The sequence below is a fragment of the Pelobates fuscus genome, chromosome 4 (genome assembly GCF_036172605.1).
Source record: "Pelobates fuscus isolate aPelFus1 chromosome 4, aPelFus1.pri, whole genome shotgun sequence".
NCBI classification, from domain to species: Eukaryota; Metazoa; Chordata; class Amphibia; order Anura; family Pelobatidae; genus Pelobates; species Pelobates fuscus.
Window position 1 is genome coordinate 122,531,263 of NC_086320.1, and position 72,089 is coordinate 122,603,351.

At 40.9% G+C, this 72,089-nt stretch overlaps 1 protein-coding gene across 1 annotated transcript; it reads right to left on the reverse strand.

The window, feature by feature from the left end:
- Positions 1–383: 383 nt before the first annotated feature.
- LOC134608603 (acetyl-coenzyme A synthetase, cytoplasmic-like) lies at positions 384–48,478 on the reverse strand. The gene is made up of 18 exons (XM_063451562.1): positions 48,169–48,478; positions 47,562–47,757; positions 27,528–27,619; positions 25,277–25,380; positions 24,165–24,237; positions 23,993–24,068; positions 23,513–23,591; positions 19,197–19,334; positions 16,789–16,959; positions 15,952–16,085; positions 15,456–15,588; positions 15,043–15,099; positions 10,830–10,910; positions 10,147–10,255; positions 8,522–8,590; positions 4,672–4,848; positions 3,563–3,637; positions 384–1,741 (listed from the first exon to the last, which is right to left on the reverse strand). The coding sequence occupies exons 1-18, from the start codon at positions 48,317–48,319 to the stop codon at positions 1,614–1,616; spliced, it is 2,043 nt and encodes a 680-aa protein (XP_063307632.1). The 5' UTR covers positions 48,320–48,478; the 3' UTR covers positions 384–1,613.
- Positions 48,479–72,089: the final 23,611 nt, after the last annotated feature.

Genomic DNA, 72,089 nt, shown 5'->3' on the forward strand with positions numbered 1-72,089 from the left:
TGTTGTCAATCACTTAATCATTAATTTCCAGAGTTACCAGAGTCTGGTTCCACCACTCAAATACCTCATGTTTTGCGAAGTTTACAACAGTTCCATGAATAAATCTAACGGGTTGTGACCCATCTTGGTGGGGTGTTCTTTGTGATGGAAGAAGACTTCCTTCCAAAATAGAGATGACACTATTACAAACCTACTACAAAGCATTGCAAGTATAAGAAACACAACACAGTAACAGCGTATGCTATATGATCATGCCACACTACACATTGTTACATAGTGTATTTTAATTATTAAGTCTAGGCAAAAAAAGCTTTAGGCAAAAAAGCTTTAGGCGAGGCTCCCCCTCCCTTTCCCCCCCGCCCCAAAAAAACACTAGTCCATTAATTCTTGCAGTACATGCTGGCACTAACTTGATACGGTCATGTATCATTGGTGGCATTGGTCCCTTCACAGCCTTGATAGGTTTGTTCACTGACTAATGATAGTGATGTTCACTAGAAATGTAATTATTGTGGTTTGGTGGACACAACGCAGGTTAGACAAAGGCTGGATCTCACCATTAAAATATTTGGAAGAGGAATCGGAAGGCAACTTATTCATTTTACACTGCTTTCTTTAGTACAGTGTTAATCTATAAAGGGACACTCAAATTCCCAAACTCACTTAAGCTTGCTGTATTGCTTTATGTGTAGAGTGTTGCCTCTTTTTTACATTTTACAAAAAGTGCAGATTTCAATACAAAATTGGCAGTTTTATAAATTAACCTTGGTACACCTCACTGGCTGTCAATCAGACAACAGGTCCTGTTACTTCCTGGTTTGGTTAGCTCAGTGGAGCTAAACTCAAGATGCTGCAATTACTCAGAGCACCTACCTTGCAAAAGCTTCTCACTGAGCTGCAGTGGAAAGTCTGCAATTGGACAGCCTCAGAAACTCTAGACAGGGTTAGAAGGGGAGGGTTTTCAAAGACAGGAGACAACAGATCTGCAGATATTGCAAGTTGGTTGTAGATATACCCCCAATGAAAAAATGCATGATGAAATGCATGCAAGTTTTCATTGTGAAAATGTTTTTTTTGTGTGTGTGTGTTTAGGCAGTGAAATGTCCCTTTAAAACATATATAACATTCACAATTATCTACAGAGTGAAATTATTAAAATTTCTGGACAGTCTTGTAATATTCAACTGACTCAGATGCAGTGAAGCTACAGTATATATATGTAAAAATTCAAAAAATCATTACCCAGTATTAACTCAGATTATCAATTCTATAAACATTGAACAGTAACTGAAGTTAAAAAAAAATGATGGCATCAGGATTTAAAAAATTGATTTCGCAATTGGTACGGCAATGGTAAGAATGAAAAACATAACATTGATCAGATAAAGACAGTTTTACAAAATACAGATTAAATAGGAAAATTAATACCAATTTAAATCCTTAGTATTCTCAGACAACTGGTAAAAAATAAAAAAAATTCACGGATCTCCAGAAGATGGACATTAACAGGCGGATTCAGTCCTATGTGGACGGGTTTCAAGAGATCTGTGGCATATCCATATATTTGTGCGTTCTGTAACGATTGTCTATTGCAACTTTTTGGTGAAAACACTTCATGCTGCAGCTTCACATCGCTGGCTGAACAAGATTTCAACAATCTGTGGGTCGGCAAGAGTGGATACGTCTCCCAGGTCCTTTTCATTTCGAGCTATCTGCCTAAGTACTCGTCGCATTATTTTACCTGGAATTGATAAAAAAAAAAAAAAGGCAATAGAATAGACTTAATACGCATTATATATAAAGTTATTACCAACAAACCTCCTGATTGCCAGAATATTTGCTGTAGAGTAATACCTATTACTCATTTGGTAACAAACTTGATAATCATTCTAATAATTGTTAGCTAAAATTACACAATTGTACAAGTTCATAAGAGAGTTTAAATCTTATTACATTCTACCATGTGGGGAGATTTATCAAGACAATAATAGCTGCAAAGTGCTAAATAATGAGCAATCACCACAAAACCAACTTTAAACTTATTTCAATTTACCACTTTGCACCCAAAACTCTTTTTGTCTTGATAAATCTCCTACACCGGCCTCGATTCAATGTTTTTCAATAAGCTTTTCAAATGATTTAATGTTTTTGGATAAATCATTCAAATAGTTTATCTACAAAAATCCACAAATACTTTCATGGTGACTTCTGTAGAAAAATCATTTAAAATATTTATCCAAAAATCTAAAATCATTTATAAAGCTTATCCCAAAAAAATAAATTTGAGGCCACAATGGTACAATGCTAATGAGTGGTTTATTGCCTCTATCAACCTGTGTCATCGTGGAATTCTCCCAATAGGTATTACTACGGAACAAAATAATAAACTGGACTAAAGAAAACGTAATTGTGCTTAATATAGATGTGTTGGCTTGTGTGCATTGTATGTATGCATCTTGCATATTGGAACTATGCTGTGCCGAAATATTTCTAGATGTCATTTATTATAAAATTATATATATTTTTTAAAATTTGCCTAAATATAGACATTGACAAATATAACTGCTACTCATGGTTCACATAATTCCAGAACCAATACTTTAATAATTTTGTATAATAAGAAACCAAAATTATAATGGATTTTATTCTTTACAGCGAGCGAACTAAGTACATTTACTAAATTATTATTCTATATCGAAGAAATGTTAATTTCAGATAGATTTGAACCCATATTTAAAATAAAATTTGATATATATATATATATATATAAATAAATAAAAAACATTAAACATTGATTTTCTCACCCCTTCTGGGTGGTATGTTTATTCCCGGGTCCTCTGCCAGAGGCCTGGGAGTTTGAGGGTTCTGCGCAGTATCTTAGGTGTTCATAGAACTGCACTCTTCTGGACAGCGATCTCAGATGTCCCACCTGGAATCTGTTGAAGCCACTCCCCTGACTTGGGAATTACAGCCCCGAGTGCTCCTATCACAACTGGGACTACTACTGCCTTCACTTTCCACATCCTTTCTAGTTCTTCATGCAGTACTTGTAATTCTCCACCTTCTCATGGTTCTTCTTCCTGATGTTATAGTTACTGGGTATTGCCACATCCACCATGACTGCAGTCTTTCGTTCCTTGTCTACCACCACAATGTCGGGTTGGTTGGCCAGCACTTGCTTGTCTGTCTGGATCTTAAAGTCCCACAGGATCTCAGCCCTGTCATTCTCGACTACCCTTTGTGGTATCTCCCATTTGGACTTCGGAAAGTCCAATCCATATTCTGTGCAGATATTTCGGTACACAACCCCAGCAACCTGGTTGTGTCTCTCTGTGTATGATGTTCCTGCTAACATCTTGCATCCAGCTACTAGGTGCTGGGCTGTCTCAGGGGCCTCTTTGTATAGTCTGCACCTTGGGTCTTGCCTGGTGTGGTAGACTCCAGCTTCTATTGATCTGGTGCTGAGTGCCTGTTCTTGTGCTGCTAGGATTGGTGCCTCAGTGCAGCCTGAATATATTTTTATTTATTTAAAGAAAGTAGAGGTAGAGTACAGAAATTTTACCTGAACGTGTTTTTGGTAAACCTGGAGCATTTTGTATGAAATCCGGTGTTGCTATTGGTCCAATTTTTTCTCGAACTATAAAATAAGAATAATCAACAGTAGTTATTTGTTAAGCACACTAAACACTCAGCAGATCTAGAGTTATTTATTCTGTAATCAAATCGACCAGAAAATGTAACACAAGCATATAAAGATTTTCCTTGTAAGAATAAACAAACATAAAGCATAAAAAGAGTAAACAGAGAGAGAAGGATACTTCCAAATGGGTAATATAAGTAACATTACCACAACAGCTCACAGTAGTGGTTAGCTACACAGAGTCCACTGCTGGTTTATATCAAACCATTTAAAAATGGTCACATGAATAATTTCACATTATCAGGGTCTGCTGTTTTCAAACTGTAGGACATTAAATCGGCTGGCACTGTGGGGGCAGCTGTATTGATATTAAACCTTTAAGTTTCACCTGCTTTGGTGTTGTGTACTAATAAACCAATAATGTAGTGTAATAACGCCAATAGAGTGAAAGAAAGACTTTAAGAGACACGACACTCATGATAAATCTAATGCACAGCGTTTATAGAAAATAACGACAGGATGCACCTTCAAATGGACCTGAACTACACACTTAAAATACATGCAATGCAGCATTCAAACACTTCTGCAACACATTTTTTAAGCAGTATCAGAGGAGGACATACGTGACAATAAATTGAAACGGACAATAAATGGTGAACTTGCAACAGTAGGAGAGAATGCGGAGTCAAATGGAACTCCAGGTTCAGTTGTGAAATGTTTGCACAATGGATAGAATGTTGAAATAATTATTCTCGAACTCGCACATGCAACCAGTTAGTTGGTGGTAACCACATATCATATGTAAGGCACAAGCTCTCAAGAGTGTAAACTGGTTGGATGGAATGAAAATGTATCTGTTCGGCATGGCTTTTTGGGGTGTGCGGAAATGGATTCATGTGTGCAGATGATAAAAAGTGATATTCAGTATGTATTCAGAGATGTATGACTTATAAGATAGAGATATTTGAGTATGCATGACTGCATTGGGCATGTCTTACCCATAAAATAAACAAAACACATTTGCAACTTACCTTGTTTCTTTAGTTCATCTGCAAGTAGCTCTGTGAATTTGTTCCCATCTTTTAGAATGACAAAGCAGTAAAGGCATTCTCCTTTAACCTTGTGTGGACGGCTCACGACGGCAGCCTCGGCTACAGCTGTGTGCTCTGCAAGTGCAGACTCTACCTCTGCAGTACTCAGCAGGTGACCTGGCGGAATAAAGCATCTACTTTAAAAGTGGTTAGTCCACTTTAGTAATGTTTTATGATCTTTATTAAAAAAAACTGATAGGCTACTACTGAACAATCTTCAAAATGATAAAAGTAGACTTTATATGTCACTGTTTACAAAGGCTCTACATTCAGAATGTTATAAAAAAAGGTGGCCATGTGCAGTGTGTAACACTACACTATTATAACGGAGAGGTTTGCTAAATTTTAAATTATTCTATTAAGTCATTCCTTGAGTGAATAATAATTAATGGTTACTACAATGCTCGAATCACAATGCCGTAACAATTGTAATATCATTTTATGCACATTTCCTGCATGGTTTCTAAAATATTGTATTGATCTAGAACGATTTTCTAGAAGTCCTTTTTTTTTTTTTTAATCCTTTATTTAAATATAGGCATTCAAGTACAACAGAATTGGTACAATTAGTGTCTGTTAAAGAAGAGCATTCAAAAGCCTGTATATTTACATTCAAAGTGGAAGGGGAAACATTCTCCAGAGTAAGAGGGGTACAGAACAGCGCAAACACAGGACAAACAAATGCATCCAGAAAAATAAAGCATAAAGAGTAAGCACAATAGCTAAAAACAATTGCTGAGGGTTGGAATACGGAGTACCGGTAGAACCCCCATCATACTACTTTGTTGACCATTGAACTGCTCCCATGGCACCAAAATCTTATGGAATGTGGATAAAGTATTTCTGACCTGCACTGTCAATTTGTCCATGAAGTAAATGTCTTCAAGAGGACCTGTGCCATTAATACGTACTCAGCCTGCAACCATTGAGCATGTTAAAATGACTCTACTCCCTTGTGGTCATTCCCTCTATAGGCTGGGAAAGCAAGAGAGCTCAGAGTAAAAAAAATCTATGGAAAATGTTAAACACCAGTAGAACACCTCCCTTCAGAACCAGGCCTCCCGTGGGCAGATCCACCACATGTGCATGTATGTAGCCTTCACCCCACACAAGCGCCAACAGGCATTCTCTATAAGCCCTGTTTTAAATTGTATCCTTCTATGTAATTAAATTGGGAGCTAGTGTGAGCATGGCACTACCTTTCTTCTGTAAGACTTAAATAAGAATTAGCTTTTTGAAAACTATTCTGGCAGTTGACTTCACAGTCTCAACATCGCACATGGTTAGATCCTGCTCATAGAACATTTCATGTGCAAATACTTGGGAACGTGGATTTTTTACATCACTTAATCTTCTATTTACACAACAGCAAAAAAGAGATGGATTACAACAAATGTCTAAATATAGCTTGTGTTTTGCCTTTTACATTTGTGGGAACATTTTGAAGATTACCAGGATTTTTGCTTTCAAACAGAAGAAGGTGATGGCCCTGTTTAAACAAGTTTACCGAATAAGCAGAGTAGGATATAATTATACAATAGGTCAAATGGATTTCACACTTGGTAAAAATTGATTGCTAGAAACATTTATAAAGATATGAGAGCTTAAATATTATTTAAATATTATGAGGGTATAAATTTCCCATTAGGCAGAGTAGGGACCTGCCTACAGGTGAATGTCCTGTAGGTGGCGCCTATTTACTGCACTAATGTAATTTTTGAGCTTAGGTGGGATGGTGAGGGAAGACAAGTATCAGATGCTTTTGGTCCGTGTCCTCTGTAGTCCACTCAGCCTTCTATGCACCCTGAGCAGAGGGTGTAAAGATCAGTGCAGTCTAAGCTCCTCCAATGTTCGAGGCTAGACAGGAAATGGAAGGGATCATTTCCCATGTTAATCCAAAATGTAACCCTTTTCCAAACCTAAACAAACCATTTTACTAGTTCCAAATGCAAGCACTCAAAGACTAAATCTAAAACAAACCCCTTTACCTTAATCCTAGGTTTCACACCTCCTAAATATTAAACACACCATGTACCCAGATACTAAATTTAACCCCACACCTCACTCGAACCCTAAACATCTCTTATACGACCTATGTAGTCTAACTCGGGCATTAATCCCTCTCTAATGTTAAATTAAATATCCCCTTACCCTAAACACTTCTAACATTTTTAACCATGTGTTAATTTAAGCAGCTACATACACTCACTATACTCACAGATTCAAAACACAATACATTACAAATAGAAATATGCACATTAATACATATACACAGTTACCAAATAATATATATTAAATATTAGATTTTTCTATAACTGCAATGCCCAGTTAATAAATTATTATTATACCCACTATAACTTGCTTTTTGTTTTGGTGGGGGGATACCTTAGAGTTCTATGCCTATAAGATCTTGACATGTAAATCCGACCGTGTATATGATTTATTTGGAGGAGAAGAATTTAAGTGAGTCAGTGACAGGTTGAAAGTGAATGAATGATTGTAACAGATTTATTTAATATGCCTTCTAGAGGAAGTGAGGTTTTAGTAATTTTTGAAAGTATTGAGACTAGTAAAGAGAATTCTTGAAAGCGAAAGTCAGAAATGTGAGTATGGTCAGTGGGTGGCACAAGTCTATTGCATAGCAGAGGACCCTGGATGGGACATGCTTATTTTTTAGTGAGCATAGGTAGATAGGGGCTGTGCTATGAAGTGACTTGTAAGGAGCAGGATTTTAAAGTGAACCCTAAATTGCACGGGAGGTCATTCCAAGGACTGACATAGTTGGATAGTTGTGGTAGGTATGAAAGAGGAGTCAGTTTATAGTAAGGGGGTAGGTTTGGTATGTAGAAGATCAATGAGGAGTAAGTTGCACTAAAAAGATGGTATATAATTTGGGCATGAAAAAGCATTCTGGTTGCACCTTGTGTTGCACAGGGGACAAATTAATGGTTTAATTTTAAGATCGAAACAGTGTGATTTGGAGATGAATTGGATGTGAAAATTAAAAGATTTTCAAAGAAGCAGCTCTCTTTGGCAAAATCTCCATGCAAAAATCTAAACTTACTCAAAATGTTCTAACAACAACCTGAAGATATATTCTTTACGAGTGGATCCACCCAACTCACCCTTCAATGTCCCTACTGCAGACAAAAGTACATTTCCTTGTACGTATGGATGGAAAGGTCAACCCCGGTTTTAGGGTCTGCATGGGTGAACTCTGCTTGACACAATTTCCATACACCCATGGAGGGATTCTTCTTCAATATAAGCTCACTTTAGCTGCATTTAGAGATAATCTTGACTTTGTGTTCTTTTCGACGTGTTGTTTCATTGTGTTTTGATTCTTGATCTGTTATTTTTTTTAAAAGCTGATGGATAATGCATGTAAGGCTGTACTGAGGTCAGTCATAAAACTTTTCTTAAAAGCTGAAAGCCTTGTGTACCATGCCTAATCCATCAATAAAAATGTACAGACACTAAAAGATATATCACAGTTGTAAAAGGGGAGATCTAATAACATGGTGTTGAGTGGCACCATTGACATAAAGCAAGACTGATACAAGTTTTGCAAGTGACCAGGGAGAAGGGGAATTGGAAGGAGGGATAGGGGGGAAGTTCTCTTTTAAAAAGTTTAAGTTTTCAATAAATTACAAAATACTTCATTAAAAGCTCATCGGGTCTTATTTATTTTAAAAAAAATTGTATATAAGCGACAATACTCACTTGAAAACTTGTTCATTATGGAAATTAAAAATAAATGTTGCCAGATTATACGCAATCTATAGTATACCTGAAACGTTCAGCATATCATCAATCCTTCCTGTAATCCAGATGTAGCCATCTTTGTCTCTCCTACACCCTGTGGACCAAAGAACATGAAATGGACACAGTCAGGTCTGATAGTTAATGGCAGACAAGACATCACTGCTACTCTTATGTCCATGCCGTTTGAGGCTCATACTTAGATTAAAGAAACGTGTTTTGAGACGGCAGTATTGCCAAAGTGTATTTTTAAAAAGCAAAAAGAATATAAATGATCTAATAACAAAAACATTTTCTTAATGGTACATCCATAACAATAATTATGCGATACATCACAAACTTGAGGGGTATGAAACTGGATGAGGATTGGTGCTGCTCAAGGGACGTAACCCCACCAAGAGGTGGCTGGAGCTCCCACAGAAGGGACATGTCAGTTTGGCATCAACATACACCAAGCTGACCCACAGCCTCCCTAACCAATCCCACTCAAAGCAGATCATGAAGAGAGCGCTGCTGAAGCTCTCTCTGCATGGTCCGAGTGCCCTCAGCACAGCGAGAGTACTTTGTTAGATGCTGGCCAGAGTCAGTTCCACATTCGGGCACACGAAGGAACAAAAACGGGAAAGCAGGCCTGAAGCCCGAAATCAGGATGGGCCATTTGGGGAGCATAATTATATAGATCTGCTAATCGTTTGTATTCACCTCTTTCGTATTTATGCTAGCTATACTCCTTGGTTAAACTTAGTTGGCATTATGCCAACCAAAATAATCAAGTACATCAAGGTCTGCCTTTTTTTTTTTTTTTTATCTATTTTTGCTGATGATACCAAAGAAGGTTAAAAAAAATTAAAATTTCTGGGGTTGGTTTTTTTTTATTTTATTTTTATTAATAACAGCAAGGGGGAAAGGCATAATTTCATAGACTTTTTTTCCTAAATGTACATTACTACATATCTAACTATCCTCTTGCATACAGACGTCATATAAACAGTGCATTTAGATATACACTACTTTGGAACTTGGGAGCATTCAACAGCCTGCACAATTATTACATGCATATTTAAATCACTTTAATTTTAGGAAAATGACAGGCTGCAACTTGACTCTGCTGTTAAAGATACATTATAGTCACCAGAACGACTACGGCTTGTGTAGCCTTGATAGTAATGTAAAACACTGCCCTTTGAGAGAAAAGGAGGAGGGTTTACATAGTAACATCTCTAGTGGTAGTGGCAGTCACTCAGACAGCCACTAGGAGGTGTAATCTGGGTGTGTGCTACACAATGTGCAGCACTGACGTTCAGCATCTCCTCGCTTTACATGGAGGTGCTGAATGTTCCTCATGGAGAGGCATTGATTCAATGCCTCTGTATGAGGAGATGCAGAGTGGCTCACCTTTTACCTTTCTAACTGCGGGGCCTGGACACCAAAATGGCGCTTTTATAAATATGATGTCAGGAATAGCGGTTTGTATTCCTGACACTATAGTCTTCCTTTAATGCTGACTGAAGAGAAGGTCACCAATCAAGAGAAATAACTATACCCATAGTACACAACTGGACCCCATTTATTATTTTTACAAATAATATTTTATAAATAATATTTAAAAGTTACTATTAAATAATTCCTTTAACCACTTTAGAAACCGCTTACCGTCTCCTGCAACATAATATCCAGGGAACTTTCTGAAGTAGGTATTTTCATAGCGTTCATGATTGCCATACAAAGTTCTCATTATTGAAGGCCATGGCTTCTTGAAGACCTGCATTAATTAGATTACATATCAAAGAGTGAGAGAGAGAGAGAGAGAGAGAGAGACACACACACACACACACACATGTAAATCATAACCTGGCACTGCGCCTTTGATTTGCAGGTCTTTACTTATATTCCAAGTGTAGAATATGATAATGAATGTAGAATCTAAAACGCCCCCCATTTTCCCCAGAGTAAACAATGAAATCCACAGGCAAACCGGTCAACATAACATTGTTTGAACACCTTACTGCAGAGCCATTTCCATACCCATTACCGTAATCTTTACTTCAAAATCATGGACAGCCAGTGTTAATTTTGGCGACCAACAATATTCATCAGATTTAGTTGACTAAAACAATTCAAATTACTAAAATACAACTAAAACAGCTTTTTAGTCAAAATTGAAGTTTGTTGTCAAAATTAACACTGCAGCCACCTACATACAAAGACTAGAAATGTATGCACCTCTTCATTGAGACACCGGTCCTAGTAAAATGAACTAAATTTACACTTTGGGTTAGTGAGTTACAAAAAATGTATTTCGGCATGAGTGTAATAAATAAAATATTATTATTTACCAAATAACCTTCGGCTTCTCCTTCCAGTTCTTCTCCATGTTCATTCAAAACAGCCGGAACAACTCCAAAAAACGGGAAGGTCTGGAAAATTATTAAGAATCATTTATGTCTTTAGGGAAATAACTGCAGTAATAAGCACAGCAAAAAACCTTCTTGATGTCTGTAAGGGGATTGTAAGCGTGATCTCATTTGTATACAAGGACCAGGTTTGGAGATAAATGGGTTTTCATAGTTGAAATGCAAGGACATCCAAACCAAATATTCAGTCTTATGCAACTAGGTTATTTTATTTGGCACCTCATTCACAGTTAAAAACTAAAGGAAGCGTGTTACCAGACTGTGTAAAGATATTACTTAACATCCACATGTTTATTCAGGGTCAGGATTTCGAAGTAAATTTCAAATTTATGGTCAAAATAACCAGACTGCAAAAAGTCAGCTGTTTTCAGTTTGGCTAAACAGTCATGACCACTTATGCTTTTTGAAGTTGTCATGGTGGGTAGGAGTCTGGATGTGCAGTGTTTGTTCTTGAAACACTGTAAATTCAGAGTAATTTGCACTTGTGTGACAGGGACAAATTACACCCTCAACAAAGCAACTTACAGGCAAAAAGAAAATTTCAAGAAGATACATCCCCATGACAGCCTCCCAACACGTTTCCTGCTGCATGGCACTTAATGTTAGGAACAATATATAAAAAAAAAAATTTGGCACTATGTTGCTGTGTTTACATTTCTTGACATAAATGTTACGTTTTACTGGACCATTGAATCATGGACAGTCCGTTTTTCTGGCACTGGAGGGTCCCTCTCCCTCCCACCCACCAATGCCCGGTTACTGAAGGGGTGAAAACCCCTTCAGTCACTTACCTGGGACAGCGGCGATGTCCCTCGCCGCTGTCTCCGCCTCCGCGACGCTCCTCCTAGTGATTACGTCGGCCGGTGGGCGAGACTAATCTCGCTCACCGGCCGAGGAGACCTAATGCGCATGCGCGGAAATTCCGCGCATGCGCATTACGTCTCCCCATAGGAAAGCATTGAAAAATCATTTCAATGCTTTCCTATGGGGTTTTGAGCGACGCTGGAGGTCCTCACACAGCGTGAGGACGTCCAGCGACGCTCTAGCACAGGAAACCTGTGCTAGAACCCAGGAAGTGACCTCTAGTGGCTGTCTAATAGACAGCCACTAGAGGTGGAGTTAACCCTGCAATGTAAATATTGCAGTTTATGAAAAACTGCAATAATTACACTTGCAGGGTTAAGGGTAGTGGGAGTTGGCACCCAGACCACTCCAATGAGCAGAAGTGGTCTGGGTGCCTGGAGTGTCCCTTTAAGAGCATATTTATACCATTAATAGTGTTAACAGGTGTTTCCACCATTGTGCTCCATCCAAATCATTGGGACTAACCACCCCCGTACTAATATTCTGGGTTCCACTGTTTAATGACATTTATAAAAATGTGTGCTTTCCTTTTTTTTTTGTATACAGTCCTCATAGACCCCAGGACTTCTCTTTCCTAAAGTTTATTTGTTTTTATCCCTTGTCTCCCCTCCCTTCCACACTGAACTAAGCCTTCCCTCCTGCCTATACCCTCTGCAATTTTTGTTAGATCCCCATCCTTCCAGTTTCTCCTTTCCCTCCCTCCCTACCATTCACTCCCCCTCTCTTCGCCGGCTAAAGCACGCACATGTGTCCTATGCCAGTAAAACAGTCCGATCAGAGGTTTCTCTATGAGAAGCCTTTGACTGGACGTAGACGCAACTCCCATGACGTCAGACAGGGGTGCACCAAACAACACCATCAGCTTGATTACTGCAAGTAGAACTAATTTTGAAAGAGCTGTTTGAGCGTTTTTGTGGAGGGGGGGGGGACCGATACAATAGGGCATTATTCTAGGATATATGAAAAAGGATTAAAAAGGATTCCCAACAATTCACATTTTATTGAATAAGCCTGTCCGTTCTTAAAAACCATACATATTAACCGTTTTAGATTGTGTGATTCTCAAATAATAAATTGTAACAGCATAAAAAAAAAAAATACTTTGCTATATGGCATGGTCTGTAAACGTAAAAAAAAAAACAAAAAAACTCTCCAGGTGTATCAAAATTACGGGACTTATCTACTCAATAACTCTAATCAAAAGTTTAATTTGAGGTACACATTGAAACCCATGAGTGATGCCCTCATGAAAAATAGGGTATTGCAATGAGCTTAATGTACCGTTGAACAGATTCAAAATCTTCATCAATTTCAATAAATAAATAAAATAAAAAAATGTGGGTTTGAAACCGGAGTTGGAAATGACATGTTTTCTGCTTCAGAGGACTTAAAAACACTGAACATCCACCGAGCTTGCGGTTATATGTAAAACGTATGGCCTACCAGTGAAAACAGAGATGATTAAATATCTGGGAATTGATCTCACTTCAGACCCCACGACCCTATTTAGAGTCAGCTACTCTCCCCAACTATGAAAGCTGAGAAATGATACAGGAGATAACTGACCACGGGTTGTGTTGACCATAGATGCTATCATTAATATGCACTACTCAAACACTCCTTACAGTATATAAAAATAAAATAAACACAGAACATGTCATTCTGTATTGAATGAAAACTGCAATAATAATATTTGCCAACAAATGGTTATTGCCATGTCTGGAAGATTCTCGATTGTACCATTAACCATGTATAGAATTTTATATCTAGAATCAATCTTCATTTGTGTATCTGAGACACCACAGACACACTGGGACTCTTTCCATTGCAAACTGTATCACTGGCCAGTATGTCCACATATCTGCCATATTACATCATTTCTTTTTATTTGTTCAGTATTCTTATTAACCTTTCCAATCAGTTAAATATTGTGATGGGTAATTGACACTAAGCTCAATGCAACTAAACGGTGAGAAGCCGAATATAAAATATTTGTGAAAAGAAGACATGATTCCAGAATATGAATAGATATTGAATGTTATTTATTGTGTATAACCACGGTTTCCTCAATGCAAACATCAGTCTTGTAGATTGATCGTAAAGTCATTCCAAGGTGTGGTTCAGTCCATAAACCTCAGTTCATGGAGTCCAACCTGTTCACATGTTCCTTTCACTCATTAACCCATTTAACTGTATATAAATTAAATATTCTCTGTCACCATGACAACTTCAAATAAAGTATTTTCTTGCCTCATAAATGGCTTCTAGTTTCAAATGAGTTGGTAAACGTTATTCACGCATGGTTCTATGGTTTTCCACCTCAAGTGACACCGAGAAAAATGGTTTTCTTTACATGAAAACACAATACGTGCTGCTGTTCCAAGAAGCATTTTTGCTCCAAATAGATTGATTCCAAAGAATGCTTGGAAATGACAATGTTAAACTCAGACATCTTGCATACAGTAAAGTTCTTGAATTGGGGTACAAATTGAGGGCTATATGGGAATAACAAGTTTCTAGAAATGTTCTATAATCATACAGGGGATAAGAATCACTGTTCTACAATGAGTGATATCTAAAGAAGTAATTGCCCAGAATACTAGAACAGATGGGACTAATGAACAAGAAGTTTATATTCACTAAACAGTAAGTGAACAAGTTAGTTATGAAATCACTGCAGCAGAAGAAATGTCTTAACACAGTCATGGCACCCCAGGGACTTCGGCTCTTTCAGCATCACTGAAAATGTACCACACAGAAAGCCGATTTACAGGCTTAATATAATGATCAGTCCAACATTATGGGTTACACATGTGATTTTTACGATTTAAAGAGTGGTTTGTTAAATTTGACCTAGGCTTCACATAGACTTGAAATGAATGAAACCTTGTCATAAATGGTAGTTATAAGAAAAGCAATTCAAAATAAGAGATTACAAACTTTGTGCTGTGGGTATCAGAGTAAGGATCCCTACCAAAACCAAATTCTGGTGTATTTTCCTGAAATTAAATAAAGTACAAAGTACCATGACAGGGTACCGGTCATGGTACTTTGTTTGCCACACTGGGTAATATATGCATTTTGTGAAAGAAAATTACCCCCTCTCCATCTTATTCATACAGGTACGATGAACCCCAGTAGTTTTCATTATAAAGATAATCTCAGTGCACCTAAAGTGTATTTGTGCTTAAATTCAAAATAAAAGAGAAAGTTTCTCATTCAATGCTAGTTACCAATGGATTGTGTTCATGTCATAGTGAATAGCACTTACAGCTGATCCAGGTTTTAACGGTGTAGCAGCAGGAAGCGGGGTAATAACGTGACCTCCCTAGAAACAGAAATGGATGCTTTTACAGAAGCAACAAGACCTTAACTTGAATGCAGTTCAAACACACTTAACATAATAGTTCCTCCAATTTAATCTAGTATTCAGCAAATATATATATACACACACACACAAATAAATCAGGCCTTAAAGTTTCAGGTTCTACAGTACTAGCTAGGCTTTAAAAAAAAAAAAAAAAAGTCTGCAAGCCTCAAAGGTTCATGATACAGTCAACACTGTGTAAATGCTGCCGTCCATGGAAATTTTTTTTACTAGCTAATGGGTAGTCGTGAGTATTTATCTATCTAAGCCAGTCACCAAGCATGTGATTTTTGTTTCAAAGAAGTTGTGTTACTTACAGTTTCTGTCTGCCAAAAGGTGTCAACAATAGGGCATCGCTGATTGCCAACTACATTATAATACCAAAGCCAAGCTTCTGAATTTATAGGTTCTCCTACGGTTCCCAGAACTTTCAAGGAATTTAAATCATACCTGCAAGACATAAAATGGATTTTAGATCTGTAGTGGAGGAGGACTTTTTTTTTGCAAAACATATTTTAGACTTCTCTATAAGTTATAAATATATTATATGTTCTATTCGCATTTATACCATGATGTAATTAAAATATTGCTCAAGCTCACGGACAAGAAAATTAACTATATATTACAGTTCTCAAAATGATGTATACTGACTGTAATACTGATCAACACAACACAGACTGTTTACTGTTGTCTTGTACCACCCACGCTTGTATTATAATATAATTATGAAAATGTAATAAAATTTGTGGAAAACGTAGCACACAATGAGCTCTACCTATAGAGTGTAAACCCTACCTAGCTATAAAGACTCACTTTTCAAGGATTTCATTCCCATATTTCATCAGTAAACGGATTGCAGTAGGTGCTGTGTAAAACTGAGTCACTTTGTACTTCTGGATGATCTCCCAAAATCTCCCCACATGTGGGTAAGTAGGAATTCCTTCAAACTTTAAAAATAAAAAAGTTAAATCAAAAATTAAAAAAAAAAATAGTTGAATCACCTCACCATAATCAAAAATTCCATTAAACAAAGTTTCAGCAGTAAACCAACTCATTCAGTTTTATAGATCTCTCTCTCATATATATATATATATATATATATATATTTATAAAACTGAATGAGTTTTATATATTGTTTAATAGCACTGTATTTTTTCCAGCTAATCGGTACTCTCTTGGCTAATGGTAACAAATCTTAAACTTATGTGGTGATGATTATCCTGGTACTGTAGGCATTTGTGGGCTACAAATCATATGTTGCTCTATGCCACAGATAAAAGGGCAATATAAAATATTGTCTTAAAATAAAACAATAAAACAAACAAATATATATTTTTTCCCAAATGTAGACACGCACATATTTATCTTGGCACCTCCACAATGCTGAGAAGATCCCTAGCAAGTAAATATACCGAAGGCATCAGGCTAGTATGAGCACAGACCACTTATGCCAACTGCATTATAGGCTAAAATCACGATCTAAAAATGAACGTGCATACATACATATTCTAGAAAAATGTATAGAAGTCAAGACAAGTGAGCACTTAAAATTTTCAAAAATAGCATCCCATAAAAGGTAGCAGGGTAATTAACTGGTAAAAAATAAATAAAAAAATAAGATAAATTCATAGTTCAAGCAAGTGTACTTACCATCACACTGGTAGCTCCATTGGCCAGTGGACCGTAGGTTATGTAAGAGTGGCCAGTTATCCAGCCAATGTCTGCTGTGCTCCAATAAACATCGTCGTCATGGTAGTCAAAAACATATTTAAATGTCAGAGCAGTATAGAGGAGATAGCCTGCAACAGTGTGCAACACTCCCTGTGTGGAAGAGGAGAGATACACTAATAAACCATAACAACAGTAGGGAGGGAGAAACTCAAACAGGAGTAAATGTTTGGCTCTACAGCTGGTGTGAACTAAAAATCCCCTTATGGGAGTCCACAGAGTGTTGCCCACTGTATGTAGAGATAAAAGAGACTGAGTAATAATGAGAAAAAATAAATAAATAAATGAAAAGTAATGTTTATTTATAACCTGTCCTCGACTAAATGAAAACGTTTATTTAAATCCAGCTGTAAAGGTATTGTTAAAATGTCATCATACACTCATGAAATATCTCTTAACAAATGTTTAAGAAGGGAGGGTGAGGCTACACGTGTAATAAACACTGTCTACGTGGAGATATCCAACCAGGCAATCTTTACATAGCATGTTAGAACTGTTTCGCAAACATTGCTTATTGATATAGAGCCAATCCCAAACTACCTAATAATGCATACCAAGAAGGCAGACAGAGCTATTTTTAGTACTGAATATTTAGCTGGTTGTGTAGGTGTTAAAAACATAAAAATTCTGTTTGACGACCGAACATTCTCCTACACACATGGAATAATGGCAGGCATTGTTTATATGAAAGTGGTATGCCTTGCATAATAAGATATGAATTAACACTGTGCAGCAATATGTTAGCAGAGGCATAGGAAACCTTTGGCACTCCAGATGTTTTGGACTACATCTCCCCTGATGCTTTGCCAGCATTATGCACGTAAGAGCATTAAGGGAGATGTCAAACATCTGGAGTGCCGAAGGTTGCCTATCCCTGCATTTCCTAGAAATCTAGAAAACATGGGGTTTATTCAGTGAATGATTAATTGTGTTAAACTGACAAACAAATTAGAAAAACTTTGACCAATTTTTTTTTTTTTAAAGTTTCCAGCTCATCTGAACCTTAATTTTGCAAACTGTGTGTCTACCTAGCTCACAATTTCATGAATAGGCCCCCTAACTGTTCCCAGATTGAAAACACTCATCTGGATGCTGTTTGAAGAGCGATGTCCTCTTGCTTTCATTAACCCCTTCAGAAAAAAAAACTGTACGATATCATGACTGTTAAGGCATACCATCTGTCATAAAGGGGTTAAAATGCCTTCATAAACATTTTGCAGCGTTGTTCTGAGTAACGTTGCAAAAACATTGCAGGGTCTAAGTAATGTATGCTGCATAGTTGAAAAAACGGAGAATAATGTACTCTAGCAAAATCAGCACTTTATGTTAAAATATGGTGACAAATAAGGTCATATTTACACGTTTAAGTGACGCCAGACAGTTCGACAAGACAAGTATTCTTTCTAAAACTGCAAAATGAAATATACTATAAAAATTCTCAATAACATGCGAATTGGATTTTTCCCTGTTTAAAAAGAGGGACTTTATTGCAATGGGGAAAGCAGCGTAATAGCCTGCAGCTCCCTGGTGTATGATAAGCATTTTGCTCAAGTATTGAAGACCCACTGACAAAAGCATGTAAACCCAGGACTGTTTGGGATCCAACCCAGGGAACCCGCTGAATTGATCAAAAAGTCCAGTCAGTGCACAGTTTTTTTAGTTTGTCTACTAACGGTTACATTTCTAGCACAGTGTGAGTGACTAACATTTATATGAGTAATATTTATATAATGACAAACTGACAGATAAAAAGAGCAACAATGCAGTTTTTAGAAAATGTATTGTTTTACTGTCACTTTGTTTCCAGTGTTTATTGCACACGCCTTTAGGGAGTCGTTTGTCGATTTTAGAGTAGACTCCAACCCTACATCTAATTTTCCAGTTCGATTATCTAGATCAACAAACAAGACACTGTGAAGGTTGTCTAAAAGTGTCCTGCGTGGGCACCCGTACATCAGTAGTTGGTTGGTAGAAGTAAATTTAAATACTAGAACATATATGGTCAAATCCCTTTTAGGCAAGCTCCTGTTCACTACCATATACTCGTCAAACTACTTCGCCAAAAGACCTAATCATACCTGCCAACACAGCAATCATTGCAATCATTAAATCTCAATAACAGATTACAAATCAAAAACATTCACAAAATGTATTTGCTTTTTACAGAATAGCTTTCTGCTCCTACAATTAAGCAAAATATATTGCATCCTGTAACCGATTTCCAACCTGCATGAATTACAACATTTTGTGCACAGACTTTGGAAGGTGCTACATGATGTTCAGTTTTGATAACCAAGGTGAGCAGAAGTTGAAAATCAGCAAGTTATTACCTTTGGCTTTCCAGTGGAACCACTAGTATACAGAATGAATAGAGGATCTTCAGCATCCAGCCATTCTGGTTCACACTCCTCACTGGCTTCATTCATCAGCTCATCCAACCAGAGGTCAACATCAGGGTTCCACGCAGTCTGCCGAAACACAGAACATCCCTCGTTTTAGACAGAGAACCAACAAAAACATTATTCGAACAAAATGTGTTACCCACCCAAATTTCCCATTCCTATTGATATAAAAATCATTAGATCACCAACATACTCGATCCTCAATGGGGTACAATGGGTAAATAGAATTGGTGACAAAGCTTTTGAAAATAGGTTAAGATTGACCGAGATGAAAGCTAACAAGAGCCATCTTTACACAAGTGTAATTAACGATAACGAGGTATGTAATTTACAGGGATGTCTCATACGTAGGAACAGGAATGATGAATGTACTATGTGAAAATCCAGTTCAAAAAGTCTATTATGTAGAAAAAAAATTGCAGAGAGAGTTTTAGTATTATAACGGTTTATATAAGTAATACAATTAGGTTGGGACACCTTTAGATGGAATGCTTTGATGCCGCAGCAGGTTAAGTATGTTATGGCTACATAAAGTACGTAATGAAATCTCTATGTTTAATCTCAGGTCATTTTCTTATGCCGTTCATAATTATACTATTATACTATATTCTTATACTATTCATAATTTGCTAACTTAAATAAAAATACATAAGGAGATCTGGTGTGTACATTTGCACAGAGTACTTGATTTCTTAAAATCTACTAAAAGCAGGCTAAACGTGGAATAAAGTAACTGAAATGCCTAATTCACTTGTGTATTAAAAGATTTACAAGAAATCTGGACCATTGAGCAACCCTGGAGAGCAGAGACATAGAGGCAAACAGTTCATTAAGAGTAGCAAGGGCAGCAGTGACAGTGCCAGGACCTCCCTGAATAAGCCATCTAAATTCAAATCAGCTGGGATATATAGTGAACCCACGGAGAGGATACACACCGCTGAAAGGGGCACCTTCCGGGCGATGTATTGTCTCTAAATGGTATGTGTTTGAGTCCTAGAGAATCTTGGAAACTTAAAGACTTTTTTTTTCTAAATGTAATAAAATAATATTTGCTATACTGAAATAGATAAGACAAGTTCTAAGGAAATTGATACCTGTATCTGAATCCCATTTGTATTGTCCTTATCTGTGGGAAAGTCGCTGCAACGTGTAAAATATATAAATTACACCCACTTTGGTTATATATTAACTAATACAAAGGAACAAAGAGCCAGTTGGTAATATTAACGAGAAATGGCACAGACTGTTGACACTATCAGACTGGTATTAGAACATCAGAATCGATATTAGCATGCAGCAATTAATCATATGATTCTTACAAAGTAAATCTGCCAAGCTCTCTTATTCTTTGTTTAAATCTGCCAAATCTCTCTCGACTACTTTAGACAAAAAAACTCTATATATCACATAGCCAGCTTGATGTAGGAACATGCTAATTATTTCTTATTATACTCTTTACTAGCCAAATGTGAGAAAATACATAGAAAAAACAATATTCTCAAATTATTTCTATTTCCCATGCATAGTTTAAAAGAGTGCTAACATGGCCACTGTACACACAAATTCTCAATGCATCTTTATGTATGGCAGCATAATACTAGCTTGGGATGGTATACACATAACTGCAGTGGCCATGATGTGGGAGGAAGAGAAGTAATCTTTGTGTGAATATTGTAGTTTACTCTATAATATGTATGTATTTTACTAAGCTCCCTATGCTATGAATTGAATTCCCTTTATGTTGTGTTATGCAGTAATACTGAATGTTGATTTTCATTCCTACAGATTAGACATTCATGAGGCTAGTTTGTATGAATTGTCAAACAAAAAAAAAAACTGTCACTGCGGAATATATATACATACATACATACATACACACACACACAACCTTTATTACAAGTATACATTATAATCTAATCAGATACCGTGTTCAAGGCACAAAAGCAAATAAACCTATTACATTATCACATACAATGCAATATTTATCTACCTATTTTGCAATGTGTCTGAGCATTTCGAATATCTGATTAGACTGTAATATTGTTTTGTAATAAAGGTTATTAGTGTGTGTGTGTATATATATATATATATATATATATATATATATATATATATATATATGTGTGTGTGTGTGTGTAAAAAACAGATAATATTCATATCTTGTAATACCTTTTTTTTTGGACTAACAATTTTTTAATGACAAGCTTTTGGGAGAACCTCCCTTTCTCAAGTCTGAAGCATTTCTGAGCAAGAGGACACATAGAATTCAAAGTTGAGTTGTGATACAGCGGTTAAAGCGACATGAGTGCAGATAAGATACAGGTTTGATAGAAAATAGACACCATTCTTGCAGAGGGTCATAAATATCTGTCTGAAGAGCAGAGTGAGGGGGGAGAGGGAGAAAAAAAAAAACAAGCAGACAGTACAGAAAATGGCACACTTTATACATACATACACACACACACACACACACAAATAAATATGTATATATTGCTTGCTTCCATTTTCTCTCTTATGCAGACAACCAAAAATACAGCCCCCGAATTATCACAGAACTGACAGGTGCAGTTACCTTCACAGCTCCAACTTCCACCCCTCCCATACTAAACAGGGCATCATCAACAGTCAAGCCACAAACAAAAATTAATCAACAGAAAGCTGCCCACTGATGGGAAGAATAAAGAAAACAGGACCAGTCAATTCAAAAAACCTCGCTGCAAAAGGTGTCAGAACATATGCACAGACAACACATCCACACACAACAATAAAACCTACAGCATTAAAGGATCATACTCCTGCACATCCAGCAATGTGGTATACATAATTCAATGCACCAAATGCCACCTAGGATGCTACATTGGGGAAACCACCCAGCAATTAAACTGCAGAATGAGTATGCACATACACTCCATTAAACACCACCAAGAAGGATCGTACTGCAGTCCTGTGGGACACCATTTTACTTAGCCTGGCCACTCAATGAAGGACCTAAAAATCAAAGTACTGAAAGGGGTTTTTAAAAATACCAGAATGATCAAATTGTTTAACAGCAAGAATAGAGGACTAAATATTGATTTGGGTTTCCTGTCCCACTACCAACACTTCACATGGACACTCCCCCACATTATTTAACTGTTCTGTCATATGTATCAACATTTTAAAACACATTCCAATATGTTTATTCTATCAATATATAAAGTACTATGTGTAGACCTATGCTTTCCCATACTCTTATGCATGTATGCTTATATATGGGACTGCGCATTTATATTTGTGTATAGGAGTTCATGTGCATTTATGTATATAATGTTCATGTTTTTTTGCATTTGCATATACATATGTATGTGTGTGTGTGTGTGTGTGTGTGTGTGTATGTATGTATAAATTGTACCATCTTCTGCACGGTCTGCTTGGGTTTTTTTTCTCCCTCTCCCCCCTCACTCTGCTCTTCAGAAAGATATTTATGACCCTCTGCAAGAATGGTGTCTATTTTCTAACAAACCAGTGTCTTGTCTGAACTCATGTTGCTTTAACCGCTGTATCACAATTCAACTTTGAATTCTATGTGTCGTCTTGCTCAGAAATGCTTCAGACTTGAGAAAGGGAGGTTCTCCCGAAAGCTTGTCATTAAAAAATTATGTTAGTCCAATAAAAAGGGTATTACAAGATACAAATTGTATCTGTTTGTTTACATCCACATCACTGGACTAATACAGCTACAATATAAATATATATATATCTCAATATCACACACATATACACACCCTCCTCCTCCTGCCTCTCACTCTTAGCCTGATTTCAAAGGACCTGGTCTCACATGGAGCAGATCACAGCATGCAGCATCATATCCCTGGTCTTTCTGGACACACACTGCATGTTGAGAGCATATCCTGTCAGACTGGACAGAAGATAAAAAAAAAAAAGAGGACTATCTACCAGAGTCCGCGGAAGAGATAGGCTCCGGTTAGGGAGAGGGAGAGAAAATCTCTCTCTCCTAGGTACGACCAAAACGGAAAGAAGAAGTAGAAGTCATAATTCCTTCTCGCCTCACATTTGAAATTTACTTTGAATTTCCAAAGGTTGACAATAATAACCCTGACCATTAATTAGTTCTATATTCTGCAAATGAAAAAACATTGACTGTAAGGTACTGAGGGACAAATATCTTACTAGTCTCTAAACAAACAGTGTGGAATCAATAATGCCTCATTGCTTAGAACAAAGAGCCCAGTTACTATCTTCACCTGTAGCTTGTCGCGGTGTTGGTTTTTAAGTCTGCCAGTGAGATGTTTTACCACGACGCAGTTCTTCACAAGCTGAGCCCTTTTAGGACAACGAAAATAGAGATGAATTCATGTTATAAAAGCTGTACATGCAGGACAAAAATCTACATACCGTATATAACTTTTTATATTTTGCAGCATTTTGTTTTTAAATTTTTCACCAAATGTGTTAAAAAATTGTTTTAAAACAATTGTTTTTTACTCTTTGTGTACCAGGTAACGATCAAATTAAAAACTTCAAAGTATTAATAATCTTTACTTGTATATGACCCAACAGGACTTTATATAGCCCAAGGTCAGACAAAATATCAGACACTGTATCTTACATAAAGGTCAATTTGGGAAATCAGTCAGCTAATTTTCTTTCTGGGAACCTTTATTGCGATAATGTTTGTTCGGATTCTATTATGTGGACTTTATTATTATTTAAAAATTGCCTACTTTTCTTTGCACTTTTCTATTGCTTCATCTGCAATATGTTTCAAGTTGATCAGTTTTTCTCCTCTAAACACACCATCTGAAAAATGAAATCCAAAGTGTTGCAATCAGCGGTCCCAGTTAAGGAGTCTAAATAATACAAATATCTTCCTGTGATGCTGGATACTACCATTACCTGCTGTAATAAGGACATCACATTGGGAATCCATAATCCGTTCACATAGCGATTCCGAGGAGAACCCTGCAAACTGGAATAAAATTAAAATGTTCAGCTTCTTTACGGAGTAGACAAGAATTCTATACTTAACCCCTTAAGGACCAAACTTCTGGAATAAAAGGGAATCATGACATGTCACACACGTCATGTGTCCTTAAGGGGTTAAAGGGACACTATTGGTACCAGAACAACTTTAGCTTAATAAAGCAGTTTTGGTGTATAGAACATGCCCCTGCAGTCTCACTGCTCAATTATCTTCTATTTAGGAGTGAAATAGCTTTGTTTATGAAGCCCTAGTCACACCTCCATGCATGTGACTTACACAGCCTTCCATAAACCTTCCTGTAAAGAGAGAACTAATGTTTAGTCTTCCTTTATTGCACAGTCCATTTAATTTAGAATTTCTTATCTCTGGTGATGTTAAAAACTTTTTAGACATTGCAGGAGCCTCCTGTATGTGCATAAGGTTCAATTTACAGAGCAGGAGATAAAAACTTCCAAAGCAAGCTTACATCTGATTTAAAAACATCAAACAACATAGGGGGTGTGGCTAGAGCTGCAAGTGATTTAACTCCTAACTGGTAGAGAATTGAGCAGTTAGACTGCAGGGGCATGATCTATACACCAAAACTGCTTTATTAAGCTAATGGGGATTTAGGCCAGAGCGCAGGTAACGTTCTCTTTGTTTAAAGTTGTTTTGATGCCTATAGTGTCCCTGAGAATTGATTTTTTTCAAGGCAGAAACAGATTATATTCTGGCACCAATAGCTAAATAAAGAATAAATCAGCATTGAAACCTTTCTTACCAAATTATTTCTATTTTTCCTATAACTTCTTTAAGGGATTAAGATATTTTCCTAGTCCACTCCTCTTCAATATAATGATATTGCAAAGCACTAACAGGCTTCCTATCATCATTGTTAGATGGTATAAATAAAGCAAAATATATTTTGTAAAATTGTAAAATGCAGATTCAAACTTCACTTAGATAAGTCAGTTTAAAGACGTTCTATGTGAGATAGGAGGACATCTTTTATATCCATCCAAACCCACAAGCAAGGCATACTTACTACAATAGAATGGATGGCTCCAATTCTGGAACATGCTAGCATAGAATACACCAACTCTGGAATCATCGGCAAATAAATGGCCACCCTGTCTCCCTTCTTCACCCCTATGCAAAGTAACAGATGCAATGAAGATAATGGTTAAAATGGATTTCTTAACAAAGCAGTTAAGTATACAGTTTTTTTTCCAACTGATATTAACATTAGATATCTACTAGGCCTGATGAATAAATTCACCAATATTGCAATTATTCTTAGATGGATAGTCATTATTTACCAGTTTGTAAAAAAAAAAAAAAATTTAACAAAAATAACGCACGCGGGTCCGCAACCATTCACTGCAGAATCCAAAAAGAAAAACATGTCCGTAGACATTAAAGGTGAAAATGCATTTCTTATTTATTCAGGTCTCCAAGCTTCACCTAACTATAGGTATTCCTCAGTAAGTCACTACAATAGATGTACGTCAATTCAGAGCCAAGTTATCCCTGCAGCCTAATCTTCCTCTAGTGACATCACTCCCCCTCACTGAAGATTAAGGAACGTCTCGGACAGGGGGAGGTCTTGAGCAGCATGAAGGGGCTGGCAGCACCATCTGTCAGCAGCAGCAGTTACTCAATATGCATAGAATCCAGGTTGGCTAATGATTAACTTTGTATGAGCAGCATATAAACTGAAACGCTGCACATTCAGATTGGAAGCACCATGACCACTTCAAATCACTGAAGGGATCATGGCGCATGGAATTGCCAAATAAATTACTCCGGAAAATCATAACCAAGTTCAGCAGATCAGTTTATGACCCCTTTGTAATAAATGTTAGCAAGAAACAGGTTATGATCAAGGGCATAACTTGCATTTGTAGAACAGGAATTATGAGTTCTAGAGTCAACTACGTTAAAGGGACACCCTTTCCCTAAAACACTTAAGCTTGGTGATGTGCTTTATGTGAGAAGAGTATGTCCTCTTTTTTTAATTTCAGCAAAATGCTGATTGCAAAAGAAATTTGCACTTGTATAACTTAAAGGACCACTATAGGAACCCAGACCACTTCAGTTCAATGAAGTGGTCTGGGTGCCAGGTCCCTCTAGTTTTAACCCTGCAGCTGAAAACATAGCACTAGGGTTAATCCAGTCTCTAGTGGCTGTCTCACTGACAGCCGCTAGAAGTGCTTCCGTGATTCTCACTGTGAAAATCACAGTGAGAAGACGCTGGACGTCCATAGGAAAGCATTGAGTAATGCTTTCCTATGGCTGGTTTGAATGCACGCGTGGCTCTTGCCGCGCAAGCGCTTTCGGATCTGGCGTTGGCAGGAGGCGGAGAGGTCACCAGCGCCGAGGGAGCTCGGCGCTGGAGAAAGGTAAGTGACTGAAGGGGTTTTATCCCCTTCAGCCCAGGGGGAGGGGGCCCTGAGGGTGGGGGGACATAATGACCCTATAGTGCCAGGAAAAGAAGTTTGTTTTCCTGGCACTATAGTGCTCCTTTAACTTTGTTATACCCCAGGCTCTCAGACAATTCTGCTACTTCCTAGTTGTTTAGCTCAGCAGAACTAAACTCGAGAGGCAGCAATTTACCAGAGCACCTACCTTGCAAAGACTTCTCCTTGAGCTGCATTGGTAAATCTGTGATTTGACAGCTACAAAAAGTCTGACAGGGGTTAGAAGAGGGAGGGGGGGGGGGTTGCAGAGACTTCAGACATGAGATCTGCAGCTTTTAATGACAAAATGCACAATTTAATGGTTGTATGTTTTCATTTGGAGACCTATATACCAATCAATGATTTTCATTTATTTTTTGTCAGTGGGGTGTCCCTTTTAAATGTTTTACTAGCACCGAAAAAAAAATTCATCAGATGTAATATTTTGCACTGAAAATAACATGTAAAAAGGACAACCCTTTCAAAAACTCTCATTGTGTCAGTCTCTTGGTAAAACTCCTACGTGCTGAGAGTGCTTTCTGTACATGATTAACAGTTTTAATAGTCTTATTTAGTGGCTCGTTGCTATTGTCAGAGAAGTCATTGAACAATAGTAATATTTAGCTGTAAATCAATGACTTGTATCAAGATTCAAAACAGTAAAGTCTGTATTTTAAGACGGCGGTCAGTAAATATGTAACAAGTTTTATATGTTTTAGTTTGTTAACCTTGGTTCGATTTTAAATGTTTTATTACTTCTTCTCAGGACTGACACTGTAAAACAAAGGTGGCATAGTATACAGTGTAATTATTGCACATACACCTCAAAGCACATACCTAATTTTCGTAAGACGTTTGCAAACTTGCAGACCTGTTTAAGCAGATGGCTGTAGGAGATAGCAGTGGAATCAGTGGGTGCATTGCCTTCCCTGAAACAAAAATATACATATTATGTCAGCATATAAGATCCAAAAAATATCTTTAACGCCTTCATGGTAAAGGGTCAGGGTGTTGTATGTTACAAAGGTTTCAAAATCTATATTTTTGAAGGGCATTGGAGGCACTATAACGGCTTTATATTATTGTAGTTTTCGTTTCTGGAGTCTCCTGGTGCAATCCTTCTGTTCAGTGTTAAACCATTTTTAAGGATTTATTGCTAAGAGTCTTTAGCAGCTTATCCCCTCTGTGCCACTCAAACTAATGAGGGGGCAACAACCCGAGCAGCAATGGGTGGTAGAGATCCTAACCAACTATAAGATAAGGCCAGGGACTAATGAAAGTATTTAGAAAAATTGGCAGACTAGATGGGCCGAATGGTTCTTATCTGCGGTCACATTCTATGTTTCTATGAGATTGGCTAAAGGGTGTCAGATGACCACATTCAGACTATCACAGCATTCAATTCTTGGTATGAATTAGTATAGCTAAGGAAGTGTGTATTCAAGTGAAATGTAGTCACTGAAACAAGCAAGACAATAAACAAAAACATGCTGTCTATGTTAGCGAGGAAACGCTGGGTATGTGACATAATTCTGATGTGAATATTTATTAGTCTCTTAACAAAAACAAAGCAAAAAAATAAACGCCCCCCCCCCCCCCAAAAAAAACTAACTAGTGGATTAAATCCAAATGGCAAAAAGAGCCAAAGTGTGACCATGACGGAGTTGGATAATTTTCCCAAATCAACTATTTTTGCCTCAATTTTTGTTATTTTTAGATTGAATTTATGAAAATTCTGAGCTTAGTGAATAACCCTGTAGGTTTTAAATGTTTAAGTGTGACATGAATCATCACCAGTTAACCTGGTTGTAAATATATACTGAATTTATTTTATTTATTTTTACTGCTCTTCTATTGCTCACTTGTTCTGTTAATAAAATCAGCATTTAACCCCTTAAGGACCAAACTTCTGGAATAAAAGGGAATCATGACATGTCACACATGTCATGTGTCCTTAAGGGGTTAAAGGGACACTATAGTCACCTGAACAACTTTAGCTTAATGAAGCAGTTTTGGTGTATAGAACATGCCCCTGCAGCCTCACTGCTCAATCCTCTGCCATTTAGGAGTTAAATCCCTTTGTTTATGAACCCTAGTCACACCTCCCTGCACGTGACTTGCACAGCCTTCCATAAACACTTCCTGTAAAGAGAGCCCTATTTAGGCTTTCTTTATTGCAAGTTCTGTTTAATTAAGATTTTCTTATCCCCTGCTATGTTAATAGCTTGCTAGACCCTGCAAGAGCCTCCTGTATGTGATTAAAGTTCAGTTTAGAGATTGAGATACAATTACATCTGTTTGAAAGTGAAACCAGTTTTTTTTTTCATGCAGGCTCTGTCAATCATAGCCAGGGGAGGTGTGGCTAGGGCTGCATAAACAGAAACAAAGTGATTTAACTCCTAAATGACAGTGAATTGAGCAGTGAATTTGCAGGGGAATGATCTATACACTAAAACTGCTTTATTTAGCTAAAGTAATTTAGGTGACTATAGTGTTCCTTTAATGACAGTCCTGGACAGAATCACAAATCAAAATGAACAAGCTTGCCCACTGCACATTTCAGTTGGTTCACGATTTGGGTATATTGCAGCTTGGACTTTAAGAATTGGACCAATCACGCAATCGGGCCCAAACAAATTTCCAAGTCTGCTATTTAATATTACAAAAATCCTATTTGAATACCATTTGGTATTCAAGCCAAAACTCACTAGTTTAACATGTAAAACTACAACTAAAGGGGCAGAGCTAACAACCGAGCAGAGCAGACGTGTGTAAGGCGAGCTCCTCCACACTAATCCAGAAAAAGCGTTTTAAAGCAACCAATTTCATATACCTACAACCCAGAACTAGCTAATTCACGATGGGCAAGAAGTCCAAACATCAGGGACCCGTCAAACTAAAGGGGGCACGCGATATAGGAGACCTTTTCCTCCGTACAGCTAAGGCCCTCCCGAGAAAATGCGCCGAACCACGCGCCGAAAGAAAATGGCGACTCAAACTCGGCCCTCTCTGAAGAACAAGCCCTGGACGAGCTGGATGAGTTCCCAGACACAGAGGGTCTACACCAGCACTCCTCAGATGAGGATAACGAGTTACCCTCCACAAAAGGAGACATTAAGGCGCTACTCCGAAACATCCGCACAATGTTCACGGCGGACCTCGCTATAGTGCAGGAAGAAATACACCACGTGGAGGGCCGAGTTAGGAAAGTGGAAGTGGACACACAGTGCCTAAACGCAAGCTACCTAACGATAGAAGCGCAAAACAAAGAGCTTCAACAAGCACAGACAATACTCACAAACCGCCTAGATGCTTTGGAAGATCGGTATAGGAGCCGGAACATAAAAATCAGGGGAATCCCGGAGACGGTCCCCAGGAGGAACTACTACACTACGTCAGGAGGCTCCTGACCACAGTACTAACCTCAAAACAAGTCAAACAAGCGATTACCGACAGTGTCTACCGCATCCCAAAAGCACCCAGAGCCCCGACGGGGTCCCCAAGAGATGTCATCCTGCAGCTCCAAACAAGGTCAGCACAACTAGCCTTCATGTCAGCAGTGAGGGGACAGCCATCCTATTCGTTTGAAAATGCTGACTTAACATTCTATCAGGACCTGTCCAGACCCACCTTGATATGGCGGAACCTGTTCAGACCACTTACCAGCACACTGCGCCAACATTCCATACCGTACAGCTGGGTATTCCCTAGAGGCCTAGCCGTCTCCCACGGAAACGCAACGATCCGCATACAAGAGCCAGCGGAGATGGACAATGTACTCGCAGCACTGGGTCTACCACCCGACGCAACACAGGGGACCAATATACCGCCCCCGAAGACCCCACACACCTGGGACATATCCAAACTAAAACCGTTCCAACCAGCTGGATCTGCCACGGGACCAACCACCTCCACCGGACCGCGGAGCACAAGCAAGCTCCCTACGAACACCTGAAAAGTTGGGACACTAGTGAGAGACCAGAACCAGGGGACTAACAAGAGGACTCTTACGCTAACTAAACCTGTTCCACACTTTATTACCTAGACTTTACATTAGCTCCACTATGATTCCGTTAACTCGCACTCAAATCCATCCACACGCAACTCACTCAGAACCGCAATACTCAGCACTCAGACAACACCCCCCCAGCCACCGAAAGGGGTAGACCACCCTACGATCAGGTGAAGCTAAATACCTGACAGGACTACCTCCAATGCAGATCACACTCCTTATGACCCTCACCCATAGCTAGATCCCCTAGTGCAGTAACACAACGAGCAGATTAAAAAGACCCGCCGGTCTGGCCCCTCCCCCATGAGCTTGGGGTTATAGAGCCCTTCTCACGGCACTTAGACCACAACCGCACACAACACGCAGAGATGCACTCCACTGCGGCTTCACAAAATCACCCGAGGAACCTAACCTTCCATCCTGCTAGACCACACAAAAAGCGGGTTCCCAGGGACACACTCCGATAGGTTACCTAAGGGTACAGACCACCGCCATCGTACCTTCTTAAGCTGCTCCCGAAGGGCCGAGCTGGCCATTAACTTTACTTACCTATCATACCACTGCTCCCAGGTAGACACACCACACAGGCACGCAAGCCCTCGTATACCACAGATACTAAGATCCACGGAAACCTATCGAAACACCCCAAACCATAAAACAAGTGCAGTACTCGCACAACGCCCTATGACTAACTTACAGTACCAGTGATAATATCTGTGATACTGGGCATTGTATAGCGGGTGAACCGATAACGTCTCCGCATACACTGCCTACAGAACACAGACCTACAAAACATCCAAACTTGTAGAGGAATACAAAAACATTCTTTGCTGAGCCGCAGCAGGGACGACCCACTTATAGTGCACACTTAGCTAAGCATACCACCATTAATGCTGGGCACTCAAGCAGAACACGATGTAAATGCAGTACTTAATACACGTTTGCCCGTTGGTAATGTGATGCCACCTGATATAGCCTACACACCTGGTATATCACGCACCTTAGATAGTGCAGGGAACTTCGTACAAACCCTGAAAGCTACATATATGTATATAGCCATGCGTATATACCACATTCACTCCTAACCCACACAACCACTAGAACGCTGTTATAATCATTATTATAAAATGTGCCGATACAGAAATTGCCACAATACATAATGCAAATGTTTACCAATCTGCCCTGAAAACGCTGTTGTGGCGAACCAGGGATGCTTGTTTAATGCTGTGCACAATAAAATAAAGAATTATAAATAAAAAAAACTACAACTCAAAAGCATGTCTTTTACTTAAATTTAGATATCCAAGGAGATTTCAAATACATTTCATACAGTAATGTTGCCAATAAGTGTAAATTAATGTATTGGTATTATATCAAATTGTGTTTTTCTCGTTTCTATACAAAAGGTGGCTCTATATAGATTGACGACAAAAAGTGTCATCCATTGCTGTAATACCATTAAATATACCAGAGCAGGCTGGTTGTTTTATGAAAGAGAACACTTTATAAAGGCTTCATACCATTAAAAAAAAAAAAAAAAAAAAGGAGTTATCACTGCTCTGGAATTTACACCAACGAGTAATGTAGATCGCCTTTTTTATGGGATGCTCTATTTTATTTCAAATCTCTAAATAGATTTATCTGATTACATTATAACCCAGGTCATAGAAGGCAAGGGCAGGGCAAGGTTTTGTAAATAAGAAGAAAAAATGTAAACACTGGCGTCAATTTAATATTGTTGCATAAGCTTTTTGAATTATTTTAATTTTTTTTAAATGTAATGTTATTAAAAATACTGACATTTGTAATATTTTGAATAATTATTTTAAAAGTTAAAAAAAAAAAAAAAATAATAATAATATTTGAAAATCTTATCCAACAATATTAAATCATGGCCATTGTTTCATAATTTATTTTCTCTGTATGCTTTTCTGAATTCTAGGGTGAAAGGACAAATTAAGGACAATCAAAATGAATTGACAGGGTGCCAAGGTGGAAGCGCCCAGTCAATGATAGAGAGGTGTGGATTTCTACATTTAAATTGTTCACAGCTGACAGATAGAAATGTAAAATTTAGGGATAAGTAAATATTAAAAATACCAGTAACTGACAGTTCCCCTTTAAATATACCACCTAGAAGGGACTATATTCTCTTTTTTACATGTATGACTCTATCTATCACAGTGATTTAAAATATATAAACTTTATATAAGTATACAAGGGTTAGTTAGATATGCTACTAAAAAGAGGGGGGGGGAGAACACATTAACTGAATTTATGATGCTGGACACATTATTTTTTACTTTAAGAAATGCAGTACGGGGGGCGGGGCCTGACTGCCGAGCAGACTGGTCGCACTCAACCAGAGCTCCCGCGAAAACCGGCTAACAAGCGACATTCCCCCAAAACTACCATACCAACCCTTCCACAACGACACAGCAGAGTAGTGGGGTGACCCCCGAAACTCAATTTGCCGGATCGCCGAGCTCGGAGAAGCGACCTGGGGCAGATATAGGATTGCGGCCTACCAACCTATGCAGGCGCGGGAGAGGCGGCCGACCTCCGCGCCAACAGCTCAGCGGGAAAACGCTGCAACCCTCCAGACCCCGTTCACCCCCCCTGGCCGGTGAGGGATATCCCGGTACCACCAAGCGGCGGACACAATACGTTTGACCCAAGCAAACCTAAACGGTGAGCGAGATACCCAGACCACGCAACTTGCAAACGCACGAGGCACCTGAGGCCCAGCCAAAATGGCCGCCCAACTAAGACACAGAAAAAAAGTCAGTGGTCAGCCATGCCGCACTCCACCCTCTGGTGGCCCTAGACCAGCTGTGCCTGAAATTCTGCACGACATTGGTGGACAGGGGGGTGACCTACCAGCGGGCTATACAATTAGTGGCCTCGTGGCTAAGACCAACCACCCGCAGACGTCATTATGCACACCCAGCTCTGGCCTTCCAGGCGGCCACCAGGCCGCGCAAACACCAAAGGCCGGCACGGCGGGATCACGAACCAGGCACACACACCTGCCTCCTCTCACAGACAAATAACTCCACCGAACAGACCCCAAGGCCCAGCACTCTACCTGAACATGGCTACAGGATCACGCCAAAGGCCCCAGGGAACCGGCAAGTACACAGGCGGACGCACATCGGCCTGACCTCTCACCAACATAGCAGCGAGAACTCACCCACAAGTGGTCGGAACCACCTGCTGCAGAGGCAGACACCGGCAAGGAAGAACGCCCCGACATGGTGGCACATACAGCAACACACAACACACTGGTGGCAGTCACTGAACACGCGGGCACTGTCGACCCCAGAGAATGGACTTAATTTGCAACCCACTCCGCAGCCTGAAAGCAGAAGTCACTCTCCCTGGCTATCGGGAAACTACACGTCGGGCATAGGCTGAACTGTCTCCGCAACCGGTCAGCCACACGGACTAGAGCCATATACGCTCTCCAGTTCCTTACCACCAGTGGTACTCTCATGTTTTTCCCAAATGATTGCCTTTTTTTTCCCTTATGTGTTTTCTTTAAATTTCATACTGTCGATATCACTATAATGTTGTTGCCTGAACTATGCTTACTTGCACCGTATAGTTTGCCAGCCGGTCCGGGCTAAAGTGAACGACCTCCTTCTCAACAAAGCAATGTTTTATACCTTTATAGCCTAGCATGTATTCTAAGAAGGAACCGACGTCAACAAATAGAGTTTCATATATTATACTCGCTTTTATTAGGAAAACTTTTTTGTTTATATCTAGTATTCACAGTTAACCATGCTCTCTCTTATCGTTCACATAGCACCCGCAAGAGACAAACATGTAGGCCTAGCACAGGACGTGTTTAGCCAATCTGTTATAATCCTGCACCGCACAGGCACAAAATGTATCCAACAGCTGCTTGTGACTCTCACATAATGTACCCACTTATCGCATTGCATAGGGGCAAGCTGTTACTACTCCTAAAGCATATAGTTCTTAACTGCCTCCCTACCTAGCCGGTTTAGAACTACTCATACTGTTATTAATTTACACAGCACAGTCGAGGTATTATAGCCATTCTCAGAGTCAGTTAGCCATGCATAATGTAACTTTACCAAGTTAATCACTTTTGTTAACCTAAACGTTTAATGCTAGCCTGTTCAGCAAGTACTTGTATTATTGTATTATTTTATTACTTAACCTTCATGTCAGTTCTCATACTGATCTTCCACGCTTTATATTGCCTCTTATACTGACATAGCTGTGATTAACCTTGAACCAAGCCTGAATCTTATACCAAAAAATGTGCAGATGTAACCTATGCCGATTAATGACCGGTACCTGCTGTTGTGGCAGTGCCGGAATGTTTGTCATCATTATGCACGCAAAAATAAAGAATAAAAAATAAAAAAAAGAAATGCAGTAGAGCAAGTTATGGCATTTTTGTATATATATAAAGGACAGCCTTAACTGGTACCCCTTTCAGTTTGTCTTTATACATGGTATGGTAATATAGAAAGCTGTACATGCCAGCTCCGAGGAGGGCAGCGGAAACAAAATTCTGCTGTGACAATCAGAATGTAAAGAGCCAAAAGCTCAGTTAGTTGGAATGTATAAGACTGTCACAAGGCAGGAAGTGAGATACGATATTTAACGCAGGTTTACAGCCTCTATAATTACTATATAAGCAAATAACCGGTTAGTTCTATCAGAGCACAATCCATTGTGGCGCCATGACACTATGAGCATTCAGGGTTGAGAATCAGAAAAAAATATAAAGAACATCTATTAATAAATAGGTTTCCTCGTCATTTGGTGAGCACAATGTACGAGTTACATTTGTTATGGATGACCACATTACAGAATGCTTAACAAGCAAAGACAAATTATTTTCTTATTAGGTCAGAATGGGTGGTGCTGGAACCAAGCTATTAATACCGTTTTTATTCTATATAACGTAATTATTATGCATTATTTATTTTTACACATCTACATTTTAACAGGCTTTCAGCTCTGAACTAGGTCAACATAAACTGAAAATAGAGCAGTTTACAAATCACACAAGAATGCAACATACAGGCACAGAAATGCAAAATGTTGTTATTGGAAGAGTTTTCATTCTTAACGTGACAATGTAAGAAAAGACAGTGATTTACTGAAGGCCTGGAGGGCAGGTATTCAGTTAAAATGAGAAATTTAAAAGTTAGCATGGTTGGGATTGATTATTTCACGATCCCAATGAGAGCAAGGAATAGTGAAGTAATATCACTCTTAGGAAGCTTCCTCCTAGAAATGAGATGACATGTGGAATAGATTGTGCGATTTCCGCCCACCCCCTGCCAGTTTAAGTCCATGTTTTCTCCCTCCTAGTGTTCTGTATATGCCTCACACAGACTGTCTTTAAATTATGTACTTTCAATGAAACTGATCAGCATCTGCATTGTTTGTACCCACAAACTGTGAATTTTTCCTGTTTATTCCATTTTATGTAAATGCAAAGAAATCGTACAAAGATCACCATAAACGACAAGATCGCTCAAGGAGAGAAACGTCTCCTGGCACATACATTTCAATAATAATGTGTTATGCACATTTTAAAGTATTACATAACGTCTTGGACATTAGTATATCACATTATGTTGTCCCGTGGTTTGGTGATCCAATGCATACTGGAGAAATTCAAAACAGAACAGTAGCACCAACATAAATCGCATTAGTAAACATAGATATTTTACAAAACAAACTCAAAATAACACCAAGGATGGCTATATGGACATTCGACTTAAACATAGGTTCTGATGCAATTATCCACTGGGTTTTTGTTATGGCTGCCGGAGATATGCCTTATGGCTTGGCAATGTAACTAGCTGACCAGAGCACCCGTCTATTAGCTTCTTGCTCTCCTCACAGTGTACCCTCCATTTATATAGTCTCTGAGACAACTATTAAGTTACCCCCACTCTAATTTATTTCCATTTTGCCCAGATCTTCTCATATATGTTGATCCTGCCCGTTATATTGTAAGGCCATTTGTAATGCAGTTTCATGCTGTAGCACGCTGTGAGGGAATATATGTAGTATGTATATTTCTGGTTTCTAGGGCAGTAAGAGGTCAGTGACATTGTATATTAATTGTTGAATTTATTTCAAAAAGGAGAGTCAGCTGTGTACTAAATACATGGATGCTATTAAAAGATAAGCAAAGGAAAAAGTCAAACTTTAGCATTTGGCTTAAAGGAACACTATAGTCACCTAAATTACTTTAGCTAAATAAAGCAGTTTTAGTGTATAGATCATTCCCCTGCAATTTCACTGCTCAATTCACTGTCATTTAGGAGTTAAATCACTTTATTCCTGTTTATGCAGCCTTAGCCACACCTCCCCTGGCTATGATTGGCAAAAAAAAAAAAAACTGGTTTCACTTTCAAACTGATGTAATTTACCTTAAATAATTGTATCTCAATCTCTAAATTGAACTTTGATCACATACCGGAGGTTCTTGCAGGGTCTAGCAAGCTATTAACATAGCAGGGGATAAGAAAATCTTAATTAAACATAACTTGCAATAAAGAAAGCCTAAATAGGGCTCTCTTTACAGGAAGTGTTTATGGAAGGCTGTGCAAGTCACATGCAGGGAGGTGTGACTAGGGTTCATAAACAAAGGGATTTAACCCCCTTAAGACCGCAGGATGTTCTATGCCGTCCTTATTTATATGGCTCTAAACTTACCCGGTCGCCGGCGATCACACGCCGGCGATCGCGGTATGGGGGACTTACCTGGGAGCCCAGGGAGTCCCCCTTTGTCCTCTTCGGCCCCCCAGGGCCATGTGATCGCGAGGTCCTTGCGAGGACCCAGCGATCACATGGACGGCATAGCCGTCCATGTCAATGCCAGCAGGGGGAGTGCCTGTAATGACAGGTACTCCCCCTGCTGCCTGGAAATAAAATAAAATAAGTTAAAACAGTGTAAAAATAAGATTATATATACTTAGATCATATATATATTTATTATATATATGATCTAAGTATATATATATATATATATATATATATATATATATATATACACACACACACACACACAGAGACATAAATATACATAATTATATATTAATATCAAAATACACGTACAATGATATTGATTAAATATATATATAATTTTCATTATATATATATATTTATATATAATAAAAAATATATATGTTAAAAAATAAAATTACAAAAATAATAAAAAATAAACATGCGTAATTTCATTCTAACTGTATTTTAAAATTAATATATATACTGATATCAAAATACATGTAGAACAAAATATATATATCTATATACATAAGTATATACGTATATATCAATATATATATATATATACACACCTATATATAAATACAAATAATAAAAAAAATTATATACATATACATAGATACATACATACATACATACATACATACATACATATATACATATATATATATATATTCCAATTGTACCCAGCACACACACTCACAGATTGTCAAAAAATGCCGGGTGCATTCCAGCCATAGCCAAAACATATGTAAAAATATCAAAAAATAAAGGCTTGCACTCACGGTCTGTTGTTTGAATTAAAACACTTCTTCTTTATTCAAAATTGCTTAAAACATAGTTGCTGTCATCTTATCGACGTTTCAGCCACATCAGTGGCTTTCATCAGGATCAACTCAGCTTACTCAGCCGTTTCAGCCACATCAGTGGCTTTCATCAGGATCAACTCAGCTTACTCAGCTGAGTTGATCCTGATGAAAGCCACTGATGTGGCTGAAACGTCGATAAGATGACAGCAACTATGTTTTAAGCAATTTTGAATAAAGAAGAAGTGTCTTAATTCAAACAACAGACCGTGAGTGCAAGCCTTTATTTTTTGATATTTTTATATATATATATATATATATATATATATTCAAATGGAAAGAGTGCACTCAAAGGTCTTCTTAAGGATATAAACGATTTATTTTGCCAAAATTTCAAAAGACATACAAGTCGACGTTTCAGTCCTCGTGGGACTTTTTTCAAGACAATGAAAGGCAGGAAAACAGTGATTTAAATATGCATTACAGGTGATTTGATTGGAGAGTAGATTATATGAAAGAGAGGCTGTGCAAACGTGAAAAAGATTGTTCAACTTTGAAAGTAGGGATTAACCCCTTGAGTGCCTAAAGTAAAAAAAGGCCTGACAGTGATTGTGGTTACGGCCAAACATCTAATAATCTGCGCTCGCAGACATATTTTAAAATTCAAGGATAAGAAATAAGAAATACCAAGGCCACCTTAAATTGACTAAGAGTTTAAGGATCTTTTTGAATATTTTAACAAATTTGTTAAACTGTGTTAGACAGTATTTTACATTTGCTACATTTTTAACACTAACATACGGTGGCTGCATATAAATTGGAATTCCCAATATAAAACGAAACATTTTAACAAAACTTCAAAGTATGTTTGAATGCCCCGCCAGGTTGCTATGTATATACTTAATTATATTACAGATTTACTGCCATACAGTCTATAGAGACTAGCAGGAGCAACTATCAACCAACATATTCTAGAAAAAATGAATAATGTGGATAATGTATAGTTGAAAATAGTCTCATGGATAGATCACCCGTTATAATTTTTCTTTAACCTTTAGTACAAATATATCAATATATCAATTGCTGTGCTCTTCTTTATCTTTTCGGGGTGAAGCAGCTGAGTGAGTTAATTTCATTAAGACCCCCCGGGGACAAAGTTCCTAATGTAAAGATCCAGAAGGCTTCTCTTTGAAGTAGTAAGACATCTCTGTCACCCCCCCTGTTCGGGGCCGGAACATGTTCAATGCCCATGAATTTCAATGTGGGCAGTGTGTGTCCTGCTTCCAAAAAATGTTTGGCTATGGGGGTGGTTGCTATGCCACTAGATAACGCAGTCCTGATAGTGGATCTGTGTCCCCTCATGCGCTCCCTAAGGTCATTAGACGTTTTACCGATATACATGAGTCCACATGGGCAGATGATACGATATATTACATGTGTAGTGGTACACGTGATCCTTTGCCTTATCTTGTATTCTTTGCCTGATCGAGGGTGGTAAAACACTTTGCCCGGGGTCATGCTATTGCAAGCCATGCATTTCAGACAACGATAGCAGCTGCCTTATCTTGTATTCTTTGCCTGATCGAGGGTGGTAAAACACTTTGCCCGGGGTCATGCTATTGCAAGCCATGCATTTCAGACAACGATAGCAGCTGCTATCGTTGTCTGAAATGCATGGCTTGCAATAGCATGACCCCGGGCAAAGTGTTTTACCACCCTCGATCAGGCAAAGAATACAAGATAAGGCAAAGGATCACGTGTACCACTACACATGTAATATATCGTATCATCTGCCCATGTGGACTCATGTATATCGGTAAAACGTCTAATGACCTTAGGGAGCGCATGAGGGGACACAGATCCACTATCAGGACTGCGTTATCTAGTGGCATAGCAACCACCCCCATAGCCAAACATTTTTTGGAAGCAGGACACACACTGCCCACATTGAAATTCATGGGCATTGAACATGTTCCGGCCCCGAACAGGGGGGGTGACAGAGATGTCTTACTACTTCAAAGAGAAGCCTTCTGGATCTTTACATTAGGAACTTTGTCCCCAGGGGGTCTTAATGAAATTAACTCACTCAGCTGCTTCACCCCGAAAAGATAAAGAAGAGCACAGCAATTGATATATTGATATATTTGTACTAAAGGTTAAAGAAAAATTATAACGGGTGATCTATCCATGAGACTATTTTCAACTATACATTATCCACATTATAAATTTTTTCTAGAATATGTTGGTTGATAGTTGCTCCTGCTAGTCTCTATAGACTGTATGGCAGTAAATCTGTAATATAATTAAGTATATACATAGCAACCTGGCGGGGCATTCAAACATACTTTGAAGTTTTGTTAAAATGTTTCGTTTTATATTGGGAATTCCAATTTATATGCAGCCACCGTATGTTAGTGTTAAAAATGTAGCAAATGTAAAATACTGTCTAACACAGTTTAACAAATTTGTTAAAATATTCAAAAAGATCCTTAAACTCTTAGTCAATTTAAGGTGGCCTTGGTATTTCTTATTTCTTATCCTTGAATTTTAAAATATGTCTGCGAGCGCAGATTATTAGATGTTTGGCCGTAACCACAATCACTGTCAGGCCTTTTTTTACTTTAGGCACTCAAGGGGTTAATCCCTACTTTCAAAGTTGAACAATCTTTTTCACGTTTGCACAGCCTCTCTTTCATATAATCTACTCTCCAATCAAATCACCTGTAATGCATATTTAAATCACTGTTTTCCTGCCTTTCATTGTCTTGAAAAAAGTCCCACGAGGACTGAAACGTCGACTTGTATGTCTTTTGAAATTTTGGCAAAATAAATCGTTTATATCCTTAAGAAGACCTTTGAGTGCACTCTTTCCATTTGAATATATTGAAGGCTGAGGTAGCACCGAGGCAAGCACAAGACCGGTACATTGAGTGCGGGACATTTGCAGTTTATATATATATATATATATATATATATATATATATATATATATATATATATAAATAATAATTCTACGTATATATTTATGTAATAATTTTACATAACTAGGTCATTTTATTAATTACAATTTGCAGGACCTGCCTGACAACTAAGGCCGAAAGTTCAGGGAATTACATTTTCTAGCACTATATTTAACCCTGTAACTTTCCAAGACACCATAAAACCTGTACATGGGGGGTACTGTTTTACTCGGAAGACTTCGCTGAACACAAATATTAGTGTTTCAAAACAGCAAAATATATTACAACGACGATATCGTCAGTGACAGTGACATTTTTTGCATTTTTCACACAAATGGCACTTACACTGATGATATAATTGTTGTGATACGTTTTACTGTTTTGAAACACTAATATTTGTGTTCAGCGAAGTCTCCTGAGTATAACAGTACCCCTCATGTACAGGTTTTATGGTGTTTTCAAAAGTTACAGAGTCAAATATAAGGTTTGCGTTTCAGTTTTTTCACATTAAAATTCGCCTGGTTGCCTTTGAGACCGTATGGTAGCCCAGGAATTAAAATTACCCCCATGATGGCATAGCATTTGCAATAGTAGACAACCCAGGGTATTGCAAATAGGGTATGTTCAGTTTTTTTTAGTAGCCACTTAGTCACAAACACTGGCCAAAATTTGCGTTCAAATTAGTTTTTTGCATTTTCAAATATTAACACTAACTTTGGCCAGTGTTTGTGACCACGTGGCTACTAAAAAAGACTGGACATACTCCATTTGCAATACCTTGGGTTGTCTACTTTTGCAAATGGTATGGGGGTAATTCTTATTCCTGGGCTACCATATGGTCTCAAATTTCAATGTGAAAAAACTGAAATATGTAACATGCTATATTTGAACATGTAACTTCCCAAAACACCATAAAACCTGTACATAGGGGGTACTGTTTTACACGTGAGACATCGCTGAATACAAATATGTGTATTGTATTGCAGTAAAAGCAAACAGTATTTTGACATTCACAGTTAAAATGTCACGTAGAACTAAAACAATTTTAAAAATTCTTATTTTCTCCCATTTTTTTTATATTTTTTTCATATTAAATTATGTTCCATACCTACATATTTGATGTTAAACGAAAGCCCTGTTTCCCCTAAATAAAATGATATATAATAAGTGTGGGTGCATTTAATATGAAAGAGGTGAATTACGGTTGGACAGACATATAGCGCAAATGCCAGGTTTTGTTTACATTTTTTTTGGATCACAACTTGTACATTTGGCTGCGGTCTTAAGGGGTTAACTCATAAATGGCAGAGGATTGAGCAGTGAGGCTGCAGGGGCATGTTCTATACACCAAAACTAATTCATTAAGCTAAAGTTGTTCAGGTGACTATAGTGTCCCTTTAATCTATGACAATCCAGCAAAAAACAAATACAAAAAAAATTAAATAAACTGAAACATGGGCTAAAGAATGCAACAGATATTAGAGGAAGACAGGAAAAGGGGCAAAGGGTAATTGATCCCAGGGCCACTAGCATGCCGTTTCACAATACAGTTCTGCTGATTAAAAGCAAATGTAGGAGTATTTGCAATGCAGGTTAGCAGAATATTAAGAGTGAGGAAGCATGCAAGAAGGACTTTGCTACCCAGCCCTGTGTGAGTTTGTGCTGGTTGTCTGCAGTCTCTCCATGCCAGGACTGGCCCACTGTGATATTTAATGGACCACGCTGACCAGGCTGCTACCCGACAGTGATGATTGTATATGATAAGGAGATGTTTGCAAATGGCTGTGGGGTGAGATGAGATATTGGTGTCAACAGTCACAATGACCAGAGTCGATCACTTAGCCACGTACAGATTTCTGTGAATGCTTGTTCAAGCTGCACAAATCATACTGATGGAGGTTACAGGATACAGGGGATACAGGGTGACACACCTGCAGACTCCTGCAGCCTCCATCTGTCAAACTTAATATTGTTTGTGCAGTGTGGGGGAGGACCATCTACACAGATCTCCACCAGTTTTGTTTGCAATACGAATTCCAGTCATCTGTACCTACATACCCCCTCAGTACAAAGATGCCTGCCCTGCTCTATATATAGATAAAAGTCTAAAAACATACTGGGACCAATCTGAAATGTGACATCACTGGATAACAAGATATTTACATAAACTGGTATAATGCAGCATATTGTCTAAACATAAGGTAAATATATATTTGGACACAGAGCACTGTAACGTATGTTGATTTAATTAGGGAACTGATTTTCATTTGATAACATATCAGAGATCATAATAACATAACAAACATAATAATATCTTAATTAGACCTGTAACTGAAGTAACAATGGCAACTGTGTGTCTAAAAAAAATAAATAAAAAGTAAACATTGTTATGTCATTCCTAATAAAGATAAGAAGTGTGGCACTAGACTAGACTAAAATATTTTTTTTGTTTGTTTTTTGTTTTTTTACACGTGGACATCCTGGCTCATGCAGGGTGTAGTTTCTTTTAAAACGTTTACGGCAATAAAGGGACTTGTATCCTTTAACTCGTTAGTACACATTAAAGGTCTTCGTCCGAGGCTGGGTAGAGCACAACCCAAAGAGTCAGATATTATGGTAATTTCTTATCACAAGTAAAGAAATACAGTAGACCTACATTATAGGCAGTGCGGTTTATAAAGATATTTATTGTATTGATATTTGAAATAGATATTTATTGCCTTAAGGCAAAGCGGTCTCTATTCATATTTCAGCACCACCCAATAGCGCATCAAAAGATAATTGTGGGTAATGCTTTTATTTTTAAACCTCAGCAGTTTATTTTTATTTAGATTGCGTGCTGGGCATAGGGAGAAGAAGCTCCAATGAGGACAGGTTGCTTGGCAGGCAAATATGGAGCATGTGGGAGGAATCAAGGTCAAAGGGACATTCAATTTATCAGGAGTATGGAACTATTGGTCTGGGGTTACCTCCATCTGCTGTGATGGCATACACACACACACACACACACAACAGCAAACCCTCCTCTCACCTAAAATTGTGTTTTCTTTGCAGAGCTTTCTCCATGGCCCAGACACCATAAGCAATTAGAAGCAACAAATTCCAGAAATTAGATATTTCAATACTAGTGAAGGCACTGCATTTTTGGGACTACTACAATATTACAATTAAAACTGCTCGACACAAGACAAGAAGCGTGATCTCTTTGTCTTGAGTGACTTTTGTCAGATGGTGTCAATTGCATAGCTCTTATGTCTTCCTGGCAATAAATTGCGAATATTAATCAGTATTTCTAGACCCATCACTTTGTGAAATGTCATGGTTGGATGGAGTAACAAAATAATAATACATCAATGAAACTCCAAGTGACGTCACTTATAGCTTACAATCAATATGTGTCATCTACAGTACATTCATAAGCATTGCCATAAAATGTCAACAGAGCTACAAAGGACAGCTGATTTCCAAAGCTTATAATGCAGAGCAGAACTGTCCACTGAGTAGGAGATGTCATGTGTTTACTTTTAAACCACTAGGTAGATTTGAGTCTGTTACAACTTCTCTATAACTCCTCTTACGGATTGGTTATTAGCATGGCATCATCGCAGAGGAGGTCACCAGGTATTCCACCAATTAAGAGACATACCCATGGTGGAATCTGAAAAGATCCTGCTATTGTAAGCATTGTCTAACATTAAGTCATCTACTCACGCTCTCCTAAAATGAACCAAAAATGATATTGTAAGCACTAGATCCGAGGGTGGGAAAAAGAGACATTGATGGGTTCACAGACAGAAGAAAGAATGTAGAAATGCAAAAAAAAAAAAGAACCATAATGAGATGGGTCCAAACAAGTTGTTTGCCTCTGAAGAAAAGAACAAAAATATATTGATTTGTAAAATGCCTAATAAATAAAAAAAAAGTAAAAAATACAAAAAATTAACAATTTTTCTCAGAAATTCATGTATTTAGTTAATTATAATATTGTATGTATTAATTGAAAGACCTAGTAAACCATATCTGTTAGATATGTTGATGATCACCAGAATCTCCTTGCTTGTGTGTTGTTGGTCACTATAAGAGTCAGAGGCTATAGTAGCCATTATTTTAGGTTATGTGATTATGGTGAACTACGCTGCTTTCCCACCACAGCCTAAAGTCCTGTATTTGGCTTGTGATGGCTATTACAGCATATTTGCACGCTTGGCATCTACCTTTTTTTTTTTTTGCTCGACAGACTGCCCGGCCCTGACTGTTACGTTCTGGGAAACTGTTGCCTACTGCAGATTTCATCATCCTGGTTTGCTATTTTGTGATGATGAGTACAAAGAGTGGATGATATTGAAATGTACTTGACTTAGTTTTATTTTTAGATGTTAACTGCCACTTAATGTCAACTACATATTTGTCATGAAAATTACCCTTCGCTATTAATAGGACTTAATGCTAGCATTAGAGTATTTAAGCCTGGCTGTGTGAAAAAACACTTACATATACAATTATGTAATGTACAATAATATTATAATACTAATAATTAAAAACACACCATAACCAGGGATATGAAGTGGTCACGGTGCCCAGAGTCTGTATGTGCAGTGTTTCACTTTACATTAACCCCTTAGCTGTTGGAGGTATAACACCACCTCTGGCAGTGTCATTAGGCAGCCCAGAACATAGAAGTAAGTATTAGCATATTTTTATGTATTTTTTTTTTTTTAAAGGAGAAGTTTAGGCACCATAACAACTACATCTAAATGAAGTGGTTTTAGAGCCAGAAGGTCCCTTGTACTGGCTCACCTTAACATGATAAGCCAGTGCCAAATCTCGCTGCCTCTCTGTCCTTCTGTTTTCAACACAAAGAAACCGGAAGGTTCTTGCAGAAATTGGCAGAGGCGCTACTGGTTGGCTTAGAGCAGTCACATGACGCTCTCAGCGATTCCCATTTCATAAAACTGGCTTGAAAAAAGTAAGTTTCTTTTTAAGCCAGTTTTATAAATGGGGAATCACTGATTGATAGAGTGTCTGTCAGCTGACAGTTGAACCCCTTAAGGTCAGCCAGTGTCAGGGATCTCCTGGCACCATAACTTCCTTTAGATTAAGTTGTTGGTGCCCAGAGTGTTCCTTTAATTTGGGGGGGGTGACCAACTTCACAAAAGGCTACTCTACTTAAAATCAGCATTTTCTGAAAACATAGATTTTTGGTTTTGAGTAACCCATTCAGAAGGAAATAGTAGAGAAGTTAGATGATTTATGCTGTCTGATGGATGAATCTACTCACCACAACTAAACTACATATGCCATAAAGCCCTACAGTTTTGTAAATGGAGCCGTGCACAGCATTCTCCCAAGCTGCCAATCAAGCAAATATGCAGCTCATGGTCTTTAAGTGTTAGTAAAGGGAGTTTAGGATATACTCTGTAAAAGTTGACAGGGGCAGGGGGTTTTATGACTCTTGGTGTGACTCTTATTACAGTTCAACATGTTCCACAAAGACAGCAACCTGGTGATGGAGGTTCATGGTAGATGTAGATATACAACAACTGGAATCTGGTCTAACAACTCCCACATTAGTCTGCATATTTGACAGTTTGTTGAAATTTTAATTATCATTTTTCCTACACAAATCAAAAATGCATGGAATAGTAAGTCCAAAATAATGAACTATTCAACTACTCTAATATTTATTCGTATTTAGAAATAACATACGATGTTAAAATTAACCTTTCATCTCTCCAAGGTTTCTTACAAATCGTATATTTAAGAAAAAAAATTAATATTAATATATTAAGATTTTGTTTCCTGAAATTCCAAAGCTATTAAAAGTATGTGTTTATGCTTAAGAAAAATCCATCAAACTGATGAGTTTACACTGTTTTGCCGGTATTCCCCAATCATCTTAATGCAGTTGTAATGGTACCTGGAGGTCCTGGGAACTGTCTTACCTTAACCAGTTTAACGGTTTTCAAACCTTGAGTGGTCCTTTAAATGTAATATTGTGTTGTCATGAGCTTTTTATTTTTTATTAAAGCATTATTAATGCTTAAATAAAAACCATCTTGGGTTTAAATTCAAGTGTACAGTTTAACTTATTCTCTTATTTTTAAACACAAACAAAACATATTTCCTGGATGATTTTAAACAAGGGAAGCGACTTACAACTTCCTAGTAAATGTTATAAATCATAATGATGCTAAGTGTTTATATGTGTGCACAACCAAGGCTGGTTCAGCGTGTTCTGTAAGAATTTGCTGTTATTTAGGTCATGCTGTGGTTTTTCAACTTTCTGGAGAGTGAACATTACCAGAAATACGCCGTCTTGTCCCCCAGGTTTTTCTCCAGGACAATTCTGTCCAGAACATTGTAACATACATTGGTTTTCGCTCCTTTCATAAACTCCACAAATATCTTGCCTTTGGTAATATCAAAATTATAATCCATCACCTTTCCAGAAGGGGGAGTTTGCCAGTAGAATTCTGAAGCAACTTCCATCCAGAATTCTTCATAGGACATGAAGTAAAAGGAAATAAGGGGGGGGGGGGGGGGGGGGAGATGGAAAATAAAGATAGAAATAAAGTCAAAAAGCAATAACAGTATTCAAAATATGAATATGTATTTATAATTCTAAGAAAATATTAATTATAACTATTTTTTACAACAAAAGAGTAATAAAGCATTACTTTCTAGTCTAAATCAGAGAAATCATGCAAATACTAATGCTTGATTAAAAATAAATATAAAAAATTTGTATATATTAAATTATTACATTGTGTATGGGTAAATATGAGTAGAATAGCAATGCTTTGTATTTATAGACAGACATTATATTTATCTATGTTCTCCTATTTCCCCCAGATGTGAGCTGCCAGGAGGCTGAGGATGTTGTATAGAAGAAGGAGTGATGATAATACCTTGTGGGCTGTGGATGGATTTGAGGTATAGTTCATTGTATTTGCTGAAGCTGGAGATGTATGCATGTTCCTGCAAGGGTGCAGGAGGCGGATAGATTGTCAGCTCCTCTGCCCCAGCCTCCTCCCCGGCTGCTTTCACCTGGCTTGGCATGCTGGCTGCTAGAAATCACCGAAGCCTTCAATGCAGCAGGCGTGTAATGACTGAGTCAGTGGCAGTGGCAGCGGCAGCAGCAGCCAGGTAATGGGAGAGGGAGCTCAGAGAGAGAGAGCGCGGGGAGTGACGGGAGAACCTGTCAACAGATAATCCCCTCCCCTCTTCCAAAGGAAGAAAATCGCCAGGCTGAGTATTGTCATGCGGCAACAGCCAATCACAGGGCGTCTGTGCTCACACCTTCTTTGCGATTGGCTGGCGCCGCTCGGCTCATCTATGGCCATTGGAGGTAAGGGAGATGGCGAGCGGCGCGCGGTGGAGTCAGCGGGTGGAGGAGAGGGGCGGGGCTGAGGGGGGAGAGGTGAGAGGTGAGAGTGCGTCCACAGTGAGACCCCAGGCTGGGCACTGTCACTGTGAGGGGCTCTGTGATGGCACTGTGAGACCCCAAGCTGGGCACTGTGAGGGGCTCTGTGAGACCCCAAGCTGGGTACTGTGAGGGGCTCTGTAATGGCACTGTGAGACCCCAGGCTGGGCACTGTGAGGGGCTTTGTAATGGCACTGTGAGACCCCAGGCTGGGCACTGTGAGGGGCTCTGTAATGGCAGTGTGAGATCCCAGGCTGGGCACTGTGAGGGGCTCTGTAATGGCAGTGTGAGATCCCAGGCTGGGCACTGTGAGGGGATCTGTAATGGCAGTGTGAGACCCCAGGCTGGGCACTGTGAGGGGATCTGTAATGGCAGTGTGAGATCCCAGGCTGGGCACTGTGAGGGGCTCTGTAATGGCAATATGGTAACTTACTGTGTCTGATTACAAATATTTTCGGGGGATGACTGATAGGGTTAGTGTGGCATGAGAGTGGCAAGGTGAGGGGGTCAGTGTGACATGAATTGGGAGGGTGAGTTGGCACGGTGGGTTAGTATAACAGTGTTGAGTGTAGCAGGGATAATGGGGTGAGTTTGGCAGAGTTCGGGAGTGAGTGTGACAGGGCTGAGGGGTGAGTGTTACAGAGTTAGAGTGGCCGTGGAGAGGAGGATTGAGTGAGAGGGATAATTTGTGACAGGAAGAGGGGGTGACCATGAACAGAAGCTAAGTGTGTGTGGGGGAGTGACAGTATTATTAATTATAAAGGGCCAACAAGTTCCGCAGCGCTGCACAATGGGTGAACTAACAGGTATTTGTAACCAGACAAGTTGGACGCAGAGGGATTGAGGGCCCTGCTCAATGAGCTTACATGCTAGAGTGAGAGGGGCATAGTGACACAAGAGGTTAGGGCAGGGTATAAAAGTATGTTGCTCGGATAGTATTCATCGAGGGCTGTGTTTTGTTTTAATGACAGTTGCAAGAGAGGAATCGAGGTGTGGGGGAGGGAAATCTGTTCACAGTTTAATGTATATGGTTTCCTAAAGAAGTACGTTTTCAAATATTTTTTTGAAGGAATGGAGATTGGGTGAAAGTTTAACAGAGAGGGGAAGGGCGCTCCATAGGAACTGTCCAGCCCCAGAGAAGACTTTAAGGCGAGCATCAGAGGTAGGAGTACGAACAGAGGTTAGACATAGGTCCCCGGCAGAGAGTAGAGGCCTGGATGGGACATATTTGTGTATTAGTGAGGATACGTAGTTCAGAGCAGCATTGTGTAGAGATTTGTAAGCGAGTATCAGGATCTTAAATTGAGTCCTATATCTTACGGGAAGCCAATGTAGGCTGACAAAGGGGGGAGACGTGGGAGGTGCAGGCCGACAGAAAGATGAGCCCCGTGGCCACATTCATTATAGACTGTAACTGAGCAAGTTGGGAACATGTAAGACCACTGAGAAGTGGATTACAGTAGTCAAGGCGAGAGAGGACAGCGGCATGGACAAGCACCTGTGCCGTATCAGGCATTTAATAGGGTTGGATACGCGCAATATTTTTGAAATGGAAGCGGCAGGATTTGGCGATTGATTGGACATAAAGGTGTCGCGTACCCTGCGCCTCCATACAGCGTGGCTGCATCCAATCGCTGCTAAAATTATAAAAAACTTGCCTAAGGCAAGTCAGCTTGCCATTCAGCACCCCCATGGAGCGATCCCCGACCGGTGCGGCGTTCTAATGAACGCTGGCCGCTGCGGTCCCACAAAACTATGTCGCCCTGCCTCTGTCCTCTGTTGTTTGACTTTGGCTTGTATTTTGACTTTCCCGTATTTCTGGTATCCTTGACTTTTCGCTTGTTTCCTCATTGTGTCTCTTTCTGTGTCACAGACCTCGGCTAGTATTTTGACCATTCTTTATTTACGTTAAGTACGGCCATTCTAAGGCCTGGTATATGTTATCCTTGTTCATTGTTTATTACATAGTTCTGCGTGTTGGGTCATACAGTAATCGTGACAGAGAGGTGAAGGAGAGGACGGAGTCAAAGAGAACACCTAGGCAGCGAGCCTGAGAGGTAGAGCGGATGGTAGTGCCATTGACTTGGAGGGAAACAGACAAGGGAGTAGCAACACTTCAGGGAGGAAAGACCAGAAGTTCTGTTTTGGACAGGTTCAGTTTAAGGAAGTGAGCAGCCATCCAGTTGGAAATAGCAGAGAGGCAGTCAGAGAAACGAGTCAAATGGGGTGGTGATAAATCAGGGGAGGACAGATACATTTGCGTGTTATCCTCATAGAAATGCTACTGGAAGCCGAAGGAGCTGATGAGTTTACTAAGGGAGGCAGTGTAGATTGAGAACAATAGGGGACCAAGGACAGACCCTTGGGGAACACCAACAGAGAAGGATTGGGGAGAAGAGGCATGCCAGAGAAAGAAACAGTGAAAGAGCGCTGGTAGAGGTAGAAAGAGCCCCAGGAGTGAGCGGTATCTCATAGACTGAGATTACTGAGAATGAGAAGAAGCTGTTGATAATCAACAGTGTCAAAAGCAGCAGAGCGGTCTAGGAGAATTAGGATAGAGTACTGGTCACGGGATTTTGCAGTGATAAGATCATTGTATACTTTGGTCACAGCTATTTCAACAGAGTGACGAGCGTGGAATCCAGATTGAAGCGGGTCAAGCAGAGAGTTGGATTCAAGGAAGTCTGTCAATCTCGCATACACAACTCTCTCAAGGATCTTGGAGGCAAACGGCAGTAGCAAGATAGTGATACCGGAGAAACTGACGGAAGCCAAGCACAGAGAGATGGACACAGGTTTCTTCAGGAAGGAAGAGATTCTTTATTGGATCACCGATCGGGACTCAGAGGGACTAGCGTCACCAAAATACAGCAAAGTCTGAGTACTGAATACATAGAGTACATTCCTTATATAGCACTGTAGCTCCTCCCACAATTAACTACACCCACACATACCCTTAACCTATTTAATAAATAGAGTCTAAACTCATCCATCCGGTCTAACCACGTGGCTCATCTGATACAAAGGAGAGGGACGCGTAATTCCAGTTCTTACATTCCTGCACCTGGTCAGTACAGTGATAACAGTATCTTAGCTACGTGTAATTAACTAACTGATACTACAAACACATATACATACATATGCCTTGTGGCAATCTTAGCCTGCTAAACTTGTATTTTACTGGAATTACATCACATTCCCCCCTTTGATGCCTCTGATATTTCACAATTACTTGAGGCATCACTTAACCTTGGTTTGCATATACCTCAGGTTACCATGAACCAGACCAGACTTATCTTATGATGTGAATCTTTTAACACTCATCTTCCTGCATTGGTTCTCCTTGATCTAGAGCCTTATACTTATATATCGCCATTATCTGTGCAGCAGCCTTCCTCTCTGCTATACTTCCTATCAGGCTTTGCACAGACCTAACTACTAAGGGTATAAGACACGGTAGGAGTAGACACAACAGTAAAATCAGTAGGACTCCACCTACCACTGCCTTAAGCCCTCCAAACCACTCATACCAGCTACCAAACCAACTACTTGGATTGTACCCTTTCCATACCTGAGTAGGCACATGCACTAGTTTAACCATATGGCTAGTAAGCTCAGCTATTGCTTGCCCTTCGTCATCTATTTGAAGACAGCAATTGCTCAGGTTAAACTTCCCACATACACCTCCCTCTACTGCCAAAAGGTAATCCAAGGCTAATCTATTTTGGTACACTGCTGTCCTCATCCTGGTATTATGCTTCGCTAGAAGATTGAGTGCTTGTGAGGTCTCATTAGTAATAATCTCAACCACCGCCTGTAATCTTATAATACGGTTGAGCATATAAATTGGGGTTCTATAACCAAAGGTACCATCTTCTGCCCACGTGGCTGGCCCATAATAATCTATGATACGCTGGGGAGGCCATTCATTATCTTCCCAGGTGCCTATCTCTAAGGGTCCCCTTTTCTTCCTATGATTCACATCATACACTTTAACACCTAAAGTCTCACCTGTTTCAATCGGTAACAAGAAGAAGGATGGTTTGAGCATACCCAACACACATGCCCCTTCCCAGTCCTGTGGCAACTCCGAATAGGCTTTCTTACCACAGATCCAGTACAAATTTGCTGGGGCTCTCCAGGTAGATGTGATGGATAAATCAAACCACACATCCTTTAAACTGGCATATCTAGCAAACGGGTTAGATGGTTCTGAGACATTTGAAGCCGACCACCAAGTTGTATTTTTAGTATCATCATCATAAGCTTTTTGCCCTAGACAAGTTAATTCTCCTACAGAAGTATTATACATTATTCCTTTCCTTGCTATGCAAACATAACCTATGATGGAGGTCTTTAATCTCCACTCAGATTTACCTCTAACACTCAAATGATAATCGGCTTGTGTAGATATTAGTTGGTCAACTGCCTCAGAACCGGACATTACCTCCTTTGCTTCCCAAGGCCATTGGTCTCCCATGTTAGTACCTCCACACACATAGCAGTTGGTAACATTAAGACTACCGGCAATACTTTCAGCTAGGTCAATGAACAGGTTTTTAGCGTTATGGGGGATCTTATTATCTATACTCATCTCTTCATAAAAGGAATGGTATACTTGATGAGTCTGGGAGGATACCGTATCAGTCTCTATTCCTATAAACAATAATGTCCCAGGATCTAAACCCGTCCCGTATATCTGAAACCCAAATAAATTTCCATACTTATCTAGGAACTTGTCGGGGTTATTAATAAGTATATGGACTGGGTTGCATTCCATAGACTTACAATAAGGGCTAGTCGGCAACTTAGTCACTATCATGTCTTTATCTACTGTCTGTCCCCAAGTCGCCCACCCCACACAAGACCAATATGGACAAAAGTTATAGTCTTTATTTGGGCATCTAGGACTCACATATTTATTTTTACTACTGGGACAAATATATTTATCATTAGACCCATACGTCCTCTCCCATCTAAGATCCCCACATACATTCCACGGTTTTCTACCACTTGATATCGCCTTACATGCATCAAATAGCAGAACACCCGAAGAATGTACGGATTCTAACACCGTCTTATTAATTAGGGTCCCCTGAGGATCTCCATTCCTGAGAGTCAACCAAATTGTACGAGGTTGATACTCTGGACTGAAGCACTTAGGTTCTCCTACTCCTAAATGGCACACACTATAGTCTATATTTAGGTATCTACATCTTGATACCTCTCCTTTACATTCGTATTGTGAATGCCAAATTAGGGTTTGGGAAATATGGTTACCTGTTCTCGTAGTCTTAATGCATACCTCACAGCTAGGAGTGTCGGTACCTCTACCTTCCTGAATATAAAAACACATATAAATAAACACAATCAAAAGCACATCTTTCGCCGTCATCCTCAGTCTTCGTCCGTGCGATGGAACCTCAGCTTCCAGGATGTGAGGGCTGCAGGGAATGGAGTTCTGCTCGTCTTCACAGGTGTCCCTTCGAGACTTTCCTGGCTTATACACTATGTGTTGGTAAGCGGACAGGCTTTATTATGGCCTTCTCACTCACACCTGTAACAATAAAATTTGTAATCCACAATAATTCCTCGTTACTCCGACTGAGTAGTGCGTTTCAACCGGATCTTGCAGGGATTCTCTGGATCTGCTGTAATTTGCCAAGAATCGACTGCTGCTGGTTTAACCCTGGAGTGATGTATCCACGGAGTTACTTCGGCTACTTTTATCGCTGTAGGGGTAGACAAAAGAACAACATAAGGACCTCTCCACTTGGGCCCTAACGGTACATTATTCCACTCTTTAATCCACACTTGGTCTCCTGGATGATAACTATGAACAGGGGGATAAATATTCACAGGTAATCTATCTTGTACCCATTTCTGTACCTCCTCCATAGTCTTACCCAACTCTACAACCTGCTGCCGGGTAATTCCTTCTCCCAACTGACTCAAGTCCCCCCTTAAGTTACCAAGTACGGGAGGTGGTCGCCCATACATGATTTCAAAAGGAGAGAGGCCCATCCTTCTGGTAGGGGTACTGCGGATTCGCAATAAAGCTATGGGTAAGAGAACGTTCCACTTAAGTTGGGTTTCCTGACACATTTTAGCCAACTGGTTCTTTATAGTTCTATTCATTCTCTCTACCTTACCAGAACTCTGGGGTCTATATGCAGTATGAAGCCTCCACTTTATACCAAGCATATGAGTCAGTTGTTGTAGGCACTGATGAACAAAAGCTGGACCATTGTCCGATCCTATAGAACAGGGTAGTCCATATCGGGGTATTATTTCTCGTAGCAGGAATCTTACAACTTCTCCTGCTTTCTCTGTACGAGTAGGACATGCTTCTACCCAGCCTGAATAGGTGCACACAATTACCAACAGGTAACGATGTCCACCCGATTTAGGCATTACTGTAAAGTCTATTTGTAGATCGGACATGGGGAGTCCCCCCATAAACTGGACTCCTGGTGGCTTTACTGGTCCTTGTCTTGCATTATTCTTAGCACACGTTACACATCTGCGTACAATGGCCTGAGTCAAGTTGGACAATCTTGGTATGTAGAAATGTTTCCTGAGAGATTCTTCAGTACTGTCTCTCCCAGAATGTGTCCCGTTGTGATAATTTTGGACAATTTCTACCGCTAGTGATGCTGGTATGACTATTCTTCCATCTTCTAGCTGATACCACTTGTTCTCCAAATACTTTCCCGGTTCAGTCTTTAACCACTCCTCTTCTTGAGCTGTATAAACTGGAGTCCATTGGGACAGTGGAGTTGGTATAAGAGCAGCTATATGCCCCACATACTCCTGTCTTCCTGATTCAGCAGCACGCTTAGCTGCACTATCTGCCATCCGATTTCCCTTGGTTACATCACCATCTCCTCTCAGATGCGCTCGACAATGTATGATACCGACTTCTTTCGGCTCCCACACTGCTTCCAATAGTTGTAGGATTTCAGCTGCGTACTTGATTTCTTTGCCTTCTGAATTCAGTAGTCCTCTTTCTTTATACAAAGCTCCGTGGGCATGAGTGGTTAAAAACGCATACTTAGAGTCCGTATAGATATTTACTCTTAAACCTTCAGCCAATTGTAACGCTCGTGTTAGTGCTATTAATTCTGCCTTTTGTGCTGATGTTCCTTTCGCCAGTGGCCGAGCTTCTATCACCTTGTCTATTGTTGTCACTGCATATCCTGCATAGCGGATCCCTTCTTTCACATAACTACTGCCGTCGGTGTAATATTGAACATCGGGGTTCTGGATGGGAAAATCACGAAGATCTGGTCTACTTGAAAATACTTCATCCATTACTTCCAAACAATCATGTTGACTTTCAGTAGGTTGCGGCAAAAGGGTAGCTGGATTTAAGGTGTTTACAGTCTCTAAATGCACTCTTGGGTTTTCACACAACATTGCTTGATACTTGGTCATACGGCTGTTACTAAACCAATGATTTCCTTTGTAATCCAACAACGTCTGTACTGCATGTGGGACTCGTACATAAAGTTCTTGACCCAGAGTGAGTTTATCGGCTTCAGCTACTAGCAGGGCGGCTGCAGCTACGGCTCTTAGACAAGGTGGAAGTCCGCTGGCCACTGCATCCAGTTGCTTAGACATGTAGGCAACAGGTCTTTGCCATGATCCCAAGTACTGTGTCAATACTCCCACAGCCATTCTTCTTTGCTCGTGTACATATAAGTAGAATGGTCGTGTGTGATCAGGTAGACCTAATGCTGGGGCACTCATCAAAGCCTTCTTCACATCTTCAAATGCCGTTTGCTGTTCTTGGGTCCATAAGAAGGGGTCGTGCTCTGTACCTTTGATGGCTGCGTACAGAGGTTTTGCCAGTATCGCATAGCTGGGAATCCATATCCTACAGAAGCCTGCTGCCCCCAAGAATTCTCGCACTTGTCTTCTATTCTTGGGTATTGGTATTTGGCAGACAGCTTCTTTTCTCTCTGGCCCCATAATCCTTTGACCTTCAGAGATATGGAATCCCAGATACTTGACAGTTGGCAAACACAACTGAGCCTTCTTCCTGGACACCTTGTATCCTGCCTTCCAGAGAATATGTAGTAGATCGTGCGTTGCTTGCTGACATTTTTCTTTTGTAACTGCTGCTATCAACAAGTCATCTACATATTGTAACAATACACATTCTCCTGGGATAGACTCGAAATCCAGTAGATCTTGACTTAGAGCTGAACCAAATAGGGTAGGTGAATTTTTAAACCCTTGGGGCAGTCTTGTCCAAGTCATTTGGCGTTTTGAGCCCGTTACAGCGTTCTCCCATTGGAAAGCGAAAATACATTGGCTTTCTGCGGCAATTCGGAGGCAAAAGAAGGCATCTTTGAGATCTAAGACTGTGAAGTAAGTAGCCCCGCCCGGAATTAAAGCAAGCAGGTTATATGGATTGGGTACAACTGGATGTATGCTAACAACCGCATCATTGACTGCTCTTAAGTCCTGTACAGGTCGATACTCATCTGTACCGGGCTTTTGAACAGGCAGCAATGGGGTGTTCCAGGGGGAAGTACAGAATTTTAGGATACCATACCGTATGAACTTATCCAGATAGGATTGGATGTTCTTCTTAGCCTTCTGCGGAATGTGATATTGTCTTAGGCTCACTGGATAAACCCCATGTTTCAGTTCAATTTTTATTGGTGGAATATTGCGGGCCAGTCCTGGTGGGTTGTTCTCTGCCCAAACTCCTGGTATGTTAAACAATGTCTCATCACTCCTAGGGTTTTGGCTAGTCAACACTGTATAAAGTCGCCACTCTTCTTCCTTTGGTACGGATAAAGTCATAATACCTGAAGGTCCATTAAACTTTAAGGATGTTGTTCCATTTGGTAGGAACGTAATCTGCGCTTGTAATTTTGATAGCATATCACGTCCCAGCAATTGGACTGGACATTCAGGCATATAAAGGAATTGGTGTTTTACTACGTGGCCTCCCAATGTACAGAGTCGACTTTTAAGAACCGGTTTTTCAGCACTTCTTCCAGTTGCTCCTATCACAGTAATAGTCCTTCCAGATGGAGGAGCAACTAGATTAGTCACCACTGAATGTTCAGCACCAGTGTCGATCATGAACGCACTCCTTTTCCCCCCTATTGATACATCGACCATAGGCTCCGCTCGACCAAGGGGGATGGAGCCCGGTCGGTATCAATAGTCCTCCATGACAGTGTCAGCCAATCCTACAAAGTCCCTACCTTCTCTATCGCGGGACCTTTGCGCTGCTGGAATATACCTGTCTTCCCTAACACTTCCTCTGTTCCCATTACTCCCTCTATAACCATTACTCCCTCCGGGGCCTCCTCTACCTCTCGCTCTACCTCTAAAGTTTCCGTAGCCTGCCCTGGGTTGGTCTCTCTCGTACTGCTCTCTTTGCGGACATTCGTTCCTCCAATGCCCTTCTTCCTTGCAATACGCGCATTGATCCCTACTCAAAGGCTCCCTACTCCATCTATTATTGCCTCTATCTGGGCCCCGTTTATCTACGCCTGCGATCGCTACCGCTAGCATATCAGCCTTTTTACGCATCTTGCGCTCTTCCTCTTTCTTACTTTCTGTATCCCTGTTCATATAGACCTTATTTGCTACCTCCATTAGTTGGGTGATGGACATACCTGCAAACCCTTCTAACTTTTGTAGCTTGCGCTTAATATCTCCGTATGCTTGGCTGACAAAGGCGGAGTTAACCATTCGGGAATTGTCTGCGTCTTCCGGATTAAAGGGGGTATACAAGCGGTATGCCTCCAATAATCGGTCATAAAAGACACTGGGCGCTTCATCGCTTTTCTGGATCACCTCAACTGTCTTCGACATGTTAATGGCTTTCTTTCCTCCGGCTTTCATGCCAGCAATTATAGCGTCTCTATAGGCTCTGAGTTGAACCATATCAGCACCATTTACGTTCCAATCGGGATCGGTGTTGGGATAGTGTGTCGCGGCCCATGCTGCTGGATTGGCTTGGTTCAAAGCACGGGCTCTATCCTCTAATGCTTTAATGGCTGCTTGATTTATTCTTGTCCTTTCCTCATTGTTAAATAAAGTCATTAGTAACTGCTGGCAATCAGCCCATGTCGGATTATGCGTCTGTACTATTGAGGTGAACAGATCAGTCATAGCTTGTGGTTTCTCAGTATACGAGGAATTATGGGTCTTCCAGTTTAAAAGATCGGTTGTGGTAAATGGGACATATACGAAGACTGGGTCAGCGTGTGCCATTTGACCTGCGGCATCGATATAAGCTGACCCGGGATTCAGACGAAGAGGCATCTGATAGTGCTTTAATTGTTGGGCACCAGTCAACTGTCGGGTTTGGATGGGGCTACGTAGAGAGGCGTCAGTCATGGGTTCCGGTCGGGGAGAGATAGGGTATGGGGATGTGGGAGGTCGGTTTTGGGAAAAGGTCGTAAATAAAACACTTCGAGCCGAGCTAGATGAAGCTTGACCGGAAGTCTGAAGTGGCGCCAAATCAGGATATTCGTTTCTAATGGGGGTGGATTCTGGTTCCGGAAGGGGAGATTTAGTACGAGGGGGGGTGGATCCTGTACTGGAGGAGGAAGCGGAAGTGGATGAGGGTAATGAGGGGAGGGGTGCAGGACTTCCTGCGTTTGCGTCACTTCTTCTTAACGGAAAGTAAGGGGGCGGCAAAGGGATCTCGGACTCAGGGGGCGTGTCCAAAATGGGCCTAACACCAGTCCTAGTGGACGAGCAAGTCCTAGCTACCATGAGGCGACACTGCTCCTCGTGGCATGTCTGGAGCCATTTTGGCGAGTCATTTACGGCCTGTCTCCAACAGTCAATATAAGGAAACTGGCCGTAAAGTTCAGGCCTACCCGATACAGCCACGTGTAAGCGCTGTACCAGAGTTGGATCCAAACTGCCACGTGGCGGCCATGCCGCAACCAAAGTAGGCCACTCCCTAGTACACAAAGTGACCAAACGTACAGGAGACATCTTTACCCCAAAATCACAAACTTTGAATCCCTTTTTAAAATTCTTAACCATACATCCTAAGGGATCCGGAATCGTTGACTGCGACGCACCCATACTTAACAATGGAACGTCGTCGACAACGAATACTATACACGCGTACTATTCAACAGTCACACCCGTTTCCTCTGGCAACAGCACCACGTGGTACGGTTACCAAGTGAAACGTACACAATAACAATAAACACTCAGGGAATTCCCGTACACACACAGCTGTTACACCAGTCACTATATAATCAATATTATGCCCTTTGGCGTAACTATACAGTCACCCACGCTATAATTCTCTATATACGAATTACCCGTCTATAACACACCCCAGTAACATCGTCTTTTACAAATAGCGGTTACAGTACGGTTAGCATAGGTCAAAGCACAAGTTAAGGTCACAATACAATTATTAGTGGTTATGGTGTTAAACATGCAATGGACGACAATGATTAGTACTTATTATATAATGTCAGTAAATATACAGGGTTATGGTACCGTGCACTATAATACAGCAACACACTATTAACACTCTCGCTAGACGGCTGAGCTCGCGCTATCTAACAAGATATACACTTTACTAAAACAATCGTTAACACATTTACAATTCCCAACTAAACTATTGGCCAGTACCTTGAATGGACTACCTAAAACTATATACACCCGTTTTGGTTAGCCACACTGCCCAATCACCACATATATAGCGAGCTAGAGAACCGAATTTACACAGGCGCCGCTTAGTCTCCCGGTCCCTCCGACCTAGCGAACGTAATATACACCCTAGAACGCTAGTCTAGACAAGACACCGGTGTCCGGCTAGGGCTATTTACACCAGGACCCCGCCTGACTAACCAAATCAAACGGTCTGACTAAAGAGCGTTCGATCGAGCGGTGCGCCTTCGCTCCTTCCCTCCGACAGAGGGGGCAGATACACAGATTCAAAACCCCTTTGGGCCTACCGCACAATCGGTATACCCCTAGTGGGTCCTGCCGTCTAAAACAGCAGTTGTCTTACCTCCTCGTTCCTGAACCTGAGTTCACACTCATCGACGGGGACACCCCAGCACTTCTCACGTAGAGGCCGATGATCTCCTGGACAACAGACCAGTGGCGCCGAGACGAAGGGAGGTCCACGCAGAAGTTCAGGGGTGCAGCCGTAGAGAACGTGGGCAAAGATAGACCGTCTCACGCCTCTGCCTCTCAGCTACCGTTGAACGATGAGCTTCCCGGCCAATGCACCAAATGATACCGGAGAAACTGACGGAAGCCAAGCACAGAGAGATGGACACAGGTTTCTTCAGGAAGGAAGAGATTCTTTATTGGATCACCGATCGGGACTCAGAGGGACTAGCATCACCAAAATACAGCAAAGTCTGAGTACTGAATACATAGAGTACATTCCTTATATAGCACTGTAGCTCCTCCCACAATTAACTACACCCACACATACCCTTAACCTATTTAATAAATAGAGTCTAAACTCATCCATCCGGTCTAACCACGTGGCTCATCTGATACAAAGGAGAGGGACGCGTAATTCCAGTTCTTACATTCCTGCACCTGGTCAGTACAGTGATAACAGTATCTTAGCTACGTGTAATTAACTAACTGATACTACAAACACATATACATACATATGCCTTGTGGCAATCTTAGCCTGCTAAACTTGTATTTTACTGGAATTACATCACAATAGGGCAATAGTTGGACGGTGAATTAGGGTCAAGGGTGGGCTTTTTCAGAATCGGGGTAACGGTTGCATGTTTGAAGGGTAGAGGAAATATGCCAGAGGGGAGGGAGAGATTGAAAATTTTAGTGAGAGGCAGAGCAAGAGAAGGAGACAAAGTGCAGATGAGATACGAAGGAATAGGATCGAGGGAACAGGTGGTGGGGCGGGAGGAATGGGGATAATAATAGGTTTCCTGGTAGTCCAGTGTGATCCCTTTGCAACATCAAGTCTGTGTAGTGACACCTTCACAGAGTGCCAGAACCAGAAGGGACTGAAAAGGAATTAGTTTTATTTAATATTTTGATCTCCGCAGTCCGAGGAGGGCCTGTTCAGTGCTGGGCTACAGGCTCAGACAGTTACCTAGTGTAATTCGACTCTGGTGTCATCTAACTAATGCATTATTTTGGCCAATGAAAAAACAAAACATTAGTACTTAGTGGAAAATTATGGTATTTGCATTTCTCTGTATTATGTGTGTCTACTGAGCTAAGAAGTATTTTTAACACCTCTTATACAATTTGTGCCCACCTAATATAACAGAATGCCTCTCTGGTGTTCACTGTATTACCACATGCTTAACTGGTGCAGCAATTGTCTACTCACTCCTGTAATCAATACTGAAAAACTGCACTCATGCAATGGCCAATAATATTCAGATGCACTTTTAGAGGTAGCTGGATGATAGATTCTTTACATCCTCTGTGTGAAGTACGATGCTATCGGTTTATCTACTGCATGGAAAGTTCATGTATGCATATGGCAATTTTTGAAAAAATATTTGTTTATTGTCCCTGGTTGTAAAAAAAAGTTCTAAATATTTTAACAGAATGAGTTCATAGTACTCTTTCCTTAATTTTATAACCTGACAGGAGGCTTTGTATTTTGCATAAACTTTCTTTACTAACTCCATAGCAGCAAAGAAAAAAACAGTAAAAACAAAGAACCAATCAGAGTGAGTCAGAGTGTATATAAGTCCAAGCATAGCCAATCATTTCCTCTTTCTTTGCTGCTCCATCACAAGTAACAGGTCAGAGTACTACTTCTGTATTTGTATATAGATAGAGATATATATATATATATATGCTACGGTATATTGTATATTGCTTTCACTGGGGGTGGTAGGGGGTCCGTTGCCAGGTCCCCGACTAGTGTACAGTACAATCCTGCATGTTTTTACCTCATAATTATCCCCTCAGGCTACTCTCATAATCGGAGGCAGCTTGTCAGAATATTCCAACTCTCCCCCCCCCCCCCCCCCCCCGTGGCTATGTTCGCCACTTTCCCTTATACTGCCCGCGCTATTCGCACAACTCCTGTGTGAACAGAACAGGCGATTCATTTCCTTACTGTCATTCATCCACTTGTGCTGGCTACAGTGCTGGGCTGGTGTGAAACCTCGTTCCCTCCCCAGCTTTCTCCCTCCGGACAGTCCGCAGTGAAGTCTGTGCGCACCGACCGTGCAACCCCTCCCCCGTTCGGGAGTTTATATCCACGAACGGAGCCTTGTCTGAATTCCCCCCGAAGCCCATAGCTTCACCTCTCGCGTTCGGCTGTTCAAGAAAACATCTGCCGAACGCTGTACCAATTACATGCTTATAAACTCACGAACGGTGCTGTCTCTTCAGCACCCGTTCGTGTGGTCACACCACTCATTCACCTGATTGCGTTCGGCTGTTTGAAGAACAAATCTGCTGAACGCAATATTACTTACACAGTATCCCGCAACGTTTTTCGTGGACTTTTAAAGCGACAGTTATCCAACACCTCGCGAGACCCGCGGCGGCCATCTTGTTGGTGTGTTGGATAAGGCGGATAATCCTGCAACAAGTGGAAGCTCTGGATTTTGAACGCTTATTTACTACAAACGTGAGTGTTATTTATATGTTTTCTCACAGGGACCTGTGCAACTGGGTATATTAACCCTTAGGGAGTGGGACTGCCAGTAAGTTTTAAACAAGTATTCTGGCAAGGGGTGAGCCCCCATATAAGTGCTGCCTACCGGAATCTGCTATAGCAATTCCTTCCCTCCTGGGTGAGCCCCAGTGACTGCAAGAGTCTGCTTTTACACGCTAGTAAGCGTTAAATAGTACACGGCCAACGGCCTTTACCAAACCCTCCCTCACGGTCCCTTCACCTCTCATACCTGTGCCTGTCAGCCATCTCAAAATGGAAAAAGAGCCACAGATTTCAACTGAGCAAATGCAGGCCATGATTAATGCGGCGGTAGCCGCATCCCTCGAGAAGGCCATGGCAAAGATGCTTCCAGCGGCCTCTGATACACTCAAGCCGACTGGCAAATCTAGTCGCACCAGGGAGGATTCGGAAGAATCAGACGCTTCCTCCCAAGAAAGACAACGCCCGGCAAAACGCCACTGGAAAGGCGAAGCATCTCGGAAGGCCTCTAACAAAGGCAAGGCGCCCATTAAGCGTAACAAACGCACCCCCGCATCCCCTAGAATCCCCAAAGAAGTCTCCTCGGATGAGGAAAAAGAGATGCCCCACTCCCTCTCGATCCTGGATGAGTGGCAGGCAGAGGTCTTGGACTCAGACGATGGCAATTGGAGATCCAACACCTACGTCACAGAGACCTTTCTGGGTGAGCCCCAGACGAAAGGAGATGCAGAGTCTGCCACGACGACCACTACCCAAGAACAGGAGACCTTCATGGATACCATGGGACAACGCATGTTTGACCCCAGAAATATACGCCATCGCCGCTCAGGGGAATGGGCTCCACCCGACCACCCGACGTTCGCAAAAGGATGCGGGCAGAGTGCCCTCGTTTACACCAGAATTTGACCAACTCATGCTGGCGTTCATGGAGAGAGGTGGTTGTGATCCACGCAGGGGGGTCGAAAGGAGCTTTAAAGGGGCTCAAAATAAGCTCCTAGGCACAATGGGGCCACTGGCCCGAGTGATGTGACTGGCGGATGACGCCTACGCCAGAGCAGACTCCTTTGCTGCGGACATGGTACGTGATTGGGCACACAATATCAGGGAATGGACCCAGTGGGGCTTTTGTTTCCTGGGAAATACCAATGCGGCCCTCTCAAAAGAACGGCACCGCGCAGCACTGTTCCGCATTGACCCAAAGTTGGCTGACCTTGGGGTGAAAGAATTAGGCCCGCAGGCACAGGGCAAGCTTTTTGGAGAGGCATTCATGAAGGAGCTCAACAAGCATGTGAATGTATTCACATCCCTGAACAGAGCCCGTACCTCTATGCGAAAAGTGTTCAGAGGTAACCCCTCCCGGGGTGTTTTTGGCAGGACTGGTCGGCAACGGGGCCGTGCCCCACCAGCCGCTTCTGGCCATCAGGCCCCCGCAATGGAGCTCCACGACATTTCTACCCGCAACAGTCCTATCCGGACTCGGTTGCAAAACAACCCTAATCCTATTTCCAAAGGGGAACAGATAGAGGCCGCGGACGTGCCCACGCAAGATTTCCCACAGGTAAGGAAACCAAACACAACTATGCCTTTATTAACCATGACTGCCGGCCGCGTTTCTCTTTTTTCCCAGAATTAGTCAGGTCTAACCACAGACATGCGGGTGTTACAGACGGTCAGAGGCTACCGCATCGAATTACAATCTTACCCCAGCCAACAATGACCCCCGCGCCCCCTATGCTTTGAAGACACGGACGCCCAGCTTATAGAACTGGAACTATGCGAACTCCACAAAAAAGGTGCAATACAACCCGCGCACACACAAGGGGGCTACTTCATCAACATGTTTCTTGTCCGCAAAAAAAAACGGAGACTTCAGACCGGTGATCAACTTAAGGAACCCCCACCCACGTTGTATACCGTCATTTCAAGATGGAGGGCATACACCTACTAAGGGACTTACTACAAGAAAGGGACTGGTTCACGCGTCTGGACCTCAAAGACGCATACCTATCGATCCCTATTCACAAAGACAGCCGACCACTCCTTCGGTTCCTATGGCAGGGGTCCCCATGGCAATTCACTTGCCTCCCTTTCGGCCTCAGCTCAGCACCTTGCTGCTTCACAAAAATGTTGAAACCAGCAGTGTCCCATCTCAGGACTTGAGGCATAAGATGTATCATCTACTTAAACGATATACTCATATTCTGCAGGACAAGCGAAGGGGCTTCACACCACACCGAATACACGATTCAACTGTTAGAATCTTTGGGATTTATTGTCAACAGGGACAAATCGTCACTGACCCCCACGCGCACTATTCAATTCCTGGGCTTCGAAATAAACTCCAGGTCTTGCACTCTTCATCTTCGAATACCAAGGTATCGGCCATCAGGAAAGAGATACGCAAAGTCCTCGAACTTGAGACCATCCCTCTACAAAAACTGATAGTAGGTCTGATATCCTCCTCCATCCAGGCCATATTTCCGGGCCCCTTACATTACCGAGCCATGCAACGGCTAAAAGCCCGCTTCCTCAGACAAGACCCCACATACAACCAACCGGTACCACTGACAGACGAGGTACGACGGGAACTCGAATGGTGGCTCAACTGCATGCAAGCATGGAATGGTCGAGCCATCTTTGGCAACCACCCGGACCTCATCCTAGAATCGGGTGCCACAGATGGAAACAAATCCACGGGTGGTACCTGGACGAATCAGGAACTCGCCATGCACATCAATTGTCTAGAACTATTTGCCGGATCCTTCGCCATTCGAAGCCTGGCGAAGGCACAATCCAATTGCTGCATCCTACTGCAGATGGACAATATCTCCGCAGTACGATACATCAACCATTTGTGAGGGACTAGCTCCCAAACACTAGCCGATTTGACGAAGATCTTCGACTATTGCCTCCCACGCAACATCTCGATCAAGGCCGAACATCTACCAGGGGAATCGAACCTCACCGCAGACTGGTACTCACGACATTGGAGGGATGCCAGTGACTGGCAAATAAACACACAGATATTCGCCCATCTGAACGAACGGAGAGGCCCATTCATCCTCAACCTCTTGCATCACGCAACAACCATCAACTCCCAAGATTTTACAGCTGGCTCCCGGATCCGGAATGCGTGGCGGTGGGGCGTATGCCTTTCCTCCATTCGCAATGATTGCGAGAGTACTTCATCACATCCGACGACGAGAGGAGACGCTAACACTACTGACACCACTATGGCAGAGTCAACCCTGGTTCCCAGACCTTCTCGAACTATCGTGCGAAGATCCAATCCTCCTGCCGACTGACCCATATCTACTCAGGGACCCAGCAGGGAACCCACATCCCATGCTTCTGGACGACCGATTAACCCTGGTAACCTGGACTCTTTCAGGGGTGCATGGGATACCCCAAGAACTATTGTCTACAACTAAGGACCTGCTGTGGGACTCATGGGCCCTAGGGACTAGAAAGAGTTACCTATCTGCATGGAGAACTTGGAACAGTTGGTGCGTGGGACGGGACTTGGATCCCTTTACACTTGGGACGGGACTTGGATCCTGTTTCCAAGATAATGAATTTCCTTTCTTCCATCTTCGAAGAAGGTAAATCATACCGCACCATCAATGTCATCAGATCGGCTATATCAGCAGCCCACGTTCCATCCCAAGGGAGAGCAATCGGTCAAGACCCTTTGATTTGCCAGTTGCTACGGGGCATCAAGTTGAGACGCCCCCCAGCACCCAAATACCAACACCTCTGGTATGTGGAGAAGGTACTTACATTCCTGAAGGAATGGCCTCACAATGAACGACTATCTTTAAGACAACTGTGCCTAGTCTTCGTCGAGTCTCAGACATACGAGCTTTCGACACATTTACTATCAGCCCGGAAGGGGTCACATTCCGAATCTCAAGACGAAACCAAAACCGACTCAACATCAATTTTCGACCCGTTCTTCACATCAGAACCCCAACTATGTGTAGTTAGGGCTTTGAGAACATACAAGAGTGGAACGCATAAACCGGAAACTGGAGGTCCCCCAACACCGTAATCGAAGGAGGAGGAGAGGGAAAAAAAGCGTCAGAAATTAACGTTTAAAAGGACCAGAGGACGCCTAGGAAGAGGACAAGCAAATGAGGAAGCCCCTTGAAGGGGCGAAACGCGTTTTGCAACTAGGACTACTGTCTAGCGACTACTCAAGAAAGATTGTAAGGTCTTTTAGTTATTTTATAAGGAAATTCTTTTATTACTGTTTTTTTCGTTTTTTTGTGTGTATTTTTAAGCAATAAAGCACTTTATTATCTACCATCTGTATGCCTGAGATCACCCTTCGGAAAGATCCTGACATATAAAGGAGGGAGTGGGACCCTTTATATCCCACAAGGCGAAATATCTGACCCCAATCTAAAAGGGCTCCATCTTTGTGAGTTTGCACTTATTAGAGCACTATTGGATTTATAGGAATAACCATTTAGACAATATTGCACTATTATCTATTATTGTTTTTTCTGTAGGAAAAACCATAGAAGTGTACCTATGTAAAGAACTACCGAAGTAGTACATGTAAGATACTCCACCTTAATTTTTTGTATATATATTTGATTGTTGGTGAAGGTTAAGGGGACCCCACCAAGGTGTTAGAGTTACTTACGCAGTAGTACTAAGCTTACTATTGGGATCTGCTATTTATTTGTCATGAAATGGTGTATTGGCTTGAAGTAAAAATCACGGAAGGTAGATTCCGAGGACCAGTCGGCTGCTTTCAAAATGTCTTCCAGACGACAACCCATCGAAGAGGCTTTGGAAGCCATCGCTCCTCGTATGGAGTGGGGTGAAAATATGGAGGTGTCGATTCCTGCTGTAGCCATAATCCATTTGACCCAGCGAGCCAGGGTCGGGGTAGACACTGGTAGGTGTGGTTTTTGGAAAGAGATGAAGAGTTCATGTTTAGTTGGGTCCCGAAATGCAGTGGTGCGAAGTTCGTAGGATTGAAGGCATTTAACCGGGCATAAGAGAGGCTTGTCAGGAAAAGATGGGTATGTCACTCTCTTTGTTGAGGTTTTCGTTCTCCGGGATATATCAAAAGTAACCCCTTCTGGAATATAGGAACGTGCGTTGACGTCTAGGGCCCTGACGTCAGAAACCCTTTTGCAGGATACGAGACAGAGGAGCATAACCAGTTTTGCCGACAATTGTTTCAGAGATAGTGTTGCGTTATCTGGCCAAGATTCGAGGAAGTTGAGGATAATGGAGACGTTCCATAGTACTGAGTAGCGGGGGTCGTGCGAATCTGATGCCACGTAGGAGTCGGCATACCAGCGGGTGGCGTCCTATCGGTGTTCCATCGATACCTTGGTGTGCGGCTGAAATAGCCGATCTGTAGAGGTTCACTGTGCGGTATGCTTTGCCGCTTTCAAACGATGAGGTTAAGAATTGAAGGATCAAAGTCAGAGGAGCCGATAACGGGCTTCATGAGTTTGGTGAAGCACCATGGGGCTGAGGATAGTCCGAATGGGAGACAGGTGAATCTTCATTTCCTTTCTTGCCATATGAATTGTGTTAAATATGTTTATTGGTTTCATAACATATTCCATTGCAAACAGATTATTCTTAATGCGGGTTAGTGCCTGCGCAGAGGCCTGGTTATCTTTGCAATTGTTGCATAGCGGTCAATACAGTATCGCGAGCGAGCGTGCTCCCTCCAGGAGCCGGTAGGCAGTAATAAGATAAGCGGGTATTGCCAAATGAATTGTATATAGGCATCCTGTAGGTCTAACTTGACCATCCAGTCCGACAGTTGGAGGAGATCTCTGAGGCAGTGTATGCCTTCCATTTTGAAATGATTGTAGGCAACATAAGTGTTGAGTTGTTTCAAATTGATCACTGGGCGGATGCCGACGCCTTTCTTGGCAACTAAGAATAGGTTGCTCACATAGCCTGGGGAAGTCATAGGGATCTCTAAGATGGCATGTTTGTGTGCCAATTCCAAGACCTCCTCGGACACAAGGGAGGCGTCTTGTTGGGAAAACAGAATTTCCCGTGGTGGGGAGAGTTGTACTGGAAGGGACAGGAACTCTATGGTATACCCTCTTACCGTGTTCAATATCCAGGCATCTGATGAGATGTGTGACCATGCATGGAAAAAATTTTGGAGTCTGCCCATAGGAAAGAAGGAAATATGAGATGACTTACCATAAGGTCGTCGTCCTGGACGGGTGCCTCGTGATCCACAAGCAACCCATGGCCGCCCACGTTGTGGGAAGAAGGCCGGGGTGTTACGGTGCTCCGTGAAGGAGGATTGTCCAATATAGGAGCCTCGGTTCTGTCGGAATGAACCCCTGTTAACACGGCCGGACAGACGGCTCCTGGCTCTTCCGGCCCCACCAAAAACCTTAGAGTGGAAAACTTTGCGCATATTCGATTGTGCCATATCTAGGGCAGTAAAAGTATGTACGAAAGAGCCAAGCTCTTTGACAAAATTGTCTCCGAACAGGAGACCATGGGCCTGGGTGCCCGGCTCGGTTATAGCCATGTTCACTAACTTGGGTTCTATTTTCAATAATATCGCTTTGCGACGTTCTGTGGTCATCGTGCAGTTGGCATTGCCAATCAGGCAAATCACTTGTTGTATCCAACCACTTATGGCGGTACGATCCAACTCTTGGTCGTTTTCGACCATATCAAATATTTTGGTTGCTGGGCCCAATATATGTAATATCATATCCTGGCAGTTGCGCAGGGAGAAATCTAGGCCTTTATTAGGCTTCCAACCTGTCTTGCCCAGGAATTGGATGATTTTTGGGTCCACTGCAGGTGTTCTGCAGGCCTCGTCAGAGATAGTGAGACGTGGGCATTCTGCCCGCAGTTTATTACCCGTTGCCTTATTTAAAGGCTTGCGAATTCTCGATGCTATGTATTTGGCCACATGGGCCGAAGGGGACCATTCCGCTGACCTTGGATCACACAGGTCATCGGGTCGAACAGAGGTTCCCCATAGGGGTCTAAGAGTTTGTTAGCATCATCTGGGGCACTAAGCGCTATGTCATACGAGTCAGATTGAGGCGTATTGTGCTCTCTGGGGTCATGATCTTCGGCCATGCCATCTGACTCGGAATCTGATGGATCCTCCGTATCCATGCAGGTCTCTTCTTCAATCTCGCTGAGATCTGACTCAGAGTCTAGTTGGGCTTTTGCCCTTTTCCATAACCTAGCCGATTTTGCCCGACTAGTGGCTCTTTTGCGCGGTGGTATATTAGGCGCGCTATCTGTGACAGGTGTGTAGCTGTCCATCTGTGAGATTGAAGCGTGTTTAGTTTTAGCCATGGCGTTGCGGCCAGTGTGAGGCTGTGTTGAGGTTTTAACAGGCAAAGCCTGGGTAATGGTCGGCTGAGCCGATTTCTGTGCTTCAAGCAGAGCATGTGTAAGAGTCTGTGAAAGTGACTCAGACATCAGTCCCATGGCCGACGTGAGGGCCTTAGTCATGACATGAGACATAGTGCTGTCAATCAGTAACTGCATATCAGCAGCAGGATCAAATTCAGCGGGGATAGCCGCTGCAATATCAGATACCCCTGTGGGTGTTTTAGCACTCCCTAGATTGGTGTTATAAGACCCAGAAGGAGTGGGCATATCTTTGTCACCAGGCATGTTGTATATAGAACCGCCAATATCCAAATTTTTATAGCAATTGAAACCTAAAATGGAGGGTTGATTAACCCAGAGGAGAAAAAGGGGTAATAGGACTTTAAGGGTAATTAAAGGTAGTACTCACAGAAAAACAGGCAAATATATATAAACAGATACACTGGAAGAGGGCAAGGAGCCGTCCGACCGCCACTGTAGCTGAAACCCAACTCCGAGGTCCGGTCGTTGGGGGTGGAGCTGCTTGCCGAGCGCGGGAAACCAACAAAATGGCCACCACCAGCAGTGGTGAGGCGAGCCCGGAAGGTAACGCCGGGTTAAGCAGAGCTCGCGCAAATGTGTAATCACTTGTAATGCTTACACATTTGTGAGCAGGGAGCCGACCGTACCGGTGAATGTGCTCCGTGGGTGGCAGCCATTCCGGCAATGGAAAAAAAGGCGCGTAACGCCGTGACAGGGCGGGTGCGGCTCCAGCCAACGTCCCCGAGCCCGGCAGAATTAGGCTCTGGGAGTCAGGCTGGGCTAGGGAGACCCAAAGTGGGGAAGTCAAAATAGGAAATATACATTGGGAAGTGAAAGCTACTCAGAAGACATCAATGGCAATGGCAATGGCAACAATGCTGATGTGATAAACTAACAATAGCAATAATAATATTAATAATAACACAATGATGTTGTAAACTAACAGTATTAATATAATAGTAATAAAATTACAAGAAAACAGTAATCCCACAGTTAAGGAGCCTGAGGGATCAGATATACTTAACTGAGGGAGCAGCAATGAAAGAGGAACAGGATTGGTTGCCAGAGCCTATTATGCTGGAGGAGTGGAACCTGATTGGCTGTTCCTGTTGCTGGGAAGAATACACCTGAGACTATTAATGTTATTATTGGTTATGTTTATAAAAAGTTTTTCTTTGCTGCTGAGGGTAATAAAGAAAGAGTGCAGCATAATAGGTTCCTCCGTATCTTAATAAAATTGAAGATTATGCTAGCGCAGTGTACTAATAATCTTAATTTTACTAATTACAGGAGGCAAGTATTTTCCCTCCCTTTCTTCTTCTTGATGTTCCCACCCTCCTCTCAGGTAAATTAGATTTAGGGCAATATGTGATTGTTACCAAATTAAACCCTAGGTA

Bases quoted from the DNA above. Each gene is read 5' to 3' on its own strand.
- LOC134608603 (XM_063451562.1), bottom strand. From the start codon at position 48,319: ATGCCAAGCCAGGTGAAAGCAGCCGGGGAGGAGGCTGGGGCAGAGGAG. The intron at 25,381-27,527 runs GTATGTGCTTTG...TACTTTGCATAG, and splicing joins AAACGTCTTACGAAAATTAG to GGGTGAAGAAGGGAGACAGG. The intron at 23,592-23,992 runs GTAGGCAATTTT...TTGTCCTAAAAG, and splicing joins ATAGAAAAGTGCAAAGAAAA to GGCTCAGCTTGTGAAGAACT.